Source organism: Aegilops tauschii, chromosome 2 (assembly GCF_002575655.3).
Source record: "Aegilops tauschii subsp. strangulata cultivar AL8/78 chromosome 2, Aet v6.0, whole genome shotgun sequence".
NCBI classification, from domain to species: Eukaryota; Viridiplantae; Streptophyta; class Magnoliopsida; order Poales; family Poaceae; genus Aegilops; species Aegilops tauschii.
Genome location: NC_053036.3, coordinates 484,104,448 through 484,176,536, shown reverse-complemented (window position 1 = coordinate 484,176,536; position 72,089 = coordinate 484,104,448). Strand labels below are relative to the sequence as shown.

The 72,089-nt window shown below is 45.3% G+C and overlaps 1 protein-coding gene across 1 annotated transcript; it reads left to right on the top strand.

Annotated features, from left to right (window-relative positions):
- The first annotated feature begins 22,160 nt into the window (after positions 1–22,160).
- LOC109761091 (cytokinin riboside 5'-monophosphate phosphoribohydrolase LOG1) lies at positions 22,161–26,888 on the top strand. Its single transcript, XM_020319885.4, has 7 exons — positions 22,161–22,544; positions 23,157–23,254; positions 23,448–23,478; positions 24,833–24,932; positions 26,032–26,102; positions 26,197–26,340; positions 26,479–26,888. The coding sequence occupies exons 1-7, from the start codon at positions 22,383–22,385 to the stop codon at positions 26,611–26,613; spliced, it is 741 nt and encodes a 246-aa protein (XP_020175474.1). The 5' UTR covers positions 22,161–22,382; the 3' UTR covers positions 26,614–26,888.
- Positions 26,889–72,089: the final 45,201 nt, after the last annotated feature.

Genomic DNA, 72,089 nt, shown 5'->3' with positions numbered 1-72,089 from the left:
CAATCCAGCGCGTGAAAAAAGGTGGGGGCGAGGGAGATAATGGCAGACTCCTCGCCTACTTGAAACTGCTCTTGAAACTGCTCCGCCCTCCTTCAAGCTTGCAATCATGGCCCTCCTCAGGAGAAAGGTTGAGAGCTTTAATGGCAATTGATGTGCACCACTCGCCCGGGGCTGATTATTGCAACGTTAGTTACCATGGCGCCTCTTGTTCTTCTACTCTATGTCCATATATTCCCCAACTCCTACCTCACGTCACGACCTCGCCGCTGGGAAGGACTGTTGGAAATATTAGCACTTTTCCGATTAGACTTATCCACGAGTAAACAGTAAGCATGGCATAAAAGGTATGCATCTCATAGCGATACCTAAGCATACTAGCACGTACAGAACATAGAATCGAACCTTCTATGAGCAGCACATATACGGCTAGCGTAAGTACGAGTAAACGAGGGATGAACAGATCGTACCCTCCTGTTGGCCAGGCCAACGCGATGGCGGCAGCAGCAGCCTCGGCGTCGTCCGTGACCTTCTTCTTAGCGGCGGCGTCGTCGGCCATGGTGTCGATGCAGAGGAAGTAGTGGAAGCAGAGGCGAACGGAGTTGGGGGCGGATCGGGAGCAGTCGCGTCGAGACGCTCCCCAAAAACCTTATTGCCGTTCTCCCGGGCAGGATCTCGAACGACAGGGTTCCGGAGGCACCTGCTCTCCCCGACCAGCCATGCAAGCGGTCGTCGGGATGGGATCACCGGAGGCAGCACAGAGTGAGGAACAGTAGATGACGGCTAGGTCACGCGAGAGGGAGTGAGTGAACCGAACTAGGTTACTTCACTGGCCAGAGCCTTCTTATATAGTCCGTAAGGAAGAAAGTCGTGGGCCTTGCGGAGGCCCACGACCGAGTCGGCCCACTCCCGGCAAGGGAGTCGTTGTTCCGGCAAGGGTCGCACTCCCGGCAAGGGAGTCAACGAATCCCGGCAATGCAAGTCCCGGCAAGGGAGTCGACGTATGCCGGCAAAGCAAGTCAGCCCACAGTCCAACGTCTCGAACAGTGGCCCACCTGTTAGCGACTCGTTAATTAATCCCCGATTAATTCATTCATTCTTGAGCGGCAAAAATAAGCTTCGGCTTGGCTCATTCCCGCAACCCGCGGCACGCGCGCGTCGTGGCGAGGCGAGGCGAGGCGGACGGCAGAGGAGGAGGAGCGTGCGTGTACCACTCCTCTTCCCAAGCTCCCAATGGCAAGTGGTAGAGCAGCCCTTATAAAGGGGTCTCAACTCTCCTCAACTAGCAAGGTGGGACTAAACTTCCCACCACCTGCCATCTCATACATGGGCCTCAAGATTAACCAGGGATTAGTGTCTTATATGGGCCTAAGCCCATCCATAATCCAACAATCCCCCACCAGATCTCGAGGCACATAAGTTTGTCAACTGTTCCAAACAATGTTTGATATACCAGAATTTTCAGTGGAGACTGTTAAGTTGAACTTCCACCTAGAGCAACAGGATTAGACTTCTTCACAACTGAACAATGGACTATGCCTTGAATTGTCAGTTTGGCGTGCAGAGGTTTCGCCTATTGTCAGCTGATACATGGCTGTCGTAGGCTAAACCCCACGGGTGGAGCTTATTAGTCATACTTCGTACCTTCTCATGAGCTTACTAGAGATTACCCAATCTCATAGACTGTGACCAGCAGTCGGGCTCACATAGGTGTGTTGCTCCAAAGAATGCTCTGTAGGTTAGCATCTTGCTTCATAAGCTTTGGAACACATTAAGACAAAACTCAGCCTGCCTTACAGAAATGAGAGTATTACTGCATCTCCAACGGAGTGGGTTTATTAAGGATACTCTCCTCAGTTGACCTCTAGATTGTTTTCCCAGGTCCTAATTCACGGGATCTCCGATCACATAGGTTGGGTTACCCCCATGGCAACTTACGTGGGTCTCATACCCATCTCCCTCGATGCATTTTCTATCACAATCCATGATAGCCCTTTCGTAAAAGGGTCTGCCGGATTCTTAGCCATCTGGATATAATCCAACGCTATTACTCCGGAGTTTCTTGATTTTCTGACAGATTTCAATCTTCTTCTTATGTGCTTTGTGGATTTCATGTTGTCCTTTGAACTCTTAGCCTTGGCAATCACTGTTTGATTGTCACAGTTCATAAGGACAGCCAGCACTGGTTTATCAACCACCGGCAGATCCATCAAAAGCTCTCGAAGCCATTCTGCTTTGACGCATGATGTGTCTAATGCTGTGAGTTATGCTTCCATAGTCGATCTGGTTAAGATCGTCTGCTTGCAAGACTTCCAGGAAACAGCACCACCACCAAGTGTGAAGACATGTCCACTTGTGGCTTTCATCTCATCAGCATCAGATATCCAATTCGAATCACTATACCCCTCAAGTACCGTCGGGTACCCAGAATAGTGAATTCCATAGTTCGCAGTACCTTGCAAATAATGCATCACTCGCTCAACAGCATGCCAATGCACATCTCCCGGATTGGAAACAAACCGGCTCAGTTTGCACACAGCAAATGAGATGTCAGGACGAGTAGCACATGCTAGGTACATCAGTGAACCAACCACTTGAGAATATCTCAATTGATCTACAGCCATGCCTTCGAACTTCCGAATCCGCACGCTAGGATCATATGGTGTTGCAGAAGGTTTGCAGTCCGAATATCCAAAACGGCTCAAAATCTTCTCAACATAGTGGGATTGCAAAAGTGTAATTCCACCCTCAGAATTTCTCAGTAGCTTGATGTTCATGATAACATCAGCCACACCAGGTCCTTCATCTCAAAGTTGTGAGATAGAAAAGACTTGACCTCCTCAATGACCTTGAGGTGGGTCCCAAATATCAGTATGTCATCGACATACAGACATAGTATAACTCCTTTGCCCCCACCATAGCGATAGTATACACATTTGTCAGCTTCGTTCACAACAAAGCCAGCAGATGTCAGAGTAGTGTTGAACTTCTCATGCCATTGCTTAGGCGCTTGTTTCAGGCCATACAAAGATTTCACTAGCTTACACGCCTTTCTTTCCTGACCATTTACTACAAAGCCATCCGGCTGTTGCATGTAAATTTCATCGTCTAGCTCTCCATTAAGGAAAGCCATCTTAACGTCCATCTGATGAACGAGAAGACCATGCGAGGCAGCCAAAGCGAGTAACACTCGAATGGTTGTCAGTCTAGCCACAGGTGAATAAGTGTCAAAGAAATCCTCTTCTTCTTTCTGGGTATAACCCTTGGCCACAAGCCTAGCCTTGTACTTCTCAATAGTACCATCGGGCCTAAGCTTCTTTTTGAACACCCACTTACATCCTAATGGTCGACAACCATAAGGACGATCAGTGATCTCCCATGTCCCGTTAGCCAAGATGGAATCCATCTCACTACGGACCACATCCTTCCAGTAGTCAGCATCCGTAGATGCATAAGCTTCTGAAATGGAGCTGGGAGTATCATCATCCACGAGGTACACGAGGAAATTATCACCAAAGGACTTTGCAGTCCTCTGTCTCTTGCTTCTAACAGGAGCTTCCTCGTCATCCTCCGTGGAACTCTTATCACTTTTATGTTCATAGTATTCCATCGGAATAGCAGGTTCAGGAGTCTCATCAGATTCCAGTCTAGAATTGCTTTGCATATCTCTCATGGGGAAAATATCCTCAAAGAATGTAGCATCCCTAGACTCTATAATTGTACCGACCTTCTGGTCAGGTACCTCAGATTTCACCACTAGATCTCTATAGCCAACGCTATGCTTGGCATAGCCAAGAAAAACACAGTCCACGGTCTTTGGTCCCAACTTGCGCTTTTTGATTATCGGCACGTTGACTTTCACCAAACAGCCCCAAGTACGTAAGTAAGAGAGTGTAGTTCTTTTCTTTTCCCATTGCTCATAGGGAGTAGTCTCATTATCCTTTGTGGGAACTTTATTCCGGACATGACAAGATGTCAATACAGCCTCCCCCCACCATGCCTTGGATAAACCCGATGTATCTAACATGGCGTTAACCAAATAAGTTAGAGTACGGTTTTTCCGTTCGGCAACCCCGTTTGACTGGGGTGAGTAGGGAGGCGTCCTCTCATGAATAATACCATGTTCCGCACAGAGTAAATCAAACTCATTAGAAAAGTACTCTCCACCACGATCAGACCGAACTCGTTTTAATTTCTTCTCAAGTTGATTCTCAACTTCAGCCTTATAGACTTTAAAGTAGTGTAGAGCCTCATCCTTAGTATTTAACAAATACACATAGCAGAATCTAGTGGAATCATCTATCAGAGTCATGAAGTATTTCTTTCCACCTTTAGTCAACACACCATTCATCTCACAGAGATCTGAATGTATGAGCTCTAGAGGTGCCAGGTGTCTCTCCTTCGCAGGCTTGTGAGGCTTACGAGGTTGCTTAGCTTGCACACATGCATGGCACTTAGAGCCTTTGGCTAAAGTGAAACTCGGGATTAAATCCATCTTAGCTAGCCGCGTCATACAACCAAAATTTATGTGACAAAGACATGAATGCCAAACCTCAGATTCGTTCACATTAGAATGAATTTGGTTCACGACTTTATTACAGAAATCCTCCAGGGAAAGGCGGAACAAACCACCACAATCATATCCTTTTCCAACAAATAGTCCATACCGAGATACGACTACTTTGTTAGACTCAAATACTAACTTAAACCCTTCTTTACATAGAAGGGAGCCACTAACAAGATTCTTCTTTATGGCGGGGACATGCTGCACGTTCTTCAGTTGCACGATCTTTCCCAAAGTAAACTTCAGATCTACCGTGCCAACACCATGAACAGAAGCATGCGAGCCATTCCCCATCAGGACGGAACAATCTCGTGCGACCTGGTAGGAAGAAAACAACACACATGAATGTTGGCCCCAGTGTCAACCCACCAATCGGTGGACTGACAAACTGAAAGTATGGTAAACAGATTACCGTACCCAGATGCCGCATCATTGTTGCTCAGAGTGACATTCACAGACTTGGAGTCCTGTGCTGGCTTCTTGTACTTGTTTGGGCACTTGTTTCCCCAATGTTCATCTGAACCACAAGTAAAGCAGCCATCTCTCTTTTTGTCTTTCTTCTTACCCTTCTTCTTAAAGGTAGTATTCTGCTGGACAGAGTTCTTTCCCTTGAACTTGTGGAAGTTCTTCTGCACCACATTGGCGCTAGAAGAACCCTCTGCCCCTTTCACGTGTGAGTCCTTTGCTCTCGAGTTCTGCTCAACACTGAGATGACCAATGACATCCTCAACAGAGAATTCACGTCTCAAGTGCTTGAGAGAAGTAGCAAAGTTCCTCCAGCTAGGAGGGAGTTTTGCAATAATGCAACCCGCGACAAACTTGTCCGGTAACTCACACTTCAGGAGCTCCAGCTCCTTAGCAATGCACTGTATCTCATGAGCCTGGTCCAATACAGAACGGTTATCAACCATCCTGTAATCATGGAACTGCTCCATGGAATACAGCTCACTGCCAGCATCAGTTGCGCCGAATTTGACTTCGAGCGCATCCCACAAGTTTTTGGCAACCCCTATATGAATATAGGCGTCAACCAAGAGCGCTGGCGACGGCACCGGCGACTATGGGCAATGCCCACTTCTGAGTTTTTTGTTAGTTAGTAGGCGACGACATCCCTGTGTAGTGGCGTAAAATAGCGGTAGCAGCTGCAAATCTTCTTTGTCCAATTTAGACTCCTACTGATGATGCTTTTCTATCTCGTGTTTTGTGCAGCTGCCCTCAACCGTAGGATTTGAGATTGGTTGTCAATTTCTGATGGATTGATTTCATCTAAGTTGCCGCTTTTCCTTACTACAGATTTTTCGCTGCCTTCTACATCCGCTCTCCCACTGAATTACTAATGGCGTTAGACATTTTTCTTACTGCTATTTTTTTGTGCTACCAAATTGACGCAGGTGCCATGAATTGTCGCTGATGTTAGTGGTAGGTTGTGTTGGGGAATTCCTAATTCCTAGCTCATGATTTGCAATGGCTATCAGCCATATTGTACGTGAATTCTCGTATGTCATCTTATTATCTTAATATCCATGTATATGTGCATATGTTGTAAATTTCATGTCCATCCATTTTAGCGACATAAGTGGGTCTTTGTTTATTCAGGTTCGTACATTGCAGAACCAACGACAAGTGTTGTACAACATGAGAAAGTATTCTCAATAAAATAGCATTGCCTATACAGGTTGAGTGAGTTTTTGGTGCCTGCATCTACAAGTGCTTAATTTATAGTCGTGGGTGTGGAGATATGTTATTGAAAATTCCTCTGCAAAATTAGCTACTTTTCATCCCTGATTTAGCATCTACTTAATTGTTTCATATCAGTTCAGTGGTGCCCTATCTGAATTATGAACGCACTGGGCACTTCAAAAATATTTGTAGTTACTAGCTAGACATATCTATTATTGGTATTTGCTTTTTGGTCATGGACAGCTAGAAAATACACCATTTAGTAGCTACACTTTGTTTTCATATGTCTTTCCTACTGAGTACAAGTGGACAGAAGAAAGAACTCCTCCAGATTCATGCATGATGATCTTTCAAAGTCATAAATATTTATTATTACATACAGATGATAGAACATGCACTGCTGCGGCAGGAAGACAATTCTTAGTATGCCCTTGCATTATTTAGTTTTTTGTGTTGCTATACTACTATGTTATTATTATGGTCATTGGTTTTATGATTTACCACACTGGTAATGCTCACTAGGCCGATGTGTCTGTTCTTTAGAAGAACTGAATTTCTGTTTAACATGAAACACTTGATTTTCTGATCAGTTCAACTACAACAAAGTATTTATTGTTTCATGTGACTGGTCTATTCTATATTTGCAAGGTAATTCTGTTGCTCCAAGCCTCTAACCATGCACAACCAACACTTCCTCCTGGTTCCATTCTAGGATACACAAGTATGACATTGAGTGTCAATGCCGTACCATCTCATGTCCCACCACTAGATAGATGTATGCTATCCTAATTCATGATATTAATCATCTTTGTTCTTCCTTGAATATGCATGGATTGCCTATGTTTAGGCATCGTAATTCATTTTTTTCCTCATATTAGACCATCTAGATTTTCACCACCATCTACATACTTTTTAATGGACGGGCACGGCAACACGCGCCATCATGTTCTAGCGTTACAAGAACATGGGGCTGGTTTGTCATCATCTGGGAAGCCGGTGCTGGGACCCGCCGGGTGTCAGGGCTCGCTGGGTTCTCCGGGCGCGGGCCCCGCGTGCCTAGGGTCACTGTTTGCCGTCTTGTCGATCGTCAAGGAGTGCCCGGGTTGAGTCTGCTACAGTGGCGCTTCATCAAGTCGCCGCTTGCTGGCGTCAGTAGTGACGACGGGTGCACTGTACCCATGCTGGCCCTGGTCAGCGGGTAGGTGGGGCACTGTTGCCATGCCCCGGCTGACCAGAGGCATGGGCGGGGCACTGTTGCCTTGCTCATCCTCGAACAGAGATTCGTCCCATTGTATGGCCGGGATGGGACGGGAGCTGACCCGCGGCCGTGTTGAGGAACACGCCAAAGGGGGGGCTGGCTTGTTGGAGAAGTCTTGGCGTGCCGGGTTCGGCCGTCTTGTTCCAGCTGTTGGGCCGGGTCAAGGAGTTCGGCCGGGTCGAGGGGCTTTGTCGGGTTGAGCAACCCGGCCAATCGTGAGCCGGCTTGAGGGGCGTTGCTGGCCCCGTTGTTTTTGAAAAGGATCTGGGTTCCGTTGCCTGCCCGGGTTCATCCCCCAACAGCCATGGTTCCCCCTCCCATCCCATCTTCCCACCCATTCATACACCGAGGCCGCGAAAACCCGCGAAGCCCCACACCCTCCTCCGTCCGTCACCCAGCCGGAGCCTCTTTCCCGACGACGTCATCCATAGCAACACCTCGACGTCCCTCATCCACCGCACCGGATGAGGATCCGTCGTCGATCTCGTCGTCCCTCCGGTTCAGCCACCCCATCCTCCACCTCCAAGGAGCTGCCCCGATGTTCCCCTCGTCTTTCGCGCCACCTCCATTCCCACACCGCCATCTTCACCTGCACCATCTGAAGAGCAGCATCATCACCGATTCCTCAGATGAAGCTGAGGCCTAATCGATGCCACCAAAGAGGTTCTACACTAATCGCTGCATTTTCTTCTTGATTTGATCTCATGGTGCTGCCGACGCTCGGTCCTGAGCCAACATGGTGCGGCTCCATCCACGGCGGCGTCGTCGGCCACTTCCTCCACGGCGGCGTCGTCGGCCACTTCCTCCACAGCGTCGCTCCCTCGATGGTGACGTCCACATCAGTAGGAGCTGCAGCTGCTTTGGCTCTCGCTCGCGCTGCTGCTCTGCTCTTGCTCTCGGTCCCCTGCCTGGTGTGCTCTTGCTCTTGCTCGCGCTGCTGCTCTCGCTCTTGCTCTTGCTTGCGCTGCTGCTCTACTCTGCGCACGCTGCTGCTGCACGAGCAGCAGATCCTGCTCTCCCTCGAGCCCATGCAGCTGCTACCCGAGATGCTGCTATACGACCAGCTGCCCCGGCTCTCGCACGCGCTGCTGCTCCGGGCGCGGCTGCTGCTGCTGCTACTGCTTTTCTGCTACTAGTGCATTCCGTTTCGACAGTAAAATTCAGTTTCGACTGCAAAATTCAGTTTCAACAGTTAAATTCAGTTTCGACAGTTAAATTCAGTTTCGACGGTTAAGTTCAGAGATGAGCGGCTGATGTATTTTACATCTAGCACTTTGTGGTTATGTATTTTACATCATCTATTGGAGATGCTATTAGAATTCCACTCAGATTAACGTTGTCTCTCTTGTCCTGCTTCAACCTCGCCATCGTACAACTCACCGGAGCTGCTGCAACGACGAAATCCTCCATCACAGCGGAGCAGTACCCAGGGCTCCATCTCCATATGCCTAAGATCTTCTTCCCCTCCTCCGACAGCCAAATCAGCCGGAGCATCCTCACCGACCAACCCAATCACGCTGAGATCGACATGGCTTCGTCAAAGAGGTTGTCCACTTGTTGCAACTCTTTTTTACTCTACATGTTATATATATTGTCCACTGAGCACACGTAGTAACGTGAAATACGATTAGTTTCTCCTACTATATGACAAGAAGTGAGGTACCAGGCAACTTAGCTATCCGTGATGGACTCTCTTGAACGCCATCATTATTTATCTCTGCGCGCTTGAGCTGTGCATTTGTAGATGGGCCTGAGAGTTGAGCTAGTAGGGCAGTGGCCTGGGTCCAAAGTAGTAGAGGTAGCACAAAAATATTTTTTGAGTGTAGACTTTTCCCTGCTCAAGCCTGCCTACTAGAATCGCGAGTGCTTGAAAGGAAAAGTGAAGGAAAAACATAGGAATTGGAAAGTTTCCTATGGTACTACTATTCATGAATTTGCTTCAAAGGAATGGAGCAAAGGAAAACTGTAGGATTTGTTCCTTTAGTGTCTCCTTGAAAGGGAAACCGTAGGAATTTTAATATCCACTTGTCCTCCTTTTCAAATTCCTATTCATGCATGAAGACAAGACTAAGAGATAGTAGCATAATAGCATTATAACCGTACATTTTCTTGTGGTTTGACTTAATCTCACCATGCTTCTTTGCATCATGTGATCTTCCAATTCTTGTGAACCAAACACCCAGATTGGCAGAAATCCTATGTTTTTAAATTCTCTATTTTGCACATGCATTCATATCCTATTCATGTGTATTTCCTATCCCTGCATTGTTACAATCCTCAAATTCAAACAAGCCCTTACACAATTACTTCTGTTACAGATATGTGTCAAAGAAAAACTTCTGTGGTTTGTCTCGCTCCTGCTGCGTCGTCGTCCACCCCAGCTCAACTGCTCTAACGACGGAAGGGTCCACCACAGCAGGGATCCGGCCTCCAGACCGTCTTTCGCTGCCTCAGATCTTCTTCCCCGCGGCCGGCAGCCACGACAATTGCAATACCATCATCAACCGAGCAGATGACCTCGAGGACTACACGGGTCCGCAAGAGAGGCCGCACTCTTTCGTGTCTGCTTACATTATGCATCGCTTAGTATTACATGCAACTTTATCGTCCTGTTCGTCGATTAGACTCTGAGTCAGCTCCAAACTAATGCTCAAACTTGAGTTTTTAAATGGTTGTGTGGTACATATCGGGGCCACAATCAATAGTATCTATCTACTATCTAGTTAATCTCTGGTGTCTACTATGAGTTTCATTTTGGATGGGAAACAAACAATAAAGAAGCCATTATCTGTATTTTTTAAATAAAGCCATTATCTGCCTACTATCATTGGTTTTGGGCCTATCCACAGGTTGCTACCATCACTCTGGGTTTCTGCATGCACTCCTTACATAATCTCACTATGTTTTATTCCTATGCATGCCAGTTATTGTACACAATGGAACTGAACATGTAGAGCAAAAGAGACGAGCCTTGTGTGGCAATAAAATTTCATGCAGACGTCGCTCCGTGGTGGGCGCAAAGGCAGCTCCGCCTCCACCCATTTTGGATTGTAATCAAGAGGAAGATAACTATTCTAAGGGGGATTCAGAAGGAGAAAACCACTCCTATTTACCCCCTGAGGTCTTCGCTCTAACTTGGCATGCTGATGTTGGTAATATCATGCATATGGTGCCTTGCATTGCTTACTTTATACATCAAATATGTCATCTGCTTAGTTAGACATGCTTTGTATGAGTGCCATCTGTTTAGTTTCTTTATCGTATATGTGAATTATGCAACGCCATCTTGTTTAGCCAGGCATCATATATGTGAATTTTGCAATGCCATCCTGCTTAATCAGTCATCTTATATGTGAATTATATCATGCCATCCTTTCTTTTCATTACGTATTACATTTGTCAACAATGTTAGTTCATTCAACTACTCTTCGTGTGCATCAGCCATTTGACACGGTGATGGAAAATTCTAGAGTGAAAACAAGGTCTTCAGAGCAGACTATGCTATCTGACGAAGCGCATATCTTGCTGGTTACAGGTAGCTCCTCAGAGGAGGATTCAGAGACAGATGACTAGTCCTATTCCCCCCCCCCCCCCGAGGTGTATGCTCTAACTTGGCAGGGTTATGTTGCTCATATCGTGTGTATGGTGTCTTGCATTGCTATGTCATTTGCTTAGTTTAGAAATGCTTTGTGTGAATGCCACCTGTTTAGTGTCTAATTACCATATATGTGAATTATGCAATGCAATCTTGTTGCAAGACATTATATATGTGAATTATGCAATGCTATCTTGTTGGCATTATATATGTGAATTATGCAATGCCATGCTGTTTAGCCAATCATCATATATGTGAATTATATCATGCTATCTCTTTTGTATTACGTGTTCCATTTGTCAACAACGTTTGTATATTCAACTACTCTTCCTGTGCATCAGCCATTTGAAGCGGTGATGGAAGTATCTGGAGTGAAAACAAGGTATTCAGAGCAGACAATGCTACCTGCTGAAGCAGACATCTTGCTGGTTACAGATAGCTCCTCAGAGGAGGATTCAGAGACAGATGACCAGTCCTATTTCCCCCCTGAGGTCTATGCTCAAACTTGGAAGGGTTATATTACTCATGTCATGCATATTGTCTTGCATTGCTTAGGTTTTACATCATATATGCGATTGCCCTCTGCTTACTTGCTTAGTATATAAATCATATATTTGAATTATATCATGCCATCATGTTTACATAGACAGCATCTATCTGAATTATGGCATGCCAACCCATTTAATAAAGACATCATATAGTTATATCATCTCATCCTGTTTAGTGTTACAGTCTTCGTATTTTGAATTATGTCATTCTATCTGTGAATTATATCATGCTATCATGTTTCCATAGGCGGCATGTATGTGAATTATGGCATGCCAACCTATTTAATAAATACATTATATAGTTATATCATGTCATCTTTTTTACATAGTCATAATATTTTGAACTATGTCTTTCCATCCTTTTTAGTTAGCCATCATATATGTGAAATTGTGTCATGCTATCCTGTTTAGTTAGCCATCATATATGTGAAATTGTGTCATGTTATCCTGTTTGGTTAGACAACATAAATGTGAATTATTTCATGCCCTCTTTTATTTCCCACTATCCATTGCACCTGTCTATCATACAATGTCTGTACATTCAATTACTTTTCGTGTTTATCAGCCATTTGAACTGGAGAGGGTGATGGCAGTATCTAAGGGAGTAACAACACGGTCTTCAGAAAAGATAGTGCTACCAGTCGATGCGGATAGAACCACAGTTGTACTTGCCCAAGAACCAGCCCCACCACACATAACCCAGACCCTCGCAGATTGTACTCCTACCCAGTTGGACAGAGAACCAGCTACGCCCCTTATAACCCCAACCCCAGCAAATAGTAACCCAGTTCTAGTTGACACAGAACTGTCTCCACCATAGAGCATCCAAACACGAGCAGTTATTAAGAGAACTGCAGTGCCCAAAGCACGAGGACCACCACTCTGAAGCCCAACTTAATGCTTAAAGCAGAAGAATAATTGTTCTCAGGTCAGGTTCTGTAGCTATAGTTCATACTCCTTTGCTCTTGCATCACTGTATTTACTCATACCAACTATTTTCAAATTTGAAGGATGGAATTGAGACTCCAATGGCGCAACAGGTATGTTTTAAACCTGTTTCTTTAACTGGTTTGCTGTTGTAACTTGCTCTATGTTGATTTCAGTTTCAATTGAATAAACAGTTATGTTCTCATGTCATGCACATTACAAGTGTTGTTATTGCTCTGTAGTTTCCCACACTTATATTCTGTCTATTATGCTTTGTGTTAAACAGATATTATTTGAACTGTGTCTTTATCTTGATTTGGCAACAAAAACTAGAATGATATAGACCATACAGTGACCATGGTACATAGATATATGTTTGCTTCATGCTGTTATCCTTTCCACTTTACTACGGAACTGATTTATCAAAATGAGTTTCATATACAACATGGTAAACCTGTGATGTGTCTGCTTGTTTCTCTTTTAGAATGTGGACAAAATATTGGAGAAGAGTACCCCGTTATGCAATGGTAAAGGAAGTAATGCAGATAAGTTTCAAGATAGTGAGACATCCCTGTTGGTCTCCAAGAAAGCTGATAAAAACTATCTTAACGATAGTGAGAGAACCCAAAAGTCCTGTCTTGATGTAGTGTTCGAGTTACAGGCCACTACTGCTGGCACAAGCTCTTCGAACTCGCTGCCTGAATCAGTTCGTCTTCTTGAGTCTCAACTTCAAGTTGAAAGACATCGATCAGATGTGCTGCGACATGAAGCCGAAGGACTGAGGAAGTCCCTGCAGAATTCAGATGCATACTTTCTGGTGCAACAACAAGCGCTGGAGATTTAAGCACCAAACAAGAGAAAGTTAATAAGCCTTCTAAGCATCTTGCCAGCATTATGGGTACCCAGGATATTGTTTCTTGAGCTCTTCTGAAGTGGTTTCAGTTCTGGACTTGTTTTGCTGCGGCGTTTATTTGCACTGGTCGCCAACTTTGACAACCAGTGTATGTGATATGCTGCTTTGTTCCCTATATTTGCACTGGTGGCAAACTTTGATGCCCAGTGGATGTAATATGTGTAATAGCCGTGATAGCCTAGCGTAAGTTGCTTGCTTATTTATTTCCTTGTTGTCTTGTTTATTTATTTGCTTGTAGTCAGGGCAGTTATTTTTCCGCGGTTTGCTAGTGGCCGCAATAACCTATTTTTTAAAACTAGGCCACAATAACCATGGGCTGCATATTTACTGTAGCGACCATGGGCCGTAGAAACAATGGGCCTCCTACGGGCCGTAGAAACAATGGGCCTTCTACGGGCCGTAGAAACAATGGGCCTTCTACGGGTCGTAGAAACAATGGGCCTTCTACGGGCCGTAGCATCAATGGGCCTTCTACGGGCCGTATGATCCATTGGCCAAACATGGGCCAATAACAGACCGCATTATGGGTCGTAAATGGGCTAGAGTTGGCATCGTCCGTTCATGGGCTGTATTTGATGACGGTATGAAAACGGACCAACGGATTAACGGGCCACAAACGGGCTGACTGTAACCACGGGCGGAATTTGGCCCACAAGCAGAAAAGGCCAGTAACGGGCCGTAAGTAACCGAATGCTGGAATTAGCCCAAGAATAAATGGGCCCTGAGAAGGCTGAAAGATAACACGCCTTGGAAACGGCCCAATGGAATAATGGGCCGTTAATGGGTATAAAGCGGTACACTGTTCATTACGGGCCAGTTTCACCACGGGCCGTTAATGGGCCAAGAGTTACAAAGGGCCTCATATGGGCCGAAAGACGTCATGGGCCATACATGGAACGGAAGTTACAATGGGCTGGAATCATATTGGATGGCCCAGATGAAGCTACTGGGCTTAATTCGGATAGGCCGTAACGTGCTGCGAGTTAGCGGGCCATAAATGGGCTATATATGAACAGGCCGTTAACATGCTTTCCTTGGGCCGACCCGCTAACTTTTGACCAAGTCAAACGGGCCGGCCTTTTCACCGGAATGGGCCTCTATTGGGCCGTTCCACGTGTCGACGTATCATAGGCGCCTCCTGTCTAATGAGTGGATGACATCTGTCCCAACAGTGAGCCTACACGTGGTTCCTCTGGCCATTGAGAATTTTACATGAGGAAAATCCCCATTTGTCCGGGCTATTAACGGGTTATTGGATCCAAAACCAGACCCGATAACTTAACGGCGACCCGTTACGGTGGATGCCACATGTCGGTCACCCTTGACGAAAGCACTTTCATGACGCGCCATTTATCGTCATGGAAGTGGACACTTCCGTGATGATAATTTTGGTAATGTCATGGAACACTTCTACGACAACACAGGTATGACTATCTTGAATCTGTCATAAAATCGTCATGGATGTACATGCATGAAAAAAACATGACCTACTGTGACAAACATGTATCATCACGGAAGTGTATTTTTTTGTAGTGTAGATACTCCAATATCACCGCGAGTATCCGTGAGTTGATTATACAATATGCATCAAACAATTTCAGATTCATAATACTCAATACAACACAAAGAACTTCAAAGAGTGCCCCAAGACTTCTACCAGAGAAACAAAGACGAGAACGTGCATCAACCCCTACGCATAGATTACCCCAATGTCACCTCGGGAATGCGTGAGTTGAGTGCCAAAACACATATCAAGTGAATCAATATGATACCCCATTATCACCACGGGTATTCATAGAAAGACATATATCAAGTGTTCTCAAATCCATAAGAGTATTCAATCCGATAAGAACGAAATCTCAAAGGGAAAACTCAATTCATTACAACAAGATAGAGAGGGGAAAACACCATATGATCCAACTATATTAACAAAGCCCGTGATGCATCAAGATCGTGGCATCTCAAGAACATGAGAGAGAGAGAGATTAAACACATAGCTACTAGTACAAACCCTCAGCCCCAAGGGTGGACTACTCCCTCCTCATCATGGAGACCATAGAGATGATGAAGATGGCCTCCGGTGATGATTTCCCCCTCCGGCAGGGCGCCGGAACGGGGTCTAGATTGGTTTTTCGTGGCTACACAGGCTTGTGGCGGAGAAACTTCTGATCTATCGACTCCCCTAGGGTTTTGGACTATTTGGGAATTTATAGGGCGAAGAGGTGGTGCGGGAGGCCACCGAGGTGGGCACAACCCGCCAGGGCGCGCCTGGGCCCCCAGGCACGCCCAGGTGGGTTGTGCCTCCCTCGGGGCACCCCTCTAGTACTTCTTTTGCCCAAGTTGTGTCTTCTGGTCCATAAAAATTCTCCAAAAAGTTTCGCTGTGTTTGGACTCTGTTTGGTATTGATTTTCTGCGATGTAAAAAACAAGCAAAAAACACAACCTGGCACTGGGCACTATGCCAATAGGTTAGTCCCAAAAAATGATATAAAGTTGCTATAAAATGATTGTAAAACATCCAAGAATGATAATATAACAGCATGAATACTTCATAAATTATGGATACGTTGGAGACGTATCAAGGAGACCAAACGACAATCGAGGAGATAACAAGGCAACAGGGAGCGCCCTAGGGGGGCGCACCCTATTATCTTGTGGGACCCACGAGGCTCTGTATGACCTATTTCCACTTCTATAAATTCTCAAATATTGGGAAACCAACAGAGAACCACCTGAAACCCTTTTTCTGCCGCCGCAAGCTTCTGTTCTTCCGTGATCCCATCTAGAGGCCTTTTCCAGTACTCTGTTGGAGGGGAAATTGATCACGGAGGGCTTCTACATCATCCTTTCTACCTTTCCGATGATGGGTGAGTAGTTTACCACAGATCTATGCGTCCATAGCTAGTAACTAGATGGCTTCTTCTCTCTCCTTGATCTTCAATACCATGTTCTCCTCGATCTTCCTGGAGTTCTATCCGATGTAATCTTCTTTTGTTGGGATCCGATGAATTGTGGGTTTACGATTAGATTATTTTATTGAAAGTAATTGGGTCTTTTCTGAAATTTATTATGCATGATTGTTATATCTTTGTATTTCTCTCCGATCTATCTGTTTGGTTTGGCCAACTAGATTGATTTATCTTTAGTGGGAGAGGTGCTATGTGATGGGTTCAATCTTGCGGTGTTCTATATCCCAGTGACAGAAGGGGACAAGAAACGTATTTGTATTGTTGCCATTAAGGGTAAAACGATGGGTTTTATTCATATTGATTGGGTTTACTTTCTCTACATCATGTCATTTGCTTAAGGCGTTACTCCCTTTTTCATTAACTTAATACCATAGATGCATGCTGGATAGCGGCCAATTGGTGGAGTAATAGTAGTAGATGCAGGAAGGAGTCGGTCTACTTGTCTTGGATGTGATACCTATATACATGATCATTGCCGTGAATACGTCATAACTATGTGCTTTTAGATCAATTGCCCAACAGTAATTTGTCCGCCCACAGTTTGCTATGCGTTCAAGAGAGAATCTTCGAGTGAAAACTATGGCCCCCGGGTCAACTTGTATCATATTATAAAATCCAAAATACCTTTGCTGCAATTTTACTTCTTTTATTTTACTTTGCAATTTATCCATCTACCTAGCTATACAAGATTTGATCCTTGCAATTAACGAGTTCAAGGGGATTGACAACCCACTTGCCCGTGCTGGGTGCAAGTATTTGCTTTTGTGTGTGCAGGTGTTGTTCATGAGGCTTTGCGTGATTCTCCTATTGCTTCGATAAACCTTGGTTCTCACTGAGGGAAATACTTATCTCAACTATACTGCATCTCCTCTCCTCTTTGGGGAAAATCCCAACACAGCTCACAAGTAGCACGTGCAAACGCGTGGGAATTCCCGCTGTAGGGTGTTGCAATACGTTCATGATTTGCTCATAGTGGGTTGCGAGAGTGACAGAAACTTAAACCCGAATAAGGGGGTTATTGCGTATGGGAGTAAAGGGGACTTGTTACTTAATTCCATTGGGCATGTTATTACAGCCCATGCAGGCCGTCATGAAAATGTATTCGATGCATTTGGGGCTGAGGTCACTGCCATGAGTGCAGCCATTACAATCGCAAGTGAGCTGGGTGCACTCTGGGTGACCTTTGAAATGGACTGCCAGCTGTTGGCTGAAGCTTTGGATCTTCGCATGGTGGATTCCTCTCCCTACGCTGCCGTCATTGTGGACATCAAATTCCAGCTTAAGATGTGGTTCTCACACCAAAGAGTCAGCTATTGCCAACGTGAGGCCAACTCGGTAGCCCATGAGTTAGCAGTTATTGGTCGTATGTGTTTACCTAACGATAGTATGAGTTGGAACTCGAATGCATGTACCGCCCCGAGTGTTTGTTTGTGTCACAGGTGATTTACCTGGACACCATTAATCTATAAAGCTTTGCTTTACCTCAAAAAAATTCTATGGTTGGGTTTACCTTAATGATTTCTAGTAGTTGTGAATGCTTGCTAGAGGTCCAATCATAAGTTCATATGATCCAAGTACGGAAAATATGTTAGCTCATGCCTCTCCCTCATATAAAATTGCAATAATGATTACCAATCTAGTTATAAATTGCCTAGGACAATTTCGCAAATCCTACCACCACTTTTCCACACTCGCTATACTAACTTAACTGTTCTTTTATTAAAACAACACCTAACTTTTTCTCAGTGCAATGGATCAGATCGAGGCTAGTGGCCAACCATGCATCACACAATTGTTCGTCCTCCCTCATGTTGAAGCTTTCTCCGCTACCCTTCTTCTTTGGATCACGATGGAAACCATTCAGATCATCGTCCTCGCCGTCCTCCTCCTCCTGTTGTTGTTCGCCGGCCCAATTGTGTTGTTGTGTGTCCGCGCGTATCTAGGTGTGGGTGTCGGACTAGGTGTAGTCCTGATGCGTGCATGGCTGGGAGTAGCCCTGTTGCGTGCCCGGCTGGGTGTAGGTGCCGGACTGGGTGGGCTCCAAGTTATCCACCTGCCCGTCCTCATAGCCACCTCCTCCTCTAGTTCCCTCGGGGATGATGTCAAACATCTCCCTATTCGCGACGTCGTATGTCGTCTTGCCCGCTTTAGGCAGACCAGCGAACAGCGTATGGGCACCCAGCTGCTTCCCACCCGGCACTTGCATCCGGACAAGCTACAACGATGAACACTCCGAGAAAAGCAGCGACTCCATGTTGACGTTGATGATGTAGGGAACTTTCCCGGCCACGGATGTCAGGGGCTGCCAACCCAGCTGCTTGGCGGCGTACTAGTATGGAGCCTTGTAATGCTCCGGCCATGGAGGCATATACTCGGTCGGCGATGGCGGCGGGGCACGACCTCCACCATGTCCGCAATCAGCATGCCCACCACCACGTCGGCCACCAGCACGCCATCCGCCAGCCTTCAGCTTCTCGAGCATTTCTGCCTGTGCGGCCTTTGCTTTGACGCATCAATTTTGCCATGTCGTCGAGTTGATCTTCAGGGTGAGCGTGTTGTTCGGATCCTCCACCACCATCGTCTCGGACATGGTCCCCTCCAAGTCCATGCGTTGGCGACGGGATTGAAGAAAGAGAGTGGGGGATTTTGCCGCGAAAACAGTGCGGCCAGCAACAAAAAACAGCTCCACCTTAGTTTTGGGTGGGCTTGGGGTGTCAGGGTCCTATGTGGCTCGTGTCCGGACTCCCACAATTCCCCCTAGGTTTGGTTCCATTTTGCGGGAAAACTGTGGTCCGGATTGCTAAGCGGACCGATGGGGGTCGGTGTTGGATGGCTTACGGAGTCCGGACAACTGCGTCCAGACAGATAGGGGCGGTTTGAGGGTCAGTGTTGGAGATGCCCTTACCTAGCACTCGTATGGGAGGCTTCCATGTCGGTTTGTGGGGCATACGTGCAAGGATAAGGGTCTGTCCTGATGTCGGTTTACGACACGTTTAGGGCCTTCTTCCTTACTCGTAGCATGTTTCCTAATCTTCTCTCGATCGTGCGATGGTAAGCACCATCCTGAGGCAGTGGTGTCGTTCTGGTGTCGATGGGGTGTCTTGGGCTGTTGGGGGCCATCTTGGTGTCGAAGGGAGCTCGTCCGATAAGAAATTTGACCTATCAACAATAAGCCCTCCATCCGTAGTCGTAATGGAGCAAGGTCAGCGAGTAAGGTTGATGTAGATACCCTTGGAAGCCTTCGTCTTGTTATCCAGATAGGATGTACCTGCATTTCGTCCTTTTGATATCTCGACCTATGGCAGATGATTTATTAGTTGACAAGCAGAGGGTTGTTCTTTGTAAGTTGTTTGACATTGATGTTTGGACAATTTTTGACGGTTTGCATCTTACAATACTACGACATGAAGGTGTTTGTGAGGGGGACAATTGTTTAAAACGATGCCACTATGGCGTGACGACCATACAGTGCGATGTCGCAGATGTTTCATGCCGTTGTGCTAATGTTAAGCATCCATCGTCATGTTGTGGGGGAGGGGGGCTCTGCAAATGGTGCATATTGCGTCACGCTGGAAGACTGAGGCCGACAGCGGTTCGCGCATCCGCTCCGGACAAGCTATCATCTATGTGTCATGGAATGTTTGGAAAGATTGAAATAGGCCCACCTTCAATGGCACTTCCCTAATTGTGATGGACATCGTTTAACTTGTCATGGAGGACATTAGACAACTTACATTGTATAAATAACCCTATTTTCGTTTGCTTTTGGTCACCATGTAAATAACATTATCGCTTTTTCTCTATCTTAATTAATGAAATGGCAGTGCTCTTGCCATTTCCCGTAGAAAAACATTCCGTTCTCTAGAAATGCCGTTGTCTAAACACATTTTTTCCAAGAGATACGAACTTGCGTAAAAGGATTCTTGCACAACTTGGAGATCGATAGGTTGATTGGACCATGGCCACCGGGGAATCTGATCTGACTGATCCATCATATTGTGCGGTTTCCAAATGAAAAGCATTGCATGGTTAATCAGCGGTCAGCTGTGCTCCCGTGCAGCATTTCACAGAATCACAGCCATGTTCTCACCTGCATGCCCATCTGCAACGGGATATAAAGATGAGACAAGAAGCTATCTTCTGCCATTTTTCTAGAGCCTAGACCATAATCTACGCTCTATGAATACCACCAAAACCTTATAATTTCCCCTAAAAAAACATGTATTTTCGTTTTTGAAACAAGTAAAAAGACTTGTGATTAACCTATGTCTTTTACTAAGACCGATCCAACGATCGAATACGTGCGAGTGCGAACGACAACCTCAGTCGCTACACTGCACTGGCAATCAACACTGCAAATCAAGACAAAGCTGTCGAGAAAAGTACAAGGTGAACAACTTACCTGCATGCACAATTACCTGAATTTGTAAAGTATGCCTGCATATCCGCTTACACTGAGCAGTACTCCCTCCGTCCTCTCGACTTAAGTATAATATTATACTAAAGTTAGTATAAAGTTAAGATACTTATTTTGGGACAGAGAGAGTATTAGTTATGTCTTTGGTCCCTCAAATTCCTCAAAAGTATAGACTTTGTCCCTTGATATTTTTCCGTACACATTTGATCCTTCAAGTCCTGAAACCAGGTAAGTTTAGTCCAAAACCAGAATTTTACCAGTTTGACTGCCCAGATTTTGACCGGGTTTGACCAGATGAACAGTAATTCGATAAAAATGAAAAATGTCCGAATTTGTTTGTCATCTATAATATGCTTACATGTGCAAGGTGCGTGCCAATTTTCGTGGTCTTTCGACAATCAAAGAGCTCATGAAAAAATATCTACTCTAGAAGAACAGTAAATTTGCGCTAAGTGCGTACAAATTTTTTGTAAAATGACATCCAACGAGCTCTAGCCAAGAACAAGCAAATTTTGGCAATTTTGTGAGAAAAAATTAAATTTTTTTTGCCACGAGCTCTCGAATGTCCAAAGATGAAGAAAATTTGCACGCACCTTGTGCACCGGAGTAGTTTATTTTTTTGGCCATGGGCTCCTCGAGTGTCGAAAGACCACGAAAATTGGCAAGCACCTTGCGCATGTAAGCATATTGGATCGCAAAAAAATTCAGCATTGCTTGAATTTTTTTAGAATTTACTGTTCATCCGGTCAAACCCGGTCAAAGTGGTAAAAATCTGAGTTTGGACTAAACTTACCCGGTTTCGAGATTTGTAGGACCAAATGTGTACCAAAAAAATCTTAAGTGACCAAGTCTATACTTTCGGGAAACTTGAGGGACCAAAAACATAATTTTCTCTGTAGTATTAGCGCTAGACACTCGAGGACGTCAAAATTCCCTTCACTGTAAACATGCTTTCTGCCCCTCTTCCTTTGCAAGGAAGTCTGTCCGGCATCTCCTTGATAGGCCCTAACACAAGGGCCGACATCATGTTTTTGGTCATCGCAGTTGCAAGCATGCATGCATGCACGGTCTCTCACAGGAAAACCTAAACTAGTTCCTGCCCACCAGTTTTAACAGAGATCGCCGTAGTACTCCTAGTTACTTACTATACTTGGACAAATATCAGAAAAGAAGAGACCGGCCTACTGACTGTAATGATTCTTAATCAGCTGTGAGCCAATCATATCATATTACACACTACATCCATCCAGCTGCTTCCCTCTCAGTCTCACGGAGCACAAAAGAAACATACATTCAGCTAGCTCAGGTAGAACATCACAGTAGCTGCTCGATCGGAACCAACTTACCGCGCATAAATAATGAGATGAGAGGGGCCCTAGCTCGCTCGCGAGATACACATATATAAAGGGCCAAGAGCAGGCGCAATGAGTGTGTAGGCTGTAGTGGGATTTCGTCTTCACCGTTGCGAGTCGGGAGAGATATATAGCAAAGATACCACCGGCCGGTCGGGACAAATGGATAGAGAAGATGAAATAGAGATGGAGATGGGAGCAGAGGCAGTAGCGCAGGTGATGGCACCGCCGTCTCGGTTCAGGAGGGTATGCGTCTTCTGCGGGAGCAGCAAGGGCAACAAGACGAGCTACCAGGACGCCGCCATCGAGCTTGGCGAGGAGCTGGTACCCTACTCTTTACTCACTCGCCTTCTCTCTCCCTAGCAACGGATGTCATTTCTCAACTCTAGTTGATCGTTTTCCATTTCATGCTGGGTCACAATACACTAGCTAGTTTCCTTGATTGTTTCAGCTGAAGTGTTTTTTTCTCGGCATTAGCTAGCTAGCTAGATGATTATCAGGATGAGAGGGCAACCTCTCCTACAAGCATTTTTTTTCTTGTCTTGTCACTTGAATAATCTTGGTGCTCAAAGAGAGTGAAACTGGATGATGTTTTATAAACAACCTTGCTCGATCTTGTTGTGAACTTGTTGCTTTTACAAGGTGAGGCTCTATAGTTTCTCCATGGGTTCGGTTCATGTAGCTGAGCTTATTCGTTGACAAAGACAAGACATACCAGCTAGTTAGTACATACATACATGCATTCATTTGCCCAACTTTTGGTGTTCTCTCAGGCTCTGCCCGTCCAATGACATTAATTTGTTTTCGGCAAGCTAAAAATAATGGACCATACTGTATCACTAGGTGCATGCATGCTTGACATTATATAAGATGAGAAATGCCCATAAATTAAATTTTCCCTCCATGTTGGTTGCTATGGTTGTTTCACCACACCAGGTAGCAAGGAACATTGATCTGGTGTACGGAGGAGGGAGCGTGGGGCTCATGGGCCTGGTCTCTCAAGCGGTCTACAGCGGAGGGAGGCATGTCATCGGGTATGTAAACAAACAGCCATGATGATTCATTCTTGAGCATATACTATATTGTACCCCTACTGTGGAGCGTGAAAAGAATAGTTGGAGACTTAGCAAGATGGCAAGGATCAAAACAGAGTCGTATGGGTCGCTTCCTCAGTTGCTACATATATGATGCTAGTATATAATTTGTCATCTTGCTGTCCCTATGCAGGGTGATTCCCAAGACTCTCATGCCTAGAGAGGTAATTCCCACGCCTACAACTTCCAACATTTGTGCCATTGTTTAATCACCTGCAATGATTCCCATGAATTCAACATCCACTATTTTCTCACCCGTTGAAACGACATTACTTAGGCCTCCTTTGGTTCATAGGATAGAAAAATCATAGGAAGGAAAGTCATAGGAAATGAGATGACATGTATCTCAAATCCTATGAGTAGGAATAGGAAAGGAGATGCCCTTTGATTTACATCATAGGATTTTTTTCATTAAGTCTAGGCTAATGTTTATTTTCCTATGAAATGTGAAGGATAGGAAGAATTCCTCCATAGGAATAGGATTCCATTCCTACAAAACGAAGGGCTCTAAAGGAATTTTTCCTACAGAAATCCTATCCTATGAAATTCCTACAAGATTCCTCTAAACCAAAGGAGGGCCTTATCATATTTGTATGTAATGACCCCAGTTAAGCACATAATTGATGGGGGTTTTTTCACAATGCTTGTTTATCTCTCTTGGTAGTGGAAAACAAAGATGGATGCAATCTTATCGGCTCTCTTTTGAAGAAAGATCACATGCATGGAATGTTCAGTGAAATCTTGTGTCCTTTTATTTTAGATTAGAGTTGATATCTCGCTGATCTTGACTGCCGCATCTAGTGGTTGCCGCCTTTGTTCTTAATTAAGGCCTTTAAGCTGCAGATGCTGACTTTGTTAACCCAAAAGAAATGCCATCCATATTTTCTTTTTGTCCCCCACAATAGCACCATGATTACCTCTCCTGAACCTTGCATGCATTGCCCTGATTAGTACAATATACCCTCTGCAGAAAGTGGTCGCCCTTGACCCTCTGCAGTACTCCTACTAGTGTCCTTGCCTTAGATTAATAGAACATGCATTGATGCATGTACTAGTGTTTATGATGTTGCTTGTGGGGGCTAAAATTCGTGTTTTGACCTTTTTCCAAAACTGGTTCAAGATTTGACCCTTTTCTTACCGCCAGGGTCCATGGTAGTAGGCTATAACAGCCTACCGCCGAGGTCCCTGGCGGTAGGGTTGCACGCCCTATCGCAAATTTTTTCTAAGTATAAAACACAGTGCATGCTCGTACCTACCGTCGCGCATCTTGGCGGTAGGGTTGTAGAGGCTACCACCGGCCTGTTTGGCGGTAGGGATGTTTTCCTACCGCCAAGGTCCCTGGCGGTAGGCTATAACAGGGTTGTAGAGGCTACCGCCGGCCTGTTATAGCCTACCGTCATGTACCCTGGTGGTAGCAAAAGGGTCAGATCACAAAAAATTTACGAACTGGGGTAAGATCTCGATTAACTTTTAGAAAAGGGTTAAAACACGAAATTTTGCCGCTTGTTGGTGCTCCAGATAACAGGTGAGACTGTGGGGGAGGTGAAGGAGGTGGCTGGTATGCACCAAAGGAAGGCTGAGATGGCCAGGCAATCTGATGCCTTTATAGCGCTCCCTGGTTAGTCCTTCGATCCTCCTAATAACACCTGCAAATCTCTACCAACTTCAGTCGGCATGCATGCAGCTTTGTGATGCTAGCTTTTTATGGTCGCTTTCTGATCTCATGTTTAGTGGAAAGCGTGTGTGTAAAGCAGAAATAGGATCGATGCGTGCATGAGTTTGGGGCTGACTTTGACCTCATAAATCCACTTGCTAGTTTCTTTCGATGATCCACTAGCCAGTCCGGTAGTGCACTTTCACCGCGGCGGTTCATTCCACGGTGCTCTCCCGGCAGGGATTTAATTCGAGCCAGAACCTTGCCGCTTCTTCCACCTCCATTGATGCCTGGTGGGAAAATCTCCTACGGTACTTCGGCATGTCCCATAAACATGCCACTCTGTACATATTTCCCTCTTCATAACGAAAAGGCAGCGCTCATGGCAAAAAAAAGTCGGGTAGTGCACTTGTGGTGGATGCATGGGCTGCACTTTTGAGAGTCCACTTCTGTTGGGTCACACAACTCATGGATTGGGGATTTCTTCTTGTCGCCTAGTTAGGGGTACCGTTATGAGGCACGGCCCATGAGAGAACCATTCCTGCTCCAGGCCGATGAAGCTTGGGTGAGGCCGGGAGTGGAACTGCAGTCATCATGAATGAAATATGTCTGCGCATTTCATAAAAGAGCTATAGAGAAGATACAGCAATATCATCAAGATGGGGTCAGAAGGAAGATACAGCAATATCATCAAGGAGATCCAAGCTCAGGCGAGACTTTTTGCTCGTTGTGAATTCATCTTTGAAGGTCGGAAAGGGAACATAGATGCTCATAATATAGCAAAGTTTTCTACTTCTTTAGTTCAGGGGCGCCATGTGTGGCTGGGAGAACCCCATGATCCCTTTGTCATTCCTGTAAACCGAAACAATAATCAATAAAAGTCAGGTTTACCATTCAAAAATAAAAATAAAAGAGCTATAGAGACGTACATGAACCTTCTTCAGTAGAAGCACTGTAAAAAAACAGATGAGACATGTGAGCAAAACCGCCTAGATTTTAGATCCCTTTTTTTCTGAACAAAGCCAAATGACCTCGAATGACATGCAGAATTCTGAACCTGCAGGGGGCTACGGAACACTCGAGGAGCTTCTGGAAGTAATCACGTGGGCCCAGCTTGGCATCCACGACAAGCCGGTAAGCCGTTCTTCGTCTTCTGCATCGCAGCTACTGGCCTACACGTGCAGATCCACCAAAAAGCCGCAGTCTGTCTGACGCTTATATATTGCAGGTCGGGCTGCTGAACGTGGACGGCTACTACAACGCTCTGCTCTGTTTCATCGACAATGCCGTGGATGAAGGGTTCATCAAGCCCACCGCCCGCCACATCATCGTGCTGGCTCCCACGCCCAAGGAACTGCTCGACAAACTGGAGGTACCTTCATTACCTGACACGACGTCATCATCATCATCATCATCTCCCACTTCGCCCCCAGCTTCTTTCATCATCATCATCATCACCATGCATCTGAAACTGGAAGGGACAAATCCCCTTGCTGCTTGCTGTTGACAGGAGTACTCTCCTCGGCACGAGGAGGTCGTGCCCAGGACGAAGTGGGAGACGACGGAGCAGCTGAGCTGCTGCAAGATCCCTGCACTGAAAGAGGGCACGGTGATCCTCCCGGCGCAGCGAGGAAGCATGCTGTGAGCTCGGTCAGGTTCCGAGGGGGGCTCTGAATTAACCCTGTTGCCGGTGGATGCGCAAGCTGCAAACCTAGAGCACCCCGTTGCCTCATTGCCTTGTTTTAGTTCCTGTAGCTCTGGTAGAACGTACCTAGGTCGATTGATCACTGATGTACGTAATCATGTGTTATGTGCTATGAGGTGTAGAGCTAAGATTCAGATGGTATGGGTTAAGTTGGAATCTGTGTGTCGGGTATGCTAGTTGTGTACAGCCAAGGCTCAAATGGATCAGTTCCAGCGTCTAACTGTGCCGTTTACATATGCATAGAGTATGGACCCTAAAATAACATATGCATAGAGTATGCCCCAAACTCTTTTTACGCGGTGACGCGTAATGGAAGATCTGGCACCATCCATATTCTTTGAGATTTGTGCGACTGGGCACACTTCACATTTTACATATTTCAGAGTCAAATCACTGCCGCGTCCTACCATAGTCAAAAAAAGACACATCGTGGTGGGGGGAAATATCATGTGCTCACATCCTTGGGGTGCTCCCCATGCTCCAATTCAAAAAAATCAATTTTTAATATTTCAAAAAATTCTTAAAAATATAAATGTTCACAAGGAATGTGACTACACCTCCTTAAATTTCAGGTCCAAACTCTAATGAACATAGAGAAACAAAAATGTGAAATCTAGTATCTACATTTAATGTTTTTAAATTGGAGCATGGGGAGCACCCCAAGATTGGGAGCACATGATACTTCCCCCATCGTGGTACACATCTTTCTCTCTTTTCCCACTCAAGCACTCTCTCTCTCTCTCTCTCTCTCTCTCTCTCTCTCTCTCTCTCTCTCTCTTAAATCCATCACTTTCATTTTATTTTCATAATTTGGATGATTCAAATATCTTAAACAATTTTTTTTCTTTTTTATATATATTTGAAATATTTGCGGCAAGACCTTTAGAACAAGATCAAACCTGGATACATTTGAACATGTTCAATTTTTGACATTCACATTTTCATATGTGAAAAAACCTGTTTCGCTAGAAAAATGTGAAACAAACCTATATAACTTGAAACCTATTTACCTCAAACATGAAACTGAAATGTCAATTTGTTGAACTGAGTATTTGAAAATGTGCAACTATTTATTTTCAAAAGAGTGAAATGTGTTATTTCAAAAATGTGAAATTGAATAGATGTGTTTTTTTTTTTGCTAAACGAGCCAGTGCAAGATGAAATGTATGTTCCAAAAATGAAAACAATATAAACTGAAATGTCAACTTGTGAAAGTGATTATTTGGAATGAGTGAAATATGTTATTGGGAAATCTTTTTTCAAATGAGTGAAACATGTTAGTATGAAATGAGGTAAATATGTTTTTATAAATATTTTTTGAAGTGAGCGATATATTTTATTTTTTAAAAAGGAAATAAGTGAAATATTTTATATGACTGAAATATGTTTTGAAATGTGTGAAATCCTTTTTGTAAATGAGCGAAATATGCTATTCTGAAATGAGTGAAATATGTTATTACAAAATCTTTTTCTAAACAAGTGAAATATGTTATTGGGAAATGAGTGAAATATGTTATTATGAAATCTTTTTTGAAATGAGTGAAATCTGTGTTGAAATCTGTGAAATCTGTTTGAAAATGAACGAAACATATTATTTATGAAATGAGTGAAATATGTTATTCTGAAAATGAGTGAAATATGTTATTATAAAAATATTCTATATGAGTGAAATATGTAATTATAAAGAAAACATATGCATAGAGTATGCCCCGAACTCTTTTTACGCTGTGACGCGTAATGGAAGATCTGGCACCATCCATATTCTTTGAGATTTGTGCGACTGGGCCCACTGCAGGCGGTTGTATATGTATGTACTCCCTCCGGTCATTTTAGTCTGCATTTGTCCGAAGTCAAAGTATCTCTACTTTAACTAAATTAATTTATAGAAAAAGTGACAATATTCACAGTGCCAAATCAATATTGCTAGATTCATTATAAAATGTAATTTCATAGTATATATATTTGACATTGTAGTTGTTGATAGTTTTAAATATAAATTTGGTCAAACTTGGCAAAATTTGACTTCATGTAAATCTAATATGCAGAGTTAAAAGGAGCGGAGGGAGCGGAGGGAGTATTGCACAGTTCACCTTTTACGTATTTCAGAGTCAAATCATTGTCGGGTCCTACCATAGTTAGAAGAAAGACACATCGTGGTACACATCTTTCTCTCTTTTCCCACTCAAGCACACACTTTCTCTCGCTTAAATCCATCACTTTTATTTTCTTTTTCATAATTTTGATGATTCAAATCTTGAGACTGAAATGAGTGAAATATGTTATTATAAAATATTTTTCTAAATGAGTGAAATATGCTATTATGAAACCTTTTTTGAAATAAGTGAAATATGTCATATGAACTGCGTGAAATGTGTGAAATTTGTTTGAAAATGAGCTAAATGTATTATTTATGAAATGAGTGAAATATGTTATTATAAAAATTTCTATATGAGTGAAATATTTTTTTGAAATTGATTTTTTAGCTTGTTTGGAATATATTCAAGGTTGGTCTTGTTTTAAAGGTCTCTTCGCCATGAGTTCAAATATATATATATATATATATATATATATATATATATATATATAATTTAAATCAAAATTTTGATTTAAGAGATACGAATGATTTTTAGTTAGCAATGGTCAAATAAGTAGATGAATTGGTACGGGAGAGTGAAGAGAGAATGGGCAATACATGCATGCAAGACTACTGCACCATCTGACTCAAAGCTACATTGGTGGGACCCTTGTACCATATTTGCATGTTGTACATATGTGTATTCTCGAAGCAAAATAATTAATGTTTTATACTGCACAGTGCCGCACAAATCTTGAGACTGGGGATATGCCGGTACCGGTCAGTTTTCCGCTTTGTAGAGTATGTCGTGATCTTCTGGGCCTTCCTGTATGCTATGGGCGTATTTGGTTTCGTGTGTGGCACCTGCCTCACACCCGCCATGCAAAATCTGGTGCGTTTGGTGGCCTGTGCGGCCTCCTCAGCCTGGCCCAACAGATGCAAAAGGAGGCCTCTCAGCCAGGCTGAGGGGCACGTAGGAATCGGCCGTATTTCCGAGCCAGGCTCGCGGCTGCAGCCGCAACTCTCGTCCCGTGTCTCCTTTTCCTCCTCCTCCTCTCACACATCAGATTGGATCGAGTAATCCATTGCCGCCGCCGCCTGAGCTCCCTCGTCCACACCAGTCCGAACTCTCTAGCAGGCGCTCCTCCACGTCCACGCCGAGGGACACACCGCCGGCCGCCGGCCGAGCTCTGTCGTCGGTGCTCCTCCATGCCCATGCCCACGCCGGGGACACGTCGTCCGCCACCAGTCCGGGCTCCCTAGTCAGCGCTCCTCCACGCCCACACCGGGGGACACGCCGCCCGCCACCGGCCGAGCTCCGTCGCCGGTGCTTCTCCATGCCCACTCCAGGGACACGCCGTCTGCCACCAGTCCGGGCTCCCTAGCCAGTGCTCCTCCACGCCCACGCCGGGGGACATGCCACCCGCTGCCGGTCGAGCTCCCTCGCCGGTGCTCCTCCATGCTCACGTCGGGGGACACGCCGTCCGCAACGAATCCACCAAAGGGGAGCACCTGCGCGCTGCGAGCCGCAACCGGCGCCGCGTCCCCCCCCCCCCCCCCCCCCCCGAGTTTAGTTCAGATTTCAGTTCAGCCTTCTTTTACATGTACCATGGAATGATCCAGGTCCAATTGAAATTGTTGAAATTGGAAGAGAAAGGTTCATAGAGTTAAGCTCAAATGCAGTCTACCAAACAACATCTATTGTATACAGCATCTCTCATGCAACATTATCATACACTGCACCAAACACACATCTCAACCAATCTCAGCATCAGCTCAGCCAGGCCACGCTCACCCAGGATCCCTCATGCGATGCAGGCTAAAGCCGCCCAGGCAACCAAACACGCCCTATAGGGAGCGACTATTTTTTTTGCAACCTGAGGGGAGCGACTTTGTATCACTTATAGCGAGGTAGAAGCACGCATCGCCTGAAGGAACACCTCTGGTGGGCCGGCCCAGTAACAGGTTTCTTCATTTGCCATGCAGTTTTGTCTTTTCTCTCATTTTTTTCCTTTTTATTACTTTTGTTTATTTTTTCAAAACAGAACTAAAAGTACAAATATTCCACAATAATTACTAAAGTCTTGAAAAAAAGGTTTGTCCAGTGTTCAGAAAGTGTTGATCGTACTAAAAAATTGTTTGTAGAACAAATGTCACATATTTCGAAAAAAATGTAGTGAAATTATAAAAAAAAAACTTAGTCATGTATTAAAAAATGTAAATGTATATAAAAATATTCCTGATGTATAGTACAAATGTACAACGTGTACGAGAAAAGGTAGACATTAAAACATTGAAAAGAAAAGTTAAACTCGTGTAAAAAATGATCATGATGTAAACGAGAAAATGTACAATGTGTATGAAAAAATTATACATCAAAACATATATTTGAAAAAATGTTAATTATGTATTTCGAAATACTAAACATTTATAAAAAAATTCTAATGTATACCAGAAATCTACAATGTGCATGAAAAAAGTAGGAATCAAAAAATATATTTGGAAAAATGTTAATTATGTATTTGAAAAATGTTAAACATATATAAAAAATTGCTTCCAATGTATACCGGAAATGTACAAATGCATGAAAAAAGTAGACATCAAAACATATATTAGGAAATATGTTAAGCATGTATGTAAAATGTCCCTGATGTATACGAAAAATGTACGTTCTGTATGTGCAAAAAAGTAGACATGTGTTGGGAAAAAGCAAAAAGAAGAAAACTGGTAAAAATCGAAAGAAAAAAAGAAAATCGAGAAAGAAACAAAGAAAAAAAAGGAAGAAAACCAAAGAAAATGGCTCCTCAACACATCCCATAGTGAACCGGCCCACAAGCAGCGAGTCGGGTGGGGCCGAGCCAGAGCTACATCTCGCAATAGGTGAGATATAGCTATGGTGTACGCCAAGTGGATGGAGCCTTTATAGAGGAGGCCTACCAACGAGGTAAGGGGCCTGAGACACATCAGTTGGGCCCCACGTGGCCTGGTGGGCTGACTTCCCATCATGCAGTGTACCCTGGCACATGGTACCATCAGTAGCACCTGAGTGTGTGATGAGCATGGCTAAATCAGAGCCAGGGCTGCGGGGCCAGCCAGATGGTTGATTCCTTGCTCTTATTTTGTCGTAGAAGATGGTCGGCTTGTGGACTGCACCTATCACCGGTACAAAAGGAGCCCGCTTGGGTTTCGTTCCCGAAGACATGTGACTCCAAAATCCAGACAAGCTCAGGGGCTACTGACGGTACAATACACTAGGGGTAGCCCATCAGCCCGGAAGCCCAGTATAGGGCTGGCCGGCCTTAGGGAGCAGGGGCCTGGCGGCAATGCGATTCTAATAGGCAATCCAGGGGCCCTGCACGGAGCGGGAAGTTCATCTTGTGGTGCAAGCCGAGAAGCCGTCATGCATGAGGTCGGTTAGGAGCCCTATAAACCCTAGCTTTGGTCCCCTTTATAAGACGAGGTTAGGGGTAGCTCGCACCATATATTCCATTAGAGAGAAATCTCGGCAGTCATCATCGTCATCCTCTTGTAAGTTGTAACTCCCTCGCATGAGGTGCTCCCACATCAACAAAAATGAAAGCAGGACACATGGTATTACCTCGCCATGAGGGCCCAAACCCCCGTGCTAACTCCCCCGTGGTACTTCTGGCTACTCTTGCTACCCTACCGAGGGATCTAACGGTTTTCTCACCGTCACCGGCCCTCTCTCTCAAAGTAAAGTAAGATGTTGTTGGTAGTGACAAAAGGGTGTGGCTTGGGGTAATCTTAGCGGGGTATCCCTACAAAAGATGTTATATCGTACATGTAAAGTGTAGAACCTCTGTTTAGTCTAAAACTATGATAATAGTCGAGTTCATGGTCATGCATGACAGATCCGCCGCTTCAAGGCATGTGCATGCTTCCGCATTGCCACCCCTATACCAGACACCCAGCCCGCGCCAAGGCACGTCTTGCGGGCCGCCACCAAGACCAAGTGCCAACACCTAGGCCGAACACGCTCGTGTCACGCCAAATGATGAGGACACCCTCAATATGTGGCTCCCACAACCACCTTTGGCGGCGGGGGGCTTCTACCTCCACGGCATCGACTAGCGGCAGTGGTAACGAGGAGGCGATGACGGGGGATGGGTGTTCGGCGGCATGGAGGAGGCCACCCCAAGGGTCACCCTTGGACCTGATGGTCTTAATGATGAATTGTTCCAAAGGAATTGGGACCTGGTGAATATGGACATGTTTGAGCTCTTAAATAAATTCTATGAAGATAGACTGGACATTAAAAAGACTCAATTATGGGATCATGTCACTAGTACCCAAACGGGGAAATGCTGATTGGATGCAAAAATATAGGGTTATATGTTTTACTCAATGTTGTCTTCAAACTTATTACCAAGGTGCTAGTTAATGGATCCGCAAAGTGATTTGGTGTGTTATTAGGGCTTTCTAGACAACCTTCCAACAAGGGAAGTTCATTCAAGGGGTAGTCATTTTACATGAGACTCTGAATGACATGCACAGAAGGGAAAGGACTCTATGATCCTGTTTAAAATAAATTTTGAAAAAACTTTTCAAAATATCAAACGGTCTTTATTACTCCAGATGTTAGAGATGAAGAACTTCCCTAACAAATGGAATGACTATACTATGACGATTGTCACTATAGGGACGATTGTTATTGAGGTTAATAATGAAACTAGGCCACTTAAAAAAAATTCCAGGGTCTTAGACAGGTTGACCATTTGCCCCTTCCTCTTTGACCTTGATGATGATGGCTTGTCCATAATGATAGATAGAGTTATGGAAAATAATCTTCTCTCTAGCCTCTTGACTCATACTACATATGGTGGGGTACCTATCTTGCACTATGATGATGATATCATACTTCTCTTTCAGAATGACCTTGAGCACTGAGCAGGCAAGAAACCTTGAGTTCATTTTATGCCTCTTTGAACCCATGTCATGAATAAAATAAATGTTCACAAATGTAAGATTTCCATGTTAGATGATCATGTGACTAAGGGGCAGAATTTGAGGAAATCTTGACTTGGAAGACTCAAAGCTTACCCATTCAATATTTGGGCATTCCTGTTGATGAGAAATGAATTAGAAATAGTAATTTGAGTAGAAATGTGCAAAAAACTTGGAGGACGGATTGGGATGCTGATGACCCACAAGTATATGGGATCAATCATAGTACTTTCGATAAGTAAGAGTGTCGAACCCAACGCAGAGCAGAAGGAACTGACAAGTGGTTTTCAGCAAGGTATTCTCTACAAGCACTGAAATTATATGTAACGAGTAGTTTGATAGCAAGATAATTTGTAACGAGCAAGTAACGGTAATAGTAACAAAAGTGCAGCAAGGTAACCCAATCCATTTGAGGCAAAGGACAGGCGAAAACGGTCTCTTATGATAAGCAAAGCGTTCTTGAGGGTACACGGGAATTTCATCTAGTCACTTCTATCATGTTGGTTTGATTTGTGTTCGCTACTTTGATAATTTGATATGTGGGTGAACCGGTGCTTAGGTGTTGTTCTTACTTGAACAAACCTCCTACTTATGATTAACCCCCTTGCAAGCATCCGCAACTACGAGAAAAGTATTAGGAATAAATTCTAACCATAGCATTAAACTTTTGGATCCAAATTAGTCCCTTACGAAATAGTGCATGTATAAACTAGGGTTTAAGCTTCTGTCACTCTTGCAACCCATCATCTAATAACTACTCCACAATGCATTCCCTTAGGCCCAAATATGGTGAAGTGTCATGTAGTCGACGTTCACATGACACCACTAAGGGAATCACAACATACATACCATCAAAATATTGAACGCATATCAAGTTCACATGATTACTTGCAACAAGATTTCTCTCGTGAACTCAAGAACAAAAGTAACTACTCACAAATGATAATCATGCTCAAGATCAGAGGGGTATTAAATAGCATAATGGATCTGAACATATAATCTTCCACCAAATAAACCATATAGTAATCAACTACAAGATGTAATCAACACTACTAGTCACCCACAAGCACCAATCTTCCGGTACAAAGATTGAACACCAGAGATGAACTAGGGTTTGAGAGAAGATGGTGATGTTGAAGATGTTGATGGAGATTGCCCTCCCCAAGATGGCAGAGTTGTTGGTGATGATGATGGCGATGATTTCCCCCTCCGGGAGGAAAGTTCCCCTAGCGGAATCGCTCTGCCGGAGGGCAAAAGTGCTCCTGCCCAAGTTCCGCCTCGAGATGGCGGCGCTTCGTCCTGAAAGTCCTCACCTTATTTTTTCTAGGTCAAAATGACTTATATACCAGAAGAGGGGCACTGGAGGTGGGCCGAGGAGGGCACAACCCACCAGGGCGCGCCTGGGCTCCTTGGCACGCCCAGGTGGGTTGTGCCCACTTGGTCGGCCCCCTCTAGTACTTATTTGCTCCAATATTTCTTATATATTCCATAAAAAATCTTCGTGAAGGTTCAGCTCATTTGGAGTTGTGCAGAATAGGTAGCCTGACGTAGCTTTTTCAGGTCCAGAATTCCAGCTGCCGGTCTCCCTTTTTGTGTGAACCTTGCATATTATGAGAGAAAAGGCATTAGAATTACTCCAAAAAGCATTCTTATGTGTAAAAAAATATAAATAACAGTAGGAAAACATGATGCAAAATGGACGTATCAACTCCCTCAAGCTTAGACCTCGCTTGTCCTCAAGCGAAAACCGAAATCGAAAAACATGTCCACATGCTTAGAGAGAGAGGTGTCGATAAAAACAAAATACAGACATAGAAGCATCATGTAAATTATTATAACAGCAACAAACTTTAACATAAAACTTTATCATAGAACTTTTATCATAGACTTCTCATGAATAAGTAATAATTCATCACAACATCAAAGTATAAAGCATAAACTCTATTGAAAACCAAGAAACCATGTTCTCAATCAACTTTGCAACTACTCCCTCCGTCCCATAATATAAGAGCATTTTTTATACTAGTGTAGTGTCAAAAACGCTCTTATATTATTGGACGGAGAGAGTACAATTCATAATCTTTTCAGGAAGGGTCACGTATCGGAGCCTTTAGGCAAGTCCACATACTCAACCATCATATAGTCTTCTATGATTGCTAACACTCACCGCATACACATGAGCAGAAAGTTTCAACTAGACACATAAAAAGATAGGGGCTTATAGTTTCGCCTCACAACGTATTCACCTCAAGGGTGATGTCAACAAAAATAATTCATGCAACCCATATCCAACTGGATATATGTGCCTAGATCTTTCCTCACCACATGATGCTTACCAAAATAGAAAATAAAAAGGAATAGAGAGAAATACTTTGACTCTTGCAAAAAAGTAAAAGATGGCCCTTCGCAGAGGGAAGAAGAGGTTGACATGCGCTTTTTGTTAGTATGCTCAATCTCTTAGTGCAAAAGAACATCATGTTATATTTCCCCTTATGATAGCAACCTTTATTATGCAGTCTGTCACTTTTGTTCTTTGCCATCACAAGTTCGTACAACGCTCAATTTTCTCTTACACTAAATGATCTAACACTTTTAGAACTGATACGTCTCCAACGTATCTATAATTTATGAAGTATTCATGCTGTTATTTTATCCTTCTTGGATGTTTTACAATCAATTTATAGCAACTTTATATCATTTTTTGGGACTAACCTATTGACCCAGTGCCCAGTGCTAGTTGTTATTTTTTGCTTGTTTTTTACATAGCAGGAAATCAATATCAAACGGAGTCCAAACACCACAAAACTTTTTGGAGATTTTTTTGGACCAGAAGGAACCCAATGGGCCAGAGCTGCACCTGGGGGTTGCCCCGAGGGGGGGCACAACCCACCAGGGCGCGCCAGGGCCCCCTGGCGCGCCCAGGTTGGTTGTGCCCACCTTGGTGGCCTCCCGCACCCCTTCTTTGTACTATAAATTCCCAAATATTCCGAAACCCTTTGGGGTTAACCTAGATCAGAAGTTTCGCCGCCGCAAGGTCTCTGTATCCGCGAAAACCAATCTAGACCCCGTTCCGGCACCCTGCCGGAGGGGGGAATCATCTCCGGTGGCCACCTTCATCATCCCGGCGGCCACCACGATGAGGAGGGAGTAGTCCACCCTCGGGGCTGAGGGTTTGTACCAGTAGCTTTGTGTTTAATCTCTCTCTCTCTCTCGTGATCTATATCATGGGCTTTGTTAATATAGTCGGATCATATGATGTTTCTACCCTCTATACTCTTGTTATGATGAATTGAATCTTTACCCTTTGAAGTTTTGTCTTGTCGGATTGAATATTCAGAGATGAGAACACATGATATATATCTTGCAATATGAATACTTGAGGTGACAACTGGGGTATCTTATTGATTCACTTGATACATGTTATGGCATTCAACTCGCGGATTCCCGCGGTGATATTGGGGTAATCTATGCATAGGGGTTGATGCATGTTTTTCTCCGACGGAAACTTCGGGGTCTCTTTATAGTTCTTTGTGTGGATTGAGTATTATGAATATGAATTTGCTTTGGTGTTATCTTAGTACGAACTCTTGATTAGATCGATCCGAAAAAATAGCTTGCATTATTCTAGTACGAACTCTAGGATAGATCAAACGGAAAGAATAGCTTTGAGATGGTTTCGTACCCTACAAACAATTCCTATCTTTTGTTCTCCGCTAATAGGAAATCGGGAGTGATTCTTTATTACACTTTGAGGGATAATCATATGATCCAACTATGTTAGCATTGTTGAGAGTTTGCACTAGCGAAAGTACGGACCCTAGGCGTCATTTTTAAGCATTGCAATACCTTTTCTGTGCCCGTTTACTAATTGCTACCTTGCTGTTTTCATTTATTCAGATTATAAAAATATATTTCTACCATCAATATTACACTTTTATCATCATCTCTTCGCCGAACTAGTGCACCTATACAATTTGCCATTGTATTGGGTGTGTTGGGGACACAAGAGATTTCTTGTATTTGGTTGCAGGGTCGTTTGAGAGAGACCATCTTCATCCTACACCTCTCACGGATTGATAAACCTTAGGTCATCCACTTGAGGAAAAATTGCTACTGTCCTACAAAACTCTGCGCTTGGAGGCCCAACACGTGTCTACAAGAATAAAGTTGCATAGTAGACATCAAGCTCTTTTTTGGCGCCGTTGCCGGGGAGGCTAGGTAAGCGGCACTCACACCCCGTCAACTAAGCTCTTTTCTGGCACAGTTGCCGGGGAGGTGAGTGCTTCAAGGTATATCTTTAGATCTTGCAATTGAATCTTTTGGTTTCTTGTTTATCACTAGTTTGGTCTATAAAAGAAAACTACATAAAAATGGAATTTAGGTTGCATCACATATTGATCATCTTTATAAAATCTTTCTTGAAAATGATCGTTCGGAAAATTGTGCTCAATTGTTAGAAGAAGAAGTCAATAAAATGATTGGCACAAAATATTTGAATGATGAGCATGATTGTAATGTTGTTAGTATGAATTCTTTGAATATCCTAAATGCTAATAATGATTGCACAAGTCATGACAAAAATGTTTCTTACAAGCATGCCACTTTTTGCGGAGTGAATTGGGAGTGCATTTGCACACCAAAAAGGGAAGATAGATTTTGTAAGAGGCATAAATATTTAGAAACGAGAAAGTTGCAAGAGAGGCTAGATGATTGTGCTAAAAGATGTAATTTTTTTGGCCATCCTTGTGAACTTTGCAATGAACATGGTCATTTAAATCTCCAATGCAAATTATTTCATGATCAAATCATGTCTAAAAATTGTGATAACTTGATTACCCTTGAGCATCATAAAGAGCTTAGTCTTCTTGTGGGGTATGAAGAAATGAAACGTATAACTGAGGATATTCCAAAATTTAATCTCGAGAGTTTGCTTGATTTTGATCTAGAGGAATTTTATATGTTTTGTGCAGTAAATTGCATTGAGAATCCTTATATTGCCAACTATCTAAAGTCAAGAGAACAAATAGAATATGAAGAGAGTACTAATAAAAGGGAAAATGTTTCCCAAAACCCTCCTAGTGTTTATTATGATGAATCCGGTAACGAGGAGGAGCTTCCTATTCAACCAATCTCATCAATAAGAAGCTTGAAAAGATTAATTAAACCCACACGTGATGTGGTGAAGAAGAAGAAAGGAAGAAAGAAGAGAGGTAAAAATGTATCTCTCCCAAATAATGTTGCTCCTATTATTGTTGTGCCTCATGAAAATGAATAAAAAATAATTTTGGAAGATGATACGCTTGATGATGATTTTGTTATGCCTATTGCTTGTTATGATGATTATGATTGGGAATATAATGATACTTCTTATAATATTGGAAATCTTTTTGGCACCAACCTGGGAAATTATGATGATAGCAATTGTTATACCGTTGGTGCCATTTATACTATTAATGATGAGAATGATTATGCTTATGATATGCCAAGCCACAAGCTTGGGGATGCTATGTTTGATGAGAATGACATGTTTGAGAATTTATTTTCTGCAATTAATGTTTGTCCCAAGCTTGGGGAGGCTATGTTTAATGAAGATGATCTTTTTAGTCCCCCTACTTTGATTGATCAAACTTATTTCGATGATAGCATGCCTCCCATTTATGATGATTACATTGATGAAAGTGGGTTTGGAAGAGTGTCAACTCTAGGTAGTAGTGATCCCACTATTTTCGAGGGTGTTGAATCTTATTACAATGTTGATGGAAGTGGATTTGGAGAGGTCATGACTTTATTTAGTGATACATCCACTATTTTGGAAGAGGTTTCAACTGACTATGGCAATAAAGCTGCTTTCTATGATGATTATTATGATGACATGTATGCCATAGAGAGTAATAAATTTTCTATGCTTGTGGATCATGAAAATAATCCTTTATGTAATGGCTATATTGATGAATCTATTCATGATGCTACTGAAAACTATTATGAGAGAGGAACTTATGATGCATGATGCTATCTTTGTGTTTCAAATCTTATCTTTTATGTGAGCAGCATTGAATCATCATGCCTAGCTAAAAGGCATTAAAGAAAAGCGCTTGTTGGGAGACAACCCAAAACTTTTACTTGCTGTTTTTGTGTGTTCACGTGATTATGCTACTGTATTGATCATGTTTTATAGCTTTTGTTTCAATAAAGTGCCAAGTAAAGCCTTTGGGATCATGTTGGGTGATATTTGATTTGACCCTGCTGAAAAACAGAAACTTTTGCGCTCACAAAAATAGGTCTCATTTTTAACATAAGAGTGCTATTGAGTTGATTCATTTTTCAGAAGTTTAATATACAAATTTCTCACGTGTTCCAATTTGTTTCATAATTTTTGGAGTAGCAGAAGTATGGTTTGAGTCCAGATTACTACAGACTGTTCTGTTTTTGACAGATTCTGTTTTCAATGCATAGTTTGCTTGTTTTCTAGTTTCTATGGCTTATATTACTCAATATAAATTGTGGAAATTATATGCTACAGTAGGCATTGTGTGGAAACAATTATGAATCTTGTCTTTGACAGTACCAAAGTGAAATGGTTTGCTCTTTATCATACTAACCTATCTCACAAAGTTCCGTTAAGTTTTGTGTGATTGAAGTTTTCAAGTTTTGGGTGAGATGATGATATGAGGAGAATAAGGAGTGAAAAGACCCGAAGCTTGGGGATTCCCAAGGCACCCCAAGTTAATATCCAAGGAAGATCCAAGCAACTAAGCTTGGGGATGCCCCGGAAGGCATCCCCTCTTTCGTCTCCAACATTATCGGTAACCTTACTTGGAGCTATGTTTTCATTCGTCACATGATATGAATTTTGCTTGGAGCATCAATTTATTTTGTTAGGTTTTGCTTGCTGTTATTTAGAATAATGTTTTGCATCTTTTATTTCAATAAAAGTGGCATTGATACCCTTTGCCATGCTTATCTTGCAAGTTTACATGTTGCTGTTTGAAAACAGAAAGTTTATCGATGTTGCAAAAATTCCCGAGGAAAGTCAGAATGTGATAAATTGTTGAAACTTTTTTCATAATAAGTTCTGATAAATTTTCTACAGTGTGGTAGAATTTCATAATGTTTGGAGTTAGGGAAGTATTGATACTCTTGCATTCTTACACACTGTATTGTTTTGGCAGATTGATGTTATGTTTGCATTGTTTGCATATGTTTGCTTGTTTAATGATTCTATTTGAGGATAGGAGTATTAAATATGCAGAGGCGTTTAGTATGCAATATTGAATAATAATTTTTGTGATTTTCTACAGTAGAGTATGATAAGGTTTTTGCATCGGTTTATACTAACTTATCTCACGAGTTCTTGTTGAGTTTTGTGTGGATGAAGCTTTTGAGATTTAGGAAAACCGTGGAATAAAAGGAATTAAGGAGACACAAAAGCTCAAGCTTGGGGATGCCCAAGGCATACCAAGATAATATTTCAAGAAGTCTCAAGCATCTAAGCTTGGGGATGCCCCAGTAGGCATCCCACCTTTCTTGTTCAACAATTATCGGTTAGTATCGGTTGATCCTAAGTTTTTGCTTCTTCACATGAGTTGTGCTATCCTTGAAATGTCATTTTGTTTTGTTTCGCTTGCTGTTTTAATAAATTACTTAGATCTGAAAGTTTTTAACAAGAGAGAGTCCTCAAATAGCTACCTATTTACTCAACTACTCGTTTGATCTTCACTTATATCTTTTTGGAGTGGTTTGTCATTTACTCTTGTGCTTCACTTATATCCTATCAGTAAATTGTTGAATGAACTGAATATCATGGAGTTAAAATCATATCGTGACTAGTGGTAGCTTCACATTGGGTTTAGAAAGTGAAATCTTTTGAGGCTTGACAATCACAATATTGGTCATACAAGCAATTCACGGATAATTAGTATAAGGAAGAGAACTTTCACATATAAATACACTATCATGGAAATCTTTTGTGATTATGAGCCCCCATCAAAATATTATATGCCAAAATTGTTGAAGTTGGACAAGGAAGACAACATAATGGTTTATGTTTGTTCATATTCCCATAGAAGTCATATTGTCATAGATCCTTCAACATGTGGTGCTTGCCCCCCATCTTTGCTAGCCAAAAATTCCGCACCAAGTAGAGATACTACTTGTGCATCCAAAAACCCTTTAAACCCAAATCTTATTTCCAAGAGTCCACCATACATACCTAAGGATTGAGTCAGATCCTTCAAGTAAGTTGTCATCGGTGCAATAAAAGCAATAAAAATTGCTCCTAAGTGTGAGATCATTTAGTGTAAGAGAAAATTGAGCGTTGTACGAACTTATGATGGAAATGCAATAAAAGCGACGGACTGCATAATAAATGTTGCTATCATAAGGGGCAATATAACGTGACGTTTTTTTGCACTAAGGGATTTAGCATACAAACAAATAAGCGCATGGCAACCTCTGCTTCTCTCTCCGAAGGGCCTATCTTTTAATTTTCAGTATTAATTTTTATGCAAAGAGTCAAAGTTATTCTCTCCATTCCTTTTTATTTTTCTCTTTTGGCAAGCATCATGTGGTGAGGAAAGATCTAGGCACATACGTCCAGTTGAATATGGGTAGCATGAGTTATTATTGTTGACATCACCCTTGAGGTGAATACGTTGGGAGGCAAAATAATAAGCCCCTATCTTTCTATGTGTCTGGTTGAAACGTTTTTCTCATGAGTATGCGGTGAGTGTTAGCAATCATAGAAGACTATATGATGGTTGAGTATGTGGAGCTCTTACTTAAACTCTGTTGAATAAGTTGAATTGCCATTGCTTGGTGACTAATAACATAGGTTGTTGAGTTTCAAGAGAATTCATTATTTGAACCTTAACATGTGAAATGGTTGCCACTATAACATGAGAAAACTTTATGAGAAAAGAATTGTTGTCATGATGCTAGGAAAAGTGATTGGAATTATCATTGATCAAACTTATGCACTTTGCTAGCATTCACACTTCATAAATTATTTCTTTTATCATTTACCTACTCGAGGACGAGTAGGAATTAAGCTTGGGGATGCTGATACGTCTCCAACGTATCTATAATTCATGAAGTATTCATGCTGTTGTTTATCATTCTTGGATGTTTTACAATCATTTTATAGCAACTTTATATCATTTTTTGGGACTAACCTATTGACCCAGTGCCCAGTGCCAGTTGCTGTTTTTTGCTTGTTTTTTACATCGCAGGAAATCAATATCAAACGGAGTCCAAACACCACAAAACTTTTTGGAGATTTTTTTGGACCAGAAGGAACCCAATGGGCCAGAGCTGCACCTGGGGGTGCCCCGAGGGGGGCACAACCCACCAGGGCGCGCCCAGGTGGGTTGTGCCCACTGTGACTCCCCCGATTTGACCGTACACTAATCATGCACGCAAACGTGTACGATCAAGATCAGGGACTCACGGGAAGATATCACAACACAACTCTAAAACATAAATAAGTCATACAAGCATCATAATACAAGACAGGGGCCTCGAGGGCTCGAATACAAGTGCTCGATCATAGACGAGTCAGCGGAAGCAACAATATCTGAGTACAGACATAAGTTAAACAAGTTTGCCTTAAGAAGGCTAGCACAAACTGGGATACAGATCGAAAGAGGCGCGGGCCCCCTGCCTGGGATCCTCCTAACTACTCCTGGTCGTCGTCAGTGAGCTGCACGTAGTAGTAGGCACCTCCTGTGTAGTAGGAGTCATCGTCGACGGTGGCGTCTGGCTCCTGGGCTCCAGCATCTGGTTGCGACAACCAGGTAGAAAGGAAAGGGGGAAAAGAGGGAGAAAAGCAACCGTGAGTACTCATCCAAAGTACTCGCAAGCAAGGAGCTACACTACATATGCATGGTTATATGTGTAAAGGGCCATATCGGTGGACTGAACTGCAGAATGCAAGAATAAGGGGGGATAGCTAGTCCTGTCGAAGACTACGCTTCTGGCAGCCTCCATCTTGCAGCATGTAGAAGATAGTAGATTGAAGTCCTCCAAGTAGCATCGCATAGCATAATCCTACCCGGCGATCCCCTCCTCGTCGCCCTGTTAGAGAGCGATCACTGGGTTATATCTGGCACTTGGAAGGGTGTGTTTTATTAAGTATCCAGTTCTAGTTGTCATAAGGTCAAGGTACAACTCCGGGTCGTCCTTTTACCGAGGGACACGGCTATTCGAATAGATAAACTTCCCTCCAGGGGTGCACCACATAACCCAACACGCTCGATCCCATTTGGTCGGACACACTTTTCTGGGTCATGCCCGGCCTCGGAAGATCAACACATCGCAGCCCCACCTAGGCACAACAGAGAGGTCAGCACGCCGGTCTAAATCCTATGGCGCAAGGGTCTGGGCCCATCGCCCATTGCACACCTGCACGTTGCGAACGTGGCCGAAAGCAGACCTAGCCTAGTAGGCATTCCAGTCCAATCCGGTGCGCGCCGCTCAGTCGCTGACGTCACGCAGGCTTCGGCTGATACCACGACGTCGAGTGCCCATAACTGTTCCCGCGTAGTTGGTTAGTGCGTATAGACCAAATGGCCAGACTCAGATCAAATACCAAGAACTCGTTAAGCGTGTTATTTTGAAGTAACCGCGGACGCCGTCCAGGGCCAGGCCCACCTCTCGCCTAGGTGGTCTCAACCTGCCCTGTCGCCCCGCCACAAGATCCACTCGCGGGTACTCCTACGAGCCGACCCGACTCTAGTCACCACAGGTATCATGTATAGAGTATATAAGTATATACCTGTGATCACCGCCCAAGTGATCACGACCCGATAGTATAGCACAGCAGACGGACAAGAATGTAGGCCCACTGATGGAAAACTAGCATCCTATACTAAGCATGTAGGATTGCAGGTAAAGGTAACAACAGTAGTAGCAAGGACAGGCTATGCATCAGGATAGGATTAACGGAAAGCAGTAACATGCTATACTACTCTAATGCAAGCAGTATAGAGAAGAATAGGCGATATCTGGTGATCAAGGGGGGGGGGGCTTGCCTGGAAGCTCAGCCGAGGAGAGGTCGTCAACAGCGTAGTCGGCCGGGGCACCAGCAGCGGCGTCGGTCTCGTAGTGTACCTGAGAGAAGAGGGGGAAGAAACAATGAATACAATGCAAACAGATGCATAACGATGCATGACATGACAAAGCGTGATGCTAGGGGTGCCCAATCGCGGTAGTAGTTGATACCGGCGAAGGGGGGAAACATCCGGGAAAGTATTCCCGGTGTTTCGTGTTTTCGGACAGATGAACCGGAGGGGGAAAGGTGTGTGTTTGCTATGTAGGGATGTGTGGCGGACGAACGGGCTACGTATCTGGATTCGTCTCGTCGTTTTGAGCAACTTTCATGTACAAAGTATTTTCATCCGAGTTACAGATTATTTTATATTAATTTCCAAAGTTTTAATCATTTTTTGGAATTATTTATATCTCGAAAATAAATAAGAAAAAGGCTATGGGTACCCAGAAGTGTACCCAGCCAGTGTATGGTCGGGCAGGCCAGTTGACTGGGTCAACTGCCCAGTCATCATTGACTGGTCAAAGTGAACAGTGGTGGTGGGTCCTTGCTGTCATTGAGTTAGCTTCCATTAGAGTTTAACTAAACAGTTTAATTAATATTAAGTTAATTAAGCAAACTTAATTAGGTTAATTATTTAATTAGTATATATATATATTTAATTTTCATTTCCTTTTTCCTTTTTCTTTTTGTTTAACAGGGGGCTGGGCCCCGCCTGTAAGTGGGTCAGGCCACCTCCCTCCTGTGCACGAACGCGCACAGGGGAGGGGCAGGGGCATGGTGGCCGGACCTGGCCTCGGCAAGGCCATGGTCGAGGCCGGCAGCGGGGTATGCGGAGCAGGGCAGAGGGTGTGGCCGGGGACGCGGCAGCTGCGGTCGCCGATGGCAGCGGCACGGGAGGAGAAGCAGGGGCGGTCGCGGGCGTCGCTGGGTGTGGCGTGGACGCGTCCGGACAAGGCGCGGGCGAGCACGGCCGTAGCGCGGGGCTGCGGACATGCGCGGGCGGCGCGTGCAGGGCTCAGCCAGGCACGGCCGGAGCGCAGCAGGGGCGCGGTGAGGTCGCGTTGAATCGGGACGGCGCAGGCGCGTTTGATCTGTAGGGAAGAGGAGAGGAATGGAGGACGGCGGCTCACCCTCGTTGTAGGGGAACACCGGCGAGGCTCGGTGGAGCCGCGGTTGAGGAAGAGGTCGAGGACGTCGCGATGATGAGGACGAGGCGGCGGGGCGACGTCGGGGCGAGGTGGCGCCGGCGATCCGGCGACGGCGACGGCGCGAGCAAAGGGGTCGGGACGACGAGCGGCTTCGGGTCGGGCAGCGCCGCGCGGAAGGAGAGGGGGCGCAGGGTCGAGGTGGTGGCGAGGGGCGACGGTGTGGTGCGCCCCGATCCTGATTGGATCGGAGGGAGAGGGAGAGTGGGGGGAGTGCGTGTGGTTGTTAGGGTTCGGTGGGAGTGCAGGGGCCTAAGTAGGCCAGAGAGGGGGCGGCTGGGCCGGCCTCTTGGCTAGCTGGGCCGGTTGGCCCAGCATGGGGGTGTTTCTTTTATTTTTCTTATTATTTCTTGTTTTGTTTTGTTTTGTTTTCTTTTATTCTGTTTTATCTTTGTTTCCTATTGTTTTAGTTTTTTTAAAATATATACTTGGCATCTAATTTGGTATTTCAATTTAGTCCACTGCCACAAAAACTCTAGTCCCCAAATAATTTAGTTTGATATTTTATTAATTAGTAAAGGCATTTAGATAATTAGTTTTGCTACTATTTAAATCATTATAGAGTTAAGCATTTCATAAAAGTTTGGTTTCACCACCACAATTACCTATGATTTATCCGACACATTTAGAACATTTTAGTTTTATTTTTGGAAAACTTTTGTTGTTTGCCTTAATTTCAAATTTGAATTTGAATCGGTTTCGAACTAACGCGAGATTAGCGACAGTAACGGAGGTGACGTGGTGTCATTAGCAAAGGTTACTGTAGCTTGATTATCCGGGCGTCACAATTCTCCTCCACTACAAGAAATCTCGTCCCGAGATTTAAGAGGGGGAATAAGGGGGAAAGGTCTGGTTACGAAATTCTAACGAATCTTCTAGGTCTTGGTTGCTCTTCTCGAAGTGGTCGATCCATTTCATTGACGTGTTCATTTGTCTGCTTCTGGTCATCCTGATGAAGTCGTCATCCTTCCTTCAGGATCTCCATCGTACTTATGGAAAGCTAAGGGGGAAAACTCGGGAAGGACGGAGCTCAACATATGTTAGGTACCTGGGGGCTATCTCAGTGAACGTGGCATAGAGGTATCTCTCGAGTTGAAATTCAAGAAAGTTATCGAGAGCAAGGTAAGGAGGGGCAACAAGAAGCTCCAAGCGGTTAGGCAACCATCTGTTGCCTGAAACAGAGGGTGAAAGGGGTTCAGAGCAATGGGAATAAGTATTGCGCCTGATACCAGAATAGATCACTAGGAAGGTGGGTCATGATCTTTCATACGAAGCCAAGCGTGAGGAATAACTTTAGAAACAGGGGTGTACAGGAGAGTCAGGTTTTGATCCTGTGGAACTGTGGGTTATGGGCCCACCATGTGGTTAAAGTAGGAAGGGCGGTGACATCTTGCACGATCATGATAGCAAGGCATGTCAGAGGGTAGCCTGTCAGTTATATGTCAGCAACATTGTCGGTACCAAGGGCGAGGGACGAAGAGAACCATTTTCCTGCTCGTTGAAACGAGGCGGACCAATAGGCAAAGTTCTCGTCCATCGGTGGTTACCGGAATGTCAACAACTATAGTAACAGGGTCTTACTGACACGGTTCTACACCAAGGTGTTTACATAAGCAGAAAAAAAATATTACTGCTTAGATCATATAGATCACAAGAAAGGTTTAACAAAACAATGGGAAGGAAAAGGCGATTATCAGATTAAACAGAACAATGGAAACGAAAATGTGTTTAAACACATATTTCAAGGGTATATCCTTCCCAAGGACAAGCAGAGCATGGTATCCATGACAGGATAGAAATTAGACAACCATTTAGGTAAGGGGGGAGGAATCTCATGATATTACCCATACAACAGTGTTAGGATAAATGATAAAGAAAATTTAGCATTGTGCTTCAAATGCTCTTATTAAAAATCGGATTACCACAGACATGCTTTGAGATAGCATTGACATGGTCTTCAAGCAAAGGTTAGACTTTGGATGCAGGAAGGATCCATCAGGAACAACTTGTAGAATAAGTCTTACAATTTCCTCATGGATGAATGGATAACCTTGCAGAAAAGGAAACTATAACACTAGGTGCTCCGGCCAGGTGTGCTAGGCATGACATCATCTTACCCGGTCATGTAAAGATGTTATAACTCTTGAAAATATGTTCCAACCATCATATCTGACCGAGATTTAGATCTGATTGGTGTCAAGATACCTCAGACACGGGATGCCTGAGAAGAAAAGGTGCAACGCAAATTGACGAGATGACATTGTACGATTCCCAGGGAAATGAACTATGAAAGAAAGTTCCAAAACAAGAGTTCATCATTAAACCAAGGAGAGGGTTAGGAGGTGGCTGATGGACTCAGCGACATTCAATTGAGATTTCCAGAATATGGATTTCCACAATTATGTGTACAAGGAGATAGCTTTTGTCAGTTCAAATGATATAATGAGGTATGCTCGAGGAAACATACACGATTGAACATTGGTTGACGGTGCACCCGAAATACGGACTTAGGTAGCACAAACAATGTTAGAATGGAGATTCGATAACCAATGGTCTAAGAATGAAATGTTGACCATTAACTTCAAAGCAATAAGGTTGCTAGAAGTTTTAAAATTACTAGTCCATCTGTTGGTATTCCTGTTAGGAACAACACGGGGACCAAGAAAAGAATGGTGATGGTGAAGTATCACTTATATCAAGAATTCTCAAGAGGTGGTGAGATTCTCACGACATTCCTGACATAAAAGATGGTAATACTCCAAGGTAAAGAAGAACAATTGCTGGATAGCAAGGATCTCAAGGTATATCACAAAGCACGAACAAGTTTGTGTTGAACGAAAGGCAATAAAGTGGTCGATGATAACACAAATCATCAAGAGAAAAGGGTGGTATTTCTCACCAAGAATTCGATAGATATCTTGGAAGAGCTCAGAATGTTGATGATGTTCACGACACATTTTGTCGTGAGATTTCATGAAGATGTAATCGATCGGCGACGACATCAAGTCAAAGGAATGATGAGGCGAAAGATTATTGGAACCAAGAGTATGACACGAACTCGAAATCAAGCTTGGTGTTCAAGGCGAAATGATACGATGAGGAAGATCGGCGTAAGGTTACCTCATCGTCCAAAATTGTGCTAGCCGGTCAGGCTAGGAATGACGTGATCTGGTACAGACTCGTAAGTAAAGAAGATTACTAAAAGTTGTTGAACCATAGTGCGTACTCGGTTCAGTTATTGGTGTCTTTGAGTGTTTAATAACTCAGAGCCCATGAAAAATTGGAATCAGTGAGAATGTAGTACTTGATGAAGAACTCATAAGAAGTTATGCAGTTCCATGATAATTTCGAGATACCAGGGGGGTAATACTCGATGACAGATCAAAGTAGAGGTTGGACTAGGTTATTGCTCTCCAGAAGACAAGTGCTTAAACTTGTCCGAGAAATTTGGATCAAAGAAGAACAATATGGTCGGAAACCACGATTGCAAAAGACCAAATCCCAGATATAAGATGAAATTATATCAAGGGGATAATTATTGTTACGAGAAGCTTCCATGACAAGATCTACATCGTGTCCATAGGCATGAACACAAAGTTCAAGGTCGACTCCCACTTCTCCAATGCATAACCTATCATTCACTCCTCATTTTCGATGGAGTTGTAGTGTTGAAATTTTATCTGGTAAATCACCAGGAGAATATGACTTGTGAAAACTTTCGGGTTCACACGGTTTTAGAGAAGGTATAGGTTCAACCCATCGGGGCATCTTAGAAAATATACCACAAGCTTCAAGAGTAACTAACACAAGCTCGAAAATAGAGCATGGTTGACAAAAGGAGAGGATACAATTTACCAAAGGCATTATGTATCGGAGAAAGAACTCACAAGGTGATTAATTATGAAGGACACAGTCGGATAATAATCCAACAGTGGATATGGCGATCCACAATGGAGCTGATATGAGTATTGATACCCAATCAGAGGAAGAAAGAATGCAAATGCATCGGTTTATAGAACATCTGAATAATTCAACGTTTAAATAACAAAGGAATTATCATTTTTCAAATCAAGAGATCAGGAGCAAACGCTCTCATCAAGGATGGATAAGTTGAATAGACTTAGGGATACAATCAATGGCAATCTGATTGGCCGAGAACCAGCTCATGTTCGAAAGACGTCTGAGACGGAAAGATAATTTATAAGGATCAACTGATGATTGCGTGCATTCGCACACATATAGAATCAACGGACTCAAAATGATAGTGTCAAAGGATGCCAATATGATTACTAGACTTATGGGATTAACCATAATGAAAGCAAGCAAGGATTTCAAGAGCATTAGGCTGCCGAAGATTTTTGGAAGATCGAATGGTATTTTCAAGACTATTGTGAAATACATGAATCAACTGGGAATGAGTGAATGCTCGATAAGTGTGAGAATTATTCGTAGGGGTATTCAGGTGGCAAGGAACTGCAAGGCAGTAGGCACAAAGTATTCTCGGGGTATCTTGTAATAATAAGATCGGCTGGAAATAAAAGTAAGAACGACAGGCAACAGGTGTAAGTATTTATCCATAGGGATGTTTCGGTGGTAGGGAATTGCAAAAGCAACGGGCACAAAGTCTCGAGAGAATATCGGAGAGTATCTTCGAAATCTTCTGGTGCAGCAGGCGATCATCTGTAATAAGGGGCTCTCCGGAAGAAAGTAATTACGAGAACCTAGAGTTAGAATTAGCAAAATCATTTAACCCGAATAGAAGAGAGATCAGAATCTCGGAGTAAAGATCGAGGAGTAAAAGATCCTAATACCACCCAATGGCGACGTGGGCCCGTAAGCCACACAGCCATGTTAGTAAAAGTTTTGCAATGTCTAGACTCGACTTCGGCCAAGGAGTTCAGAAGGGGGATTCCTACAGGCAGTCGGCTCTGATACCAACTTGTGACTCCCTCGATTTGACCGTACACTAATCATGCACGCAAACGTGTACGATCAAGATCAGGGACTCACGGGAAGATATCACAACACAACTCTAAAACATAAATAAGTCATACAAGCATCATAATACAAGCCAGGGGCCTCGAGGGCTCGAATACAAGTGCTCGATCATAGACGAGTCAGCGGAAGCAACAATATCTGAGTACAGACATAAGTTAAACAAGTTTGCCTTAAGAAGGCTAGCACAAACTGGGATACAGATCGAAAGAGGCGCAGGCCTCCTGCCTGGGATCCTCCTAACTACTCCTGGTCGTCGTCAGCGGTCTGCACGTAGTAGTAGGCACCTCCTGTGTAGTAGGAGTCGTCGTCGACGGTGGCGTCTGGCTCCTGGGCTCCAGCATCTGGTTGCGACAACCAGGTAGAAAGGAAAGGGGGAAAAGAGGGAGAAAAGCAACCGTGAGTACTCATCCAAAGTACTCGCAAGCAAGGAGCTACACTACATATGCATGGTTATATGTGTAAAGGGCCATATTGGTGGACTGAACTGCAGAATGCAAGAATAAGGGGGGATAGCTAGTCCTGTCGAAGACTACGCTTCTGGCAGCCTCCATCTTGCAGCATGTAGAAGAGAGTAGATTGAAGTCCTCCAAAGTAGCATCGCATAGCATAATCCTACCCGGCGATCCCCTCCTCGTCGCCCTGTTAGAGAGCGATCACGGGGTTATATCTGGCACTTGGAAGGGTGTGTTTTATTAAGTATCCAGTTCTAGTTGTCATAAGGTCAAGGTACAACTCCGGGTCGTCCTTTTACCGAGGGACACGGCTATTCGAATAGATAAACTTCCCTCCAGGGGTGCACCACATAACCCAACACGCTCGATCCCATTTGGCCGGACACACTTTTCTGGGTCATGCCCGGCCTCGGAAGATCAACACGTCGCAGCCCCACCTAGGCACAACAGAGAGGTCAGCACGCCGGTCTAAATCCTATGGCGCAGGGGTCTGGGCCCATCGCCCATTGCACACCTGCACGTTGCGAACGTGGCCGAAAGCAGACCTAGCCTAGTAGGCGTTCCAGTCCAATCTGGTGCGCGCCGCTCAGTCGCTGACGTCACGCAGGCTTCGGCTGATACCACGACGTCGAGTGCCCATAACTGTTCCCGCGTAGTTGGTTAGTGCGTATAGACCAAATGGCGAGACTCAGATCAAATACCAAGAACTCGTTAAGCGTGTTATTTTGAAGTAACCGCGGACGCCGTCCAGGGCCAGGCCCACCTCTCGCCTAGGTGGTCTCAACCTGCCCTGTCGCCCCGCCACAAGATCCACTCGCGGGTACTCCTACGAGCCGACCCGACTTTAGTCACCACAGGTATCATGTATAGAGTATATAAGTATATACCTGTGATCACCGCCCAAGTGATCACGGCACGATAGTATAGCACAGCAGACGGACAAGAATGTAGGGCCACTGATGGAAAACTAGCATCCTATACTAAGCATGTAGGATTGCAGGTAAAGGTAACAACAGTAGTAGCAAGGACAGGCTATGCATCAGGATAGGATTAACGGAAAGCAGTAACATGCTATACTACTCTAATGCAAGCAGTATAGAGAATAATAGGCGATATCTGGTGATCAAGGGGGGGGGCTTGCCTGGAAGCTCAGCCGAGAAGGAGGGGTCGTCAACAGCGTAGTCGGTCGGGGCACCAGCAGCGGCGTTGGTCTCGTAGTCTACCGGAGAGAAGAGGGGGAAGAAACAATGAATACAATGCAAACAGATGCATAACGATGCATGACATGACAAAGCGTGATGCTAGGGGTGCCCAATCGCGGTAGTAGTTGATACCGGCGAAGGGGGGAAACATCCGGGAAAGTATTCCCGGTGTTTCGCGTTTTCGGACAGATGAACCGGAGGGGGAAAGTTGCGTGTTTGCTATGTAGGGATGTGTGGCGGACGAACGGGCTACGTATCCGGATTCGTCTCGTCGTTCTGAGCAACTTTCATGTACAAAGTATTTTCATCCGAGTTACAGATTATTTTATATTAATTTCCAAAGTTTTAATCATTTTCTGGAATTATTTATATCTCGAAAATAAATAAGAAAAAGGCTATGGGTACCCAGAAGTGTACCCAGCCAGTGTATGGCCGGGTGGGCCAGTTGACTGGGTCAACTGCCCAGTCATCATTGACTGGTCAAAGTGAACAGTGGTGGTGGGTCCTTGCTGTCATTGAGTTAGCTTCCATTAGAGTTTAACTAAATAGTTTGATTAATATTAAGTTAATTAAGCAAACTTAATTAGGTTAATTATTTAATTAGTATATATATATAATTTTCATTTCATTTTTCATTTTTCTTTTCGTTTAACAGGGGGCTGGGCCCCGCCTGTAAGTGGGTCAGGCCACCTCCCTCCTGTGCACGAACGCGCACAGGGGAGGGGCAGGGGCGTGGTGGCCGGACCTGGCCCCGGCAAGGCCATGGTCGAGGCCGGCAGCGGGGTATGCGGAGCAGGGCAGAGGGTGTGGCCGGGGACGAGGCAGCTGCGGTCGCCGATGGCAGCGGCACGGGAGGAGAAGCAGGGTCGGCCGCGGGCGTCGCTGGGTGTGGCGTGGACGCGTCCGGACAAGGCGCGGGCGAGCATGGCCGTAGCGCAGGGCTGCGGACACGCGCGGGCGGTGCGTGCAGGGCTCAGCCAGGCACGGCCGGAGCGCAGCAGGGGCGCGGTGAGGTCGCGTTGAATCGGGACGGCGCGGGCGCGTTCGATCTGTAGGGAAGAGGAGAGGAATGGAGGACGGCGGCTCACCCCCATTGTAGGGAACACCGGCGAGGCTCGGTGGAGACGCGGTTGAGGAGGAGGTCGAGGACGTCGCGATGATGAGGACGAGGCGGCGGGGCGACGTCGGGGCGAGGTGGCGCCGGCGATCCGGCGACGGCGACAGCGCGAGCGAAGGGGTCGGGACGACGAGCGGCTTCGGGTCGGGCAGCGCCGCGCGGAAGGAGAGGGGGCGCGGGGTCGAGGTGGTGGCGAGGGGCGACGGTGTGGTGCGCCCCGATCCCGATTGGATCGGAGGGAGAGGGAGAGTGGGGGGGAGTGCGTGTGGTAGTTAGGGTTCGGTGGGAGTGCAGGGTCCTAAGTAGGCCAGAGAGGGGGGCGGCTGGGCCGGCCTCTTGGCTAGCTGGGCCGGTTGGCCCAGCATGGGGGTGTTTCTTTTATTTTTCTTATTATTTCTTGTTTTGTTTTCTTTTCTTTTCTTTTATTCTATCTTATCTTTGTTTCCTATTGTTTTTGTTTTTGTAAAATATATACTTGGCATCTAATTTGGTATTTCAATTTAGTCCACTGCCACAAAAACTCTAGTCCGAGAATAATTTAGTTTGATATTTTATTAATTAGTAAAGGCATTTAGATAATTAGTTTTGCTACTATTTAGATCATTATAGAGTTAAGCATTTCATAAAAGTTTGGTTTCACCACCACAATTACCTATGATTTATCCGACACATTTAGAACATTTTAGTTTTATTTTTGGAAAACTTTTGTTGTTTGCCTTAATTTCAAATTTGAATTTGAATCGGTTTCGAACTAACGCGAGATTAGCGACAGTAACGGAGGTGACGTGGTGTCATTAGCAGAGGTTACTGTTGCTTGATTATCCGGGCGTCACACCCACCTTGGTGGCCTCCCGCACCCCTTCTTTGCATTATAAATTCCCAAATATTCCGAAACCCTTTGGGGTTAACCTAGATTAGAAGTTCCGCCGCCGCAAGGTCTCTGTATCCGCGAAAATCAATCTAGACCTCATTCCGGCACCTTGCCGGAGGGGGGAATCATCTCCGATGGCCATCTTCATCATCCCGGCGGCCACCACGATGAGGAGGGAGTTGTCAACCCTCGGGGCTGAGGGTTTGTACCAGTAGCTATGTGTTTAATCCCTCTCTCTCTCTCTCTCTCTCTCGTGATCTATATCACGGGCCTTGTTAATATAGTCGGATCATATGATGTTTCTACCCTCTATACTCTTGTTATGATGAATTGAATATTTACCCTTTGAAGCTTTGTCTTGTCGGATTGAATATTCAGAGATGAGAACACATGATATATATCTTGCAATATGAATACTTGAGGTGACAATTAGGTTATCTTATTGATTAACTTGATACATGTTATGGCATTTGATAATCCCCAAGTGCAAGGAATCATCGTAGCAATTTCCAAAGGTGGAAGTGATAAGTATGGAGTGTCCAACCCGCAAGGAGCTAAAGGTAAGATCAATATTCTCTCAAGCCCTATCTGCCACTGATACGACTCTACATACACCGAACGTTTGCTTCCAACTAGCAACGAGAAATAAAACTACGTTGTGGGTATGAAGAGGATAACTTTGTAGTATTGGAGAGCTAAAACATAAAAGTAGGTTCTGTTATCATAAAGTTAGAATATATTACTAAATATTATAAATAGCGAGTGTGGAATAATGATGGATCGGTGTGCGGAATTGTCCTAGGCAATTGTTAACAAGACCAGTAGTCGTCATTGCAATTTCATATGAGGGAGAGGCATAAGCTAACATACTTTCTCTACTTGGATCATATGCACTTATGATTGGAACTCTAGCAAGCATCCGCAACTACTAAAGATCATTAAGGTAAAACCCAACCATAGCATTAAAGCATAAAGTCCTCTTTATTCCCATACGCAACAACCCCCTTACTCGGGTTTGTGTTTCAGTCACTCACCAACCCACTATAAGCGAATCATGAATGTATTGCAACACCCTACAGAGGGAATCCCTCACGCTTGCGCGACACGGAGGGCACCATAGGATAGCACCAAAATAAAGCATACAACTCGTACCAATCTAGATCATCAATCAACCCAAAGACAAAAGATATCTACTCAAAACATCATAGGATGGCAACACATCATTGGATCATAATATGTGGCATAAAGCACCATGTTCAAGTAGGGATTACAATGGGGTGCGGGAGAGTGGACCGTGTAAAAGAGATGATGATGGTGATGATGATGGTGATTTTGATGAAGACGATCACCATGGCGATGATTCCCCTCCCGATGACACTCCGGCGCCACCGGGAGAGAGGAGGAGAGGTTCTCCCCCTTGTGCTTCCTCCTCCATGCGTACTGTACCATATCATTTCTTGATGACTAAGGTTCATAGTTGTTCTCACACAATTCCTACTGTACCATATCATTTCTACAATTTATATTGAGAAATATAAGCCATAGAAACTAGAAAACAAGCAAACTATGCAATGAAAACAGAATCTGTCAGAAACAGAACAGTCTGTAATGATCTGAACAGCAACCATACTTCTGCTACTCCAAAAATTATGAACTAAATTTATGGACGTGACGAATTTGTCTATTAATCTTCTGCAAAAAGAATCAACTCAAAATCACTCTTCTGTAAAAAAATGGTAGCTAATCTCGTGAGCGCAAAGTTTCTGTTTTTTACAGCAAGATCACATTAACTTTCACCCAAGTCTTCCCAAAGGTCTTACTTGGCACTTTATTGAAACAAAAGCTATAAAACATGATTACTACATTAGATTAATCATGTAAACACACAAAAACAGCAAGGGTAAATATTGGGTTGTCTCCCAACAAGCGCTTTTCTTTAATGCATTTTAGCTAGGCATGATGATTTCAATGATGCTCACATAAAAGATAAGAACTGAAACATAAAGAAAGCATCATGAAGAATATGACTAGCAAATTTGAATCTAACCAACTTCCTATGGCTAGGGATTTTGTGAGCACATAATTTATAGGAACAAGAATCAACTAGCATAGGAAGGCAAAACAAGTATAACTTCAAAACTTTAAGCACATAGAGAGGAAACTTGATATTATTGCAACTCCTACAAGCATATATTCCTCCCTCATAATAATTTTCAGTAGCATCATGAATGAATTCAACAATATAACCATCACATAAAGCATTATTTTCATGATCTACAAGCATAGAAATTTTTCTACTCTCCACATAAGCAAAATTCTTCTCATTCGGAATAGCGGGATCACTAGTTCCTAAAGTTGACACTCTTCCAAACCCGCTTTAGATGATAGTATTATTCATACTGCAAAATATATAAGTGAAGTTCATGGAGCATTATACAATTAATATACACTAACCAATATCCAAGCTCAAAATATATAAGTGAATCACACGAAGCATTCTATAAAACCATACTCAAAAAGATTTAAGTGAAGCTCAAAGAGCAATTCCCATAAGATCATACTTAAAATATATAAGTGAAGCACATGAAGTATTCTATAAATTTATGAAGGGACATCTCATACTAGCATGATTCTTAAATAAAAATAAAAACACAAAGAACACTAATCATGTGAACAAAACAAAAATTGAGGTATACCGATATTTGTTGAAGAAGAAAGATGGGATGCCAACCGGGGCATCCCCAAGCTTGGATGCTTGAGTATCCTCTAAAATATTTACTTGGGGTGCCTTGGGCATCCCCAAGCTTGAACTCTTGCCTCTCTTTATTCTTCTCATATTGATAGCTCCTCGATCTTCGAAAACTTCATCCACACAAAACTTTAACAAAAACTTTGTGAGATCCGTTAGTATAATAAAGCAAATCACTACCTTTAGGTACTGTTTAAAACTCATTATAATTTCATATTAGAACTATATCTACTGTATTCCAACTTCACCATGGTTCATACCCCCGATACTACCCATAGGTTCATCAAAATAAGCGATCAACACATAGAAAACTGAATCTGTCTAAAACAGGAAAAGTCTGTAGTAATCTGGAGGTTTAGTAAACTTCTGTAACTCCAAAAATTATAAAATAAATTTGATAATTTGAACAATTTGTACAGAAGTAATGTGCAAAACGTTTCATACCCATTTGACTCTCCAGTAAAAAATGTAAAATCACGCGCTACAGCCAAAGTTTCTGTTTTTGTTCTGCACCTAGTAAACAAGCAATCTAATCATCCTAAAACCAAAGCTTGGCACATTATCTTTATAATACAAAGGATATACACAAGGGGATAATTATTTACAGAGAAACTTCCATGAAAAATTCAACATTGTTTCCGTGAGCATGAACACAAGTGCTCAAGGTCGACCCTCACTTCTTCAATGCATAACTTTCCAATCACTTCTCTTTTTGAAAAAACTTTTTAGGCATGAGAGGCAAGTAATTTTTTTGTATTTTCATTCTTTTAAAAAAATTTGTATGTTTCACCCACAACTAAATAGAAACAAAAAGGAAAAACAAAATCTACTTAGTGAAGAAAGCAAACAAGCACACACGAGAATACCAACCCCACGCTATTCCTCCCCGGCAACGGCGCCAGAAAAGAGCTTGATAATCCCCAAGTGCAGGGAATCATCGTAGCAATTTCCAAAGGTGGAAGTGATAAGTATGGAGTGTCGAACCCACAAGGAGCTAAAGGTAAGATCAATATTCTCTCAAGCCCTATCTGCCACTAATACGACTCTACGTACACCGAACGTTTGCTTCCAACTAGCAACGAGAAATAAAACTACGTTATGGGTATGAAGAGGATAACTTTTTAGTATCGGAGAGCTAAAAAATAAGAGTAGGTTATGTTATCATAAAGTTAGAATATATTACTAAATAATATAAATACCGAGTGTGGAATAATGATGGATCGGTGTGCGGAATTGTCCTAGGCAATTGTTAACAAGACCGGTAGTCGTCATTGCAATTTCATATGAGGGAGAGGCATAAGCTAACATACTTTCTCTACTTGGATCATATGCACTTATGATTGGAACTCTAGCAAGCATCCGCAACTACTAAAGATCATTAAGGTAAAACCCAACCATAGCATTAAAGCATAAAGTCCTCTTTATTCCCATACGCAACAACCCCCTTACTCCGGTTTGTGTTTCAGTCACTCACCAACCCACTATAAGCGAATCATGAACGTATTGCAACACCCTATAGCGGGAATCCCTCACGCTTGCGCGAGGGCACCATAGGACAGCACCAAAATAAAGCATACAACTCGTACCAATCTAGATCATCAATCAACTCAAAGACAAAGGATATCTACTCAAAACATCATAGGATGGCAACACATCATTGGATCATAATATGTGGCATAAAGCACCATGTTCAAGTAGGGATTAGAGCGGGATGCGGGAGAGTGGACCGCGTAAAAGAGATGAGGATGGTGATGATGATGGTGATGTTGATGAAGACGATCACCGCGGCGATGATTCCCCTCCCGATGGCACTCTGGCGCCACTGGGAGAGAGGAGGAGAGGTTCTCCCCCTTGTGCTTCCTCCTCCATGGCCTCTGTCGGCGTTCTGGGAATGGGGGTCCCCAGACTTGCCTGCCTGCGGCCCACTGCGTGGCTAAGTTAGCAGGCCATACGGCCCATCTTCGTCAACAAGGCATCCAAGACCGTCGCGAGGGGCCAAGCCTCGCGAGGCGGACGGCGCAAGACCTCCTCAGGAGCGGCCTAGTCAGGCAGGCTCACGAGGAGCGAAGATATCAAGGCGGGGCAAACCTCACGAGGCTCGCGTGACGCGAGCCATGACGATCGGCGCCAGGCGGGCGCCAGCGCGCGCAGCGTCCTTGTTTCCTCTTTGGTGCTAAGGAAGCCAGCGCAGGCGAGGAGTACCGAGGCATCAGGCAAAGGTTGCCATATCGGTGCAACGAGACCAAGACCAGGAGAACGACAAGACGGAGGTCATCGTGGAGCCCAAGACGGCATCACCACTAGAGCTTTTCGCAGGTGAAGACCACTTTTGTCAGGATAGCTTGTACTAGCTGTCCCCCTTCAAATTTGCCCGCCGTTGTTGGCTCCCTTCCCGCTCAATATTTGGGAAGAGGACCAGGGCCTCTATAAATAAGTCTAGCCACCATAGTAGTAGGGGACAACTCGAACAGATCGAGAACCAACACTAGCACAAGAACACCTCAACCTTAGGAGGTTGTTCTTCCCTTGTAACTGTTCCTCATCAACCCAAGAGGCAATCCACCACCACCACACTGGAGTAGGGTATTACACCACGACGGTGGCCCAAACCAGTATAAACCTCGTGTCTCTTTTTGTTGCGGGTTCGTTGAGTTCGTCCGCGAGATCTTAGCGAGCTAGGGCGTAGATCGGTAGGAGGGAAAGACTTCGCGCGCACCCCAGTGTTCAAACCTTAAGGGTTTGCCGGAACCCCACATCCGACATTGGCGCGCCACGTAGGGGTGCGCTGGAGCTTCTTCTCCGTCAACCAGCTCGCCGACGCTCCGCACCCACGATGTCCGGCGACCCAAGGGCCGGCTCCGACCGCTGGGCAGCCTGGCCAGCCCGGGCAGCGTCGCCTGCACATGAAGGCCTTGACCCCATGCTCCAGGCGGCACGAGCGCCGCCAAACTCCGCCGGGCGCGGGCGGCGCGGCTAGGCGTCGTCCACCCTCACCCCACAGCAAGTACGAGCCGCTGCAAGAGCAGCGAGACACGCCGCAGCAACGGCGCCGCACTCGCGGCGGGTGCAAGCAAACATGGGGGCGGCACTCACGGTGGCGAGGGAGCTGCTGCGATGCAGACTGATGGAGAATGGCCGGGATGCACTGCTTGAGCGCGTTGCTGAGCTGCTGCATGCAGCAGCATCGGGAGCACCACCTTTCTGCTATCGACTTCCTCCTCAGGCCACCGCAGGGCCACACGACGGGCCTCACCACAACCGCGCGCCGTCGGCCACGCCCGGGGGCTTCATCAACATCGGCACGGCCAGCGGCGCAGGGGGCTCCGCCGCCCCCATGCCGCCCGTGACAAGCATGGGCGCAAGCGTCGCCTCCCATGGTCCAGGCCGGGTGCCGCGCTACCACCCTTAGGACGCCACCCAGGGCCGAGCAACATGGAGCGTGGGGCACTACGGCGAGGTGTTTGGGGTGACGGCCCCGGAAGCCTACGTGCCCCACATGATGGACCAGGAGTACGCGCTGGAGGACGACCCCGGCTCATTCGTTGGAGAAGATTGGGAAGAGGGGGCGCTAGGAGCCGGAGCCTTCCAAGAATCAACGGAGAACCACAACAAACGCGCCAGCAACAGCAAGTACAAGGTATCGCTGATCTCTCAGGAACAGGCTTACGCTAACCATGGGCTACAAATGAATCAGGTTGCAACATCGATCGACGGCCCTGGCACAGCATCACCCCTCCCAACAAGGGAGACACGCTGGGGGCCACCAGGAGGGAGCCACGAGCAAGGCCCCTCCCCGCATCGCGCGAAGCCTGGCGACACCCGGAGGTAGGCCCTCTGCCGGGGAGGCCTCGACAACCCTTCCCCCAGCAGAGGACCTGTGGTCGCCGAGGGCACCGCTAGCATCCTCTTTCCCTATTTTGTGTCGTTCTGGTGACTGGTTGGCTCAAAGGAGGTCAAGGGAGGCACAAGGCGGGGCCCTCGTCTGGCGATATGAAGCAAGGCCAGTACCTGTGAAGAAGGCCCAGTGCCTGTGAAGCTCGCCGCCCGTGACACTCTCACGTAATAATGAGTTGGGGCTGTACACGCCCCGGAGTCTCAGGGGTGCCGGCCTCAGGCCCTGGGGCTCCCTCCCACGCCTAGTGGCAGCACTTAGCTCCGCGCTGGTGAGAAGACTTGAAGACCAGAAGACTAGACTAGGTGCCGGACGCGGCCTTTTGCTTTGGATCTCTCTTTCTGTAGCTTTGCCTTCTGGATCTGGATTTAAGTTCAAGCCGAATTTTTATCGATGCGCGCGGGGGGGCCTTTTCTCGTTTGAGCAATTTCTTGCCTTCTGGATCTCGTTTTGTCTGGGACTCACGCCTGTCGCCTTCCCCTCAAGAGCTCCTCGCGAGCGGGACTGCGCGAAGCACGCACACACCAAGCGCGCGCTAGCACTGCAACTGATGCTCGCCTCTTGTGGGGCCCCTTCTGACGGGGCGACAGGCTCCGCAGGATTCTCAGAAACTCGACGCCTTGCAACCCAGCTCAAAGCTGGCGCTGGCTAAGGTAAACCATGACAGAAAACTCGCACCTGGATTCACGAGTCCACGAGGACACAAACTCACACCGCATGGGAAAGTAATAACTACAATTTGATTACATGAGGGGCTCCCCCTCTCAAAATGCTCTTATAAGTTTTCCAAGGGCCACGCCCGAGTTTGTGCGCAGGATGAAATGACAGGAGAACAAGGGATCAGCCAGAAATGTCGCTCGCTGCGTCACCCGCAGATGCGTCACTCACGTCGTCGTCGTCTTCATCGGCATCGTCGCCGCCATCGGCGACGCCCCCGTCGCCATCGTCAACCACGTCGCCTTCGTCTGCGACGACCACCACCGCATCATCCTCCGAAGTGGAGGCCTTGATCAACGCGTCCACATTGTCCTCAACCCAACGCGCTAGGTCGCCCCGAACAGCCGTGGGTACGGGGGCGATGGCGGCGTCGAAATCAAAGTTGGGTTCGGCATTCAGGACGTGGCTGAAGACACGGGAGAAAGCGCGCTTGAGCAGGCCACGACCCCTTTCCTCTACAAGCTGGTGAGCTCTAGCAGATCGAGCCTCTAGGCGCGTCACCACCTCGGTAAAGAAGGTCAGGTGGCTGGCATAATCATTCGAGTGGGGGGGCGGCGCCTCCACGTCGCAAATATGGCCCAGGGCGATATTGGCCCTGTTCCGGAGAACCTGAAGCATAGGGGCATGCTCGCGCTCCAGCGTTCGTCGTTGGAGCACTTCCTCCGTGTTTTGCCGTGCGATGGCCTCTGCGTCATCAACCCGCCTTCGGAGGGAACGCAGCTCGGCGCGGGCGGAGGCCAAGTCCGCCTGTGCCGTAACCAGGGCGGCGGCCATGGCTTCCGCACGCCTCTCAGCCTCGTCCAACCTAGGCCTGAGGGCAGCGGCCCTGCCCTCATCCTCCGCACCCGCGAGCTTCAGCTTCAGGTCGTACCTGCCCTCCAGATCTGCGCGAACCTCGGCCACCCGCGATCAACCTCCTCCTCGACTCTAGCCTTGCGAGCCCCGACGGCATCTTCTGCTTGGGCAACTTGATGCTCCCTCATCTCCAGTTGCTCGAGCTCGAGGCTGCGCTCCACGGCCTCCAGAGCCAGCGCCTCCCCACGCTTCCGGACCTCCTCTTCCTCCGCGAGCGTCCCCCTCAGTGACACAAGAGCGGCCCTGCGTGCCTCCACCTGCTGCTCAAGAGACGCGCTCCGGGCCTGGAGCTCCCACGCGCGCTTCTCCGTAGCCTCACAGCGGCAGTCAGCCTCGCGAGCCTCTTCCAAGGCTCGTGAGCGGGCTTCATGGGAAACCTTGAGAGATGCCTCGGCCTTCGCGTTCTCAAGGTCACGCTGATAGCGGCCGAGGTTGATGGCCACCTTCAGCTTGTGCCGCTCCTCCACCAGCCGGAGACCTTCAGCCTCAAGACGCGAGTCGACACTCGCGAGCTCTTCACCAAGTCGACACATTGCGCCCATCGCCTCCTGGGAGAGCTCGTGACGAACCACGCTCCGCCCGCGCTCGAGCTCGAACGCTCGGCCCACCTCATCCTCCGCCTCGGGGGCAGCGGGCGTGGTGCCAAGTGGTGCGCCCCCTCCAGGCAGGGGGCTGGGGACTGACGCTGTGCCTGACGTCAACCAGTCCTCGCGAGGAGCCCAAGCTGACCGGGGCTCACTACTTGAAGAGGAGCCAAGGATCGAAGCCAACCAGCTGCCGTCCATGGCCAGGGGAAGGGCCTTAGGCACACCCGCCAAGCTCCACGCCGGGCCGTGGGGGAGGGGCGACGAGGTCGCAAGCCCAGCGCGCCATGAAGGCAAGAGCGCCCCTTCGGCCAGCTCGGTTCCTGGGGCAGCAAGTGAGCTTGGAGCTCTCGACACTCACGAGGGAGTCGAGGAAGGAGGAGGCCGTCTCTCAGGAGGCGCGGCAGCCTCGATGGAAGGAGCCCTGAAAGACCGGCGTCAGGAGAAGAAAACAGCACGTAATAAGCCAAGGCAGCATGGTACTTACACGTCAACGGCGATGTACTTCCTTCGCTTCAATGGCCCGAAGATATTGCTGCCGCCAGGGGATCCTTTAATCTTGCGGAGCTCTTCGAAGTCCACGCAAAGCCGACCGAAGCGCTGGACGTGACGGCCGGTGCGCGGCGGAGCCGAAGAAGAGCATGGAATGATGTCTTCAGGGGTGCCCGGATGCGGTGAACAGTCGGGCACCGTCTCACCACAACCCCCCGAGGCTCTTGAAGCCTTCGCCTCGTGAGTCGCATGCTGCGTCTTCCCAGCAACCGACGCCTCAGGAGCGGGGTGGCAGGCTCCTGAGGACGACGCCCCAGGATCACCGCTCGGCATGTGCTCCTCAGCACTTGAGTCACCGGCCTCCGTCGGAGCTTGTCCACCTGCACCATCGCTTGGGGCGAGCTCGGCATCGGCGGCAAGGAAGGGAACCACGACGACGGGGTTCTCACGAGGCCCCTCCAGGCCAATCGGCCGCGGCCCCCACTCATCAAAAGGAGGCATGTTCTCTGCAAATTCATCCTTGTTCTTGCAGCGGTACAGTAAGCAATTCTTCCCAGGCAGTTCGGCCGGCAGAGGGACACCCGTCAGGACCTTGAGGACCATCTGCCGCATCCCGAGAAGGAGCCCAAACTCCTGAAACCTCATGTGGTCCTGGCTATTGAGCAAGGTCCACATTGGGCGAGAATGCCGCTGAAGCGGAGCAACCCGGCGCTTGACGAATTCCTTCACCACCATCGGCACGGTCACGCCGCGATCCTTCAGCAACCTCAACCTGAGCCAGACGTGGGCAAGGCGGGGGCCCATGAGCCGCTGATGGCTCCAGCCGGAGTTAGGAACAGTGGGCCCCGACGGAGCCTGGAGCAGAGGACTGAGCACGCCGACATCGACGAACACCCATCGTGTCCGAAATTCGCTCGTGGATGGAGGAAGCTCGAAGTCGATCCCCTCGCCCGCCGTCGCGGCCACAGCCTGGAAGCTCACGCACCCAGAGCGTTGCTGAGGGTCGATCAGATGCAATGAGAAAAAATGGCGGAGGAGAGCCATAGAAGGGGCAATGCCAACCATGGCTTCGCAAACGAAGGCGAAGACGGCGAGAAGAGCCACAGATTGAGGGTCGAGATGCAGCATGTGAATCTGATAATGCTCAAGCACAACATTAAAGAAGGCGGAGAGGGGAGGAATCAGACCAGCCCAGAGAGCATCAATGAAGATCGTGACCTCAGTGGCTGCCTGAGCCATGCGAGTGCGAGACGCGGGCCAAGCCCCCGTCTCTCCCCACTCGTTGATGCTGGAGGCGAGCATGGGGCGCACTTTGTCCATAGCCTCGTCGTTGAGCACCCGAGACCGGCCGAGCGCCGACGCGAAGGATGAAGGCGCAGTTGGCAGAGACAGGTTTCTTCCCCTTTTTGGCTTGTTTCGGCGCCATGGCGATGGAGCAGGCGGAGCGCACGTCAGATTGGAAGGGCAAAGCAGGGCCTCGAGGAAGCAGGGAGATTGGGAGAGCTAGGTGTGGGCGAAGGAAGAATAACTATGTGAGATGCGGGGGCCGCATAGCCAGGCGGATTCAAGGGCAGGGTGGGGAAGCGGAGACGCCCACGTCCAATCAACCGCCACGCGTCAACCGAGGCCGCGGGCTTTTGGGGCCCGCGGTGCTCCGCACTTGACCCTTGGCTTCGCCGTGAAGCCAAGCCCGAGCGCACCTTGGGCCCGGGGGCTACTGTCGGCGTTCTGGGAATGGGGGTCCCCAGACTTGCCTGCCTGCGGCGTGCTGCGTGGCTAAGTTAGCAGGCCATACGGCCCATCTTCGTCAACAAGGCATCCAAGACCCTCGCGAGGGGCCAAGCCTCGCGAGGCGGACGGCGCAAGACCTCCTCAGGAGCGGCCTAGTCAGGCAGGCTCACGAGGAGCGGAGATATCAAGGCGGGGCAAACCTCACGAGGCTCGCGTGACGCGAGCCATGACGATCGGCGCCAGGCGGGCACCAGCGCGCGCAGCGTCCTTGTTTCCTCTTTGGTGCTAAGGAAGCCAGCGCAGGCGAGGAGTACCGAGGCATCAGGAAAAGGTTGCCATATCGGTGCAACGAGACCAAGACCAGGAGAACGGCAAGACGGAGGTCATCGTGGAGCCCAAGACGGCGTTACCACTAGAGCTTTTCACAGGTGAAGACCACTTTTGTCAGGATAGCTTGTACTAGCTGTCCCCCTTCAAATTTGCTCGCCGTTGTTGGCTCCCTTCCCTCTCAATATTTGGGAAGAGGACCAGGGCCTCTATAAATAGGTCTAGCCACCACAGTAGTAGGGGACAACTCGAACAGATCGAGAGCCAACACTAGCACAAGAACACCTCAACCTGAGGAGGCTGTTCTTCCCTTGTAACTGTTCCTCATAAGCCCAAGAGGCAATCCACCACCACCACACTGGAGTAGGGTATTACACCACGACGGTGGCCCAAACCAGTATAAAACCTCGTGTCTCTTCGTGTTGCGGGTTCGTCGAGTTCGTCCGCGAGATCTTAGCGAGCTAGGGCGTAGATCAGTAGGAGGGAAAGACTTCGCGCGCACCCCAGTGTTCGAACCTTAAGGGTTTGCCGGAACCCCACATCCGACAGCCTCCCCCCTAGATGGGGAGAGGTTCTCCCTCTGGTCCTTGGCCTTCATGGTGATGATGGCCCCTCCGGGATCCTCCTCCATGCCCTCCGGTGATGATGACCCCCTTCGGCAGGGTGCCGGAGAGGGCCTAGATTGATTTCTCGTGGCTACAGAGGCTTGCGGCGGCGGAACTTCCGATCTAGGTTAATTTCTGGAGGTTTTTGTATATATAAGAGGTTTTGGCGTCGAGAACAAGTCAGGGGGGGTCTCCGGGCTGTCCACGAGGTAGGGGGCGCGCCCAGGGGGTGGGCGCGCCTCTCACCCTCGTGGGCAGCCCGGGACTCTTCTGGCCCAACTCCTTTACTCCATGGCCTTCTTCTGGTCCAAAAATAAGCTCCGTCAAGTTTCAGGTCAATTGGACTCCGTTTGGTTTTCCTTTTCTGTGATATTCTAAAACAAGGAAAAAACAAAAACTGGCACTGGGCTCTAGGTTAATAGGTTAGTCCCAAAAACCATATAACATAGCATATAAATGCATATAAAACATCCAAGGTTGATAATATAATAGCATGAATACTTCATAAATTATAGATACGTTGGAGACGTATCAGCATTCAACTCGCCGATTCCCGCGGTGATATTGGGGTAATCTATGCATAGGGGTTGATGCACATTTTTCTCTGATGGAAACTTTGGGGTCTCTTTGTAGTTCTTTGTGTGGATTGAGTATTATGAATATGAATTTGCTTTGGTGTTATCTTAGTACGAACTCTTGATTAGATCGATCGGAAAGAAGAGCTTGCGTTATTCTAGTACGAACTGTAGGATAGATCGAACAGAAAGAATAGCTTTGAGATGGTTTCGTACCCTACAAACAATTCATATCTTTTGTTCTCGGCTAATAGGAACTCGGGAGTGATTCTTTATTACACTTTGAGGGATAATCATATGATCCAACTATGTTAGCATTGTTGAGAGTTTGCACTAGCGAAAGTACGGACCCTAGGCCTCATTTTTAAGCATTGCAATACCGTTTTTGTGCCCATTTACTAATTGCTACCTTACTGTTTTTATTTATTTGGATTATAAAAATATATTTCTACCATCAATATTACACTTCTATCATCATCTCTTCGCCGAACTAGTGCACCGATACAATTTGCCATTGTATTGGGTGTGTTGGGGGCACAAGAGATTTCTTGTATTTGGTTGCAGGGTCGTTTGAGAGAGACCATCTTCATCCTACACCTCTCATGGATTGATAAACCTTAGGTCATCCACTTGAGGAAAAATTGCTGTTGTCCTACAAAACTCTGCGCTTGGAGGCCCAACACGTGTCTACAAGAATAAAGTTGCATAGTAGACATCAAGAACCAATTTTTATTGCCTTATTCCACCGATGAAAACTTACTTGAAGGATCTTACTCAATCCATGGGTAGGTATGGTGGACTCTTGAAACAAGATTTGGGTTTAAGGGCGTTTGGATGCACAAGTAGTATCTCTACTTAGTGCGGAATTTTTGGCTAGCAAAGATAGGGGGCAAGCACCACATGTTAAAGGATCTATGACAATATAACTTCTGTGTGAATATGAACAAACATAAATCATTACGTTGTCTTCCTTGTCAAACGTCAACAATTTTGACATATAATATTTTGATGGGGGCTCACAATCACAAAAGATGTCCAAGATTGTGTATTTGCATGTGAATCTTCTCTTCCCTTATTAATTCTTTCATGAATTGCATCATTGACCAATGCTATGTTTGTAGATCTCCAATAAAATTTTCTACTTGTACTCTTCCATATGTGATGTCATTACTTACCATAAGATTAGCATATGATCTTTTCATTTATTTCCTTTATTTTTATTGAACGTGAAAGTAAAGAAAACAAAACTCAAACTAAACTTTATTATATATCTCGCACACGATTACAAGGATATATCACTAAGCAAACTCTCAAAAATAAAGGATCGAACTAAACTTTTATTCATCTAAAGCAAAAGATAACTATGGATCAAACTAAGATAAGTAAAGGCAAAAGATAGTGGAGATGATACGATACCGGGGCACCTCCCCCAGGCTCGGCACAAGCCAAGGGGAGTGCCCATACCGGATACTCAAGTCTCCTTTAGTGATGAAGAAGGAGGTGGTGGTGATGAAGTAGTAACAATCTTATCCTCGGGTTTGCATGGCAAGGGCTCACCATCGTAAGAGGAGGAGTGAGTCTCACGGGTCCTGCAACTGGCAGCCAAACTCATACCTTTAAACCTCGCCTCATATTCAAAGACTTGGTTTTGGAGATCGTAGATCTGGCTTTGGAGGAAGTTGATTTGCTCTTTGAAGGTGAAGACGATGTCCATCATGGACTTGCCATCCACCTTGAGATCACGGGTGTAGTCTGCAATCATGAGGTGATTGTCATTGAGTCCACGTTCCACCATCCCTTTGCACCAGAAGACCTCTTGCTCCATAGCTTCAAGACTGGCCACCACGGTTCCCGTCCCCTTGGAACCTTGCACATTGCGGATGTGGAGCACCCCCTCACGCATCTCGATAGCTTGAGGGTGCTGCATCACCTCCCGCAAATATGGGTTGATGACATTCTCAAAGAACTTGTCCTTGGAGGAGTTCGGAGCGGCCATGGTGAATTGGATCTGTCAGAAAACAGGAAGGAAAATAAAACAGAAGATTTCTCCGTGATACGGTGGTCAATAGGTTGAAGGGGTATATAAAGATTTTTTATCTTGGGAAACAAGCAAATGAAAGAAAAACAGAGTCTGGAAGGTACCCCAGGTGGGCCTGGTGTCTTGTGCCCACCAGCGGAGCCTTCCTGGTTGTTTCTTATTTTCCTAATTTTTTATATATTCCAAAACTGACAAAATATATTTTTGCGGATTTTTCGGAGACCGTTTACTTACCGTATCATGTACCTCCTCTTTTTTCATGAATCTGGAGTGCTCCGGAAGGTTTCCTTTATGTGTTCTTCCGGTGTCAAACTTTGGATAATATTACTTTCAACATTAATGGGCGTACCTGAGATATAATGTTTTATTCTTTGCCCATTGACCACCTTCGTGTTAGTACCCTCGGCATTATTTATTTTAATGGCTCCAGATCGATAAACCTCCTCGATAACATAGGGTCCTTCCCATTTGGAGAGGAGTTTTCCTGCAAAGAATCTGAAACAAGAGTTGTACAAAAGAACATATTCTCCAACTTTGAACTCACGCTTTTGGATTCTTTTATCATGCCATCTTTTAAATTTTTCTTTAAATAACTTGGCATTTTCATAAGCTTGGGTTCTCCATTCATCTAGTGAGCTAATATCAAATAACCTCTTTTCACCGGCAAGTTTGAAATCATAGTTGAGTTCTTTAATTGCCCAATATGCTTTATGTTCTAACTCAAGAGGCAAATGACAAGCTTTTCCATAAACCATTTTATAAGGAGACATACCCATAGGATTTTTATATGCTGTTCTATAAGCCCAAATTGCATCATCTAATTTCTTAGACCAATTCTTCCAGGACCTATTGACAGTCTTTTGTAAAATTAATTTTATTTCTCTATTGCTAAGTTCAACTTGACCACTAGACTGAGGATGATAAGGTTATGCAACTATGGTTAACATCATACTTGGAAAGCATTTTACGGAAAGCACCATGAATAAAATGTGAACCACCATCAGTCAATAAATATCTAGGGACTCCAAACCTTGGGAAAATAACTTCCTTCAGCATTTTAATAGAGGTGTTGTGATCGGCACTACTAGTTGGAATAGCTTCTACCCACTTAGTAACATAATCAACAGCAACCAAAATATGAGTATACCCATTAGAGGAAGGAAAAGGTCCCATGAAATCAAAACCCCAAACATCAAATGGTTCAACAGCAAGAGAATAATTCATAGGCATTTCCTGACGCTTACCAATATTACCAATTATTTGACATTCATCACAAGATAAAACAAACTTATGGGCATCCATAAAGAGAGTAGGCCAATAAAAATCAGATTGCAATACCTTGTGAGCAGTTCTATCTCCCGCATGATGCCCGCCATAAGCTTCGGAGTGAAATTTCCATAGGATTTGTCCCTGTTCATGCTCAGGTACACCACGTCTAATAATACCATCTACTCCTTCTTTATAAAGATGTGGGTCATCCCAAAAGTAATGTCTTAAATCATAGAAGAATTTTTTTCTTTTGTCGGTATGTGAAACTAGGTGATATATATTTAGCAACAATGTAATTAGCATAGTTGGCATACCACGGAGCGTTATGAGAAACATTTATTGCAGCTAATTGCTCATCGGGAAAGCTATCATTAATAGGTTGTGGGTCATCAAGAATATTTTCTAACCTAGACAAGTTATCAGCCACGGGGTTCTCAGCTCCCTTTCTATCAGTGATATGTAAGTCAAATTCTTGCAGCAAGAGAACCCACCTAATGAGTATAGGTTTAGCATCTTTCTTTTCCATAAGATATTTTATAGCAGCATGATCGGTGTGAACAATTACTTTAGAATCAACAATGTAAGATCTGAACTTGTCACAAGCAAAAACAACTGTAAAAATACTTTTTCAGTAGTAGCATCATTGCGTTGGGCACTGATGACCCACAAGTATAGGGGATCTATCGTAGTCCTTTCGATAAGTAAGAGTGTCGAACCCAACGAGGAGCAGAAGGAAATGATAAGCGGTTTTCAGCAAGGTATTCTCTGCAAGCACTGAAATTATCGGTAACATATAGTTTTGTGATAAGGTAATTTGTAACGGGTAACAAGTAATGAAAGTAAATAAGGTGCAGCAAGATGGCCCAATCCTTTTTGTAGCAAAGGACAAGCCTGGACAAACTCTTATATGAAGGAAAACGCTCCCGGGGACACATGGGAATTATCGTCAAGCTAGTTTTCATCACGCTCATATGATTCGCGTTCGTTACTTTGATAACTTGGTATGTGGGCGGACCGGTGCTTGGGTGTTGTCCTTTCTTGGACAAGCATCCCACTTATGATTAACCCCTATTGCAAGCATCCGCAACTACAAAAGAAGTATTAAGGTAAACCTAACCATAGCATGAAACATATGGATCCAAATCAGCCCCTTACGAAGCAACTCATAAATTAGGGTTTAAGCTTCTGTCACTCTAGCAACCCATCATCTACTTATTACTTCCCAATGCCTTCCTCTAGGCCCAAATAATGGTGAAGTGTCATGTAGTCGACGTTCACATAACACCACTAGAGGAAAGACAACATACATCTCAGCAAAATATCGAACGAATACCAAATTCACATGACTACTTATAGCAAGACTTCTCCCATGTCCCCAGGAACAAACGTAACTACTCACAAATCATATTCATGTTCATAATCAGAGGGGTATTAATATGCATAATGGATCTGAACATATGATCTTCCACCAAATAAACCAACTAGCATCAACTACAAGGAGTAATCAACACTACTAGCAACCCACAGGTACCAATCTGAGGCTTTGGGACAAAGATTGGATACAAGAGATGAACTAGGGTTTGAGAGGAGATGGTGCTGGTGAAGATGTTGATGGAGATTGACCCCCTCCCGATGAGAGGATTGTTGGTGA

What these genes read in the sequence shown, in the direction of transcription:
- LOC109761091 (XM_020319885.4), top strand. Translation starts at nt 22,383, where the DNA reads ATGGATAGAGAAGATGAAATAGAGATGGAGATGGGAGCAGAGGCAGTA. An exon ending in GGAGGGAGGCATGTCATCGG is followed by an intron (nt 23,255 to 23,447) that starts GTATGTAAACAA and finishes GTCCCTATGCAG; the next exon opens with GGTGATTCCCAAGACTCTCA. An exon ending in AGACTCTCATGCCTAGAGAG is followed by an intron (nt 23,479 to 24,832) that starts GTAATTCCCACG and finishes TTGGTGCTCCAG; the next exon opens with ATAACAGGTGAGACTGTGGG.